The sequence below is a fragment of the Chaetura pelagica genome, unplaced genomic scaffold (assembly GCF_000747805.2).
Source record: "Chaetura pelagica isolate M959 unplaced genomic scaffold, ChaPel_1.0 scaffold278, whole genome shotgun sequence".
Classification (NCBI taxonomy): Eukaryota; Metazoa; Chordata; class Aves; order Apodiformes; family Apodidae; genus Chaetura; species Chaetura pelagica.
Genome location: NW_009954497.1, coordinates 1616501 through 1688589, shown reverse-complemented (window position 1 = coordinate 1688589; position 72089 = coordinate 1616501).

Below are 72089 nucleotides of genomic sequence, written 5' to 3'. Positions count from 1 at the left end.
TACCAAAATAATATTATTCTTTTTAAAGAATATTAATATTAAACTTGTTTTGTTTTGTTTTAAAAAGTCTTTCCTGGAGGTTGGAAAATCTCCTTTGAAGCCTTTTCTATCTCCTGAGTAAATGTGTGCAGTTATAATTAGACAGTTTTGTTAAACATGTATTATGTAACCAAAAGCCTGGAACAACTCCAATGCCATTTCTCTCTATTGTGTAAATATATAATTAGGCAGGATTTTTTTCCAGTGCTGCTGTTGATTACATTTTCCTCGGTCATGCAAGAATGGGATTTTTCTGCTCTCAGACATACCACAATCTGAGCTCTACAACAAGCACTGACATGACATATTACCATTCCACTCCTAATTGATAATTCTTGCCCCCTATAAATTTCTTTGGGTGTCCCCCTCTTTTAAATGGGGCAAACCCCATGTGAACTCTGACAAAAAAATGCCAAAGAGCAGACTAGGTACTCATAATGGCACTGAGCATAGAGATGACAGGTCATGTTTTACCACCATGTGGGGCTAGTCAGAGGGGAATAGCACTGAAGAGCAGATGGTTCAGTTGCTGAGCATGCCACTGGTACAGAACTATGTAGTGCCACTTCACACATTCCCCATGCTGAGAAGATGCACTGAGTGCTGTGACTGTTCTTCAGGAACGCTTGAGGAAAATGATACGGAGGATGTAGCTTCTGCTTCTTGCAGCCCTTATTTATAGAGTGAAAGTTTGGTTGTGGACTCTACTAGCCCTGATGACTAGTGGGGGAGAGCTAGTTCTGAATGTTGAGCAGGGTGGGCTGTAGGAGGAAAATTCACCCTGACTACCTACAGCTGGTCCACTTGGCTGGAGATGACTTTATACCTTCAGACAGTGTATGCTTCCAAGGGACCTTGTTTTTCTTGCATAGACCAGAAAAATACAGACACTTTTGTGTAAGCTTTGTGACATTGCTGGTAGCATGTCCTAGAGCAGGAAAAACTGGAAAAGCTGACTGACAGGAGCATGTCAGCTTGAGACAGATACCAGTGTGGTTTAGCTCTGGAATAAATTTTTGTGATTTTGCCAAGAGCTTTCTGATAGTGGATTTTCATGTTCAGAAATATTTTTTAATACAAGTGACTAATTTGGAGGACTCACAGGGCTTGGGCAGAGTTTTTATTATTTCTGGCTTTGACTGTATTTCCCCAAGAAGATGTGACTGTTAGCTATCACGTTGAAAGACCTTTAGTATTCAGGAGGCAGCTGGAGATTTTTTAAACATAATTAACATTTTAGTGAACTCCTGAAATAATTCAGGCATACATGAACCATTAAATACTCAGTGGAAGGGAATCTATCACCACTCACCAGTGAAACAGAGCAGTGTTATGCTCCTACAGCATATCTCAAATGGCTATTTTTTGAATGGTCGTCATTCTCATTTCTGTTGCCCCATATATAAACTATAACACTACTTTTTATGGTGAATGCCTCTTTATAATATTAAAATCAGCTCACTTCATGAAGATCAAAATGTCTGAAAGCATTACATATATTTTGAAAAAGTAGAGCTGCTGTTTCAGAGAACTGCAAAAAATTAGGGCTTATTTCCACCAAAAAATTAAACTTTTAAAAAATATTATTAAACTTTCAAAGATTTGTGGTAATTCAGATTTAAAGCAGCATTTTTTCTATAAAAGAAAACAATCCACCTCTAGCCTATCACAGTTTTTGGACCTAATGAAAATAATGGAGGTTACTGGGGAAAAAATTAGGCAAATCGTGAAGGTTTTTAAAAGCTGATTATAAAGCTCATTAAAAGACTCTATGAAGTAGTCCCTTGGTGAGGAATGTGCCTTCAGTGCCTTAGTAATAGCTCTGCTATAAAAAGCCATGTCCACAGTCCATTTTTTTAAACTGTGGACTGCTAACATCAGGGTGTGGCAAGGTATTCTACAGTATTGATTAATTATTAATTGTATAAATAGGAAAAAACTATAGGTCTGTTATATTAAGTCTTAGAAGAGTGAAGTAAAGCAATAGTGAGGCTGAAAAAGCGCTGCAATTTTCCAAGGACAGAAAATTATTTTAACTAATTAGTGCTACTGAGGACCAAAGCTCATCAGGTTTTAAAAATGAAATAACAGAAGTTTCCAACTTTGATTCACTGTTGAGACAGCAACTGGAGTCACTCACACATTTCATTGCTTTCCAATTTATCTGTTGTGGTGGTCATTGTGGGAAGTCCAATAGCATCCTTGCTCATTCTGCAGAGATAATCCAACAGCCTAGAGAAAGCTGTGAAGGACACAAAATGTGGAGGAGACGTCTTTACGCAAGCCTATGTGTCTCTAAGGCAATCTCATTTCTGTCTTTCTCCTTAGCATGTAAGAAACAAGCAAGCTGTCCCACAGCAGCTTTTTGTAACCCACAGGTTTAAATTTCAAGCATAATCTGTACTACTTATTTTGGAGAAATGGGTTTTCAGAAATCCACAATTGGACAAAGTTGTTTTTTTTGTTTAACTCCATATTCTGGCTCAGCTGTTAGGGTGAGCCTGTAGGTACACATGTACAGCAGGAGAGGGAAGCAAATCCAGGGCAGAAACATCACGAGCTTGGGGATATCCCAGCTGTACCAATCTGCATTGCAGTGGCTGGATGTCTTAACATTTGCAGAGTAATGGTGCTAAAATGATAAAAAATATAGAAGTCAAAAGAGAAGGGGAAAGGCAATCTAAACCTCCCCTGCTGATTAAATTACTCTTTTCCCCCAATATTTACTGGTTCATATGACTGGAAGTTCACTTCATATCACTGTTAATATCGTGAAAATTCTCTTTTATCAGAAACAATCAATAGAATTTAGAACAGGAATTGTTTACGCACAGGTACTTCAGCATCCTAATTATTATGTTTTCAAATTCTTCAAAGTACAGCCAACTCTATCAGACTTACATGACTTAAGTGAACAAAACTGATGTCAATATTTGCCTTTTAACCCCACAGTGTGACTTCATTAATCTGAATTATTCAGGACATAAGTATTAATAGGAAATGTTTTTTTTTTCACAAGATAAAATTAGTTAAAAAATTTATCTAGTTATTAACCATGATAAAATGTAAAGCAGTGTTCTATATCATGGATAAATTATGAGGTCCCAGAGAAGAGATTTTCATGTTTTGTGTCATTCAGATTTCCTCTTTTCTTTCAAAGTGTTAGAAGACTTTTGTGAGAAAGGTGTAGTTCAGATTTTTTTCAGGTATAAAGAAAACAGGAACTGTACACACATATGAGACATTTCAGTCTCATGAGAAGAAACTCTTACAGGATTTCCTGGACAGGATCAAGAACTATGGAATATATTTTATTATAGTAGTGGAAATCTCATGAGAATAGACTGTCTGTTACTCTGATTTAAATAAACTTTGGGTCGAAATTTTGGGGTGAGTATCTGAACAGGTTTATTACCTCTATACATAATTCTCACTTAGTCAGAAAGGTCTATAAATAATTTAATTAGGCACTACAATATAGAAAATCATGTTCTTATCCTAAAAAATGTGAAACCTACTGCCTGACACTCCTTGACTTTAAAATGGCTCTGCAAACATTGACTATGGGGCTAATCCTCTATGCAGGTACATGACCTTTGTGCCTGCCTGAATGCCTTTATGCCTTCCTGGGGAATTGCAGTGTGACTGCTCCTACGACTTACAGCTGTAGAAACTTATATAACATATCCACATGGAAACGGTGATTAGACATTGGAAGCGTCTGCCCAGGGAAGTGGTGGTGTTTAATGAGGGACTGGATGTGGCGCTTGGTGCCACAGTCTAGCTGATGTGGTGGTGTTAGTTCACAGGCTGGACTTGGTGATCTCAGAGGTCTTTTCCAGTCTCAATAATTCTGTGATTCTGTGATGAAATAGTTTCTTGTTCTATTCTGGCTTGCAGCAAAGATCAGGGAAGATACATGTCTCCATTAGGAAATGCTGGGCTCCTGTAGGTGTAGAGGAGGGAGGTGTTGGGTGCTTTGCTCTCCCTGACATGTCTTTGAGACCCTGCTAAATCTGGTGGCAGCACCTGCTCCTGACTCAGGGATCTGGGGTGGGCTTCACCTTGCTGCTGGATGCACAGGCAACACATCTGGTGGGCAGATGCTGTAGGTTTTAAAGAGGGTAGCAGATGGTGGATTTGCTCTTCTGCCCAAACAGAAGACATTATAACACCTAGAGTATCTGAACCAGGAAGATACTCCATCTCTCCCAACAGTGAAGTACTCTTGGCTTTATCCACAAACTATAACTCTCATTCTGCCATTGCTGATTTCCAAAAAACCAGTGCAATAATTTAAGTTGCTGCCATTCACTTGGTAGGATTAAACCTTGTGTCCAGAGGAGGCTTCGCCCAGCCCCATGGCCAGGGCTGTCTGTCTGTACAGATGCAGTTTCCAGCCTCAAGCCTGATGTTTCAAGTTGCCCTACAGGCTGGCACAACCTACGTAGTACATTGCTTCTGGCACCACTATATTCCACCAGGACACTGAAATCAAGTAGCTAGAAGGAAATTCAAGACTGAGGAGATGAAATTCCCAGAAGCTGGCACACAACAGTGGAAATCACAGGAGGAAAAAATCATCCTGGCGTCTGCAAGTAGCAGTACTTAGAACGAACCACATTTATTTATTTTTATAACTGATCTTCCTTCAAAGCTAAAATAAATTCTACACACACCACTTCATCCTCCCACATGGCCACTCACCCACACAAACCTTAACAGGGACAAGTCTGTCACCCCAAGCAAAATCCTATAAATTAATTGAAATGATATTCAAATGAACTGGGAAAGAAGATTAACAAAGATTCTGATCTTGTCGCTTCTGTTGTGAAGTGGTGGGGTGTTACTCATGTTTGCATGTTAATGGCTGTCTCCGTTGTACAGATTTTGGGGTTTAATTGACCCACAAGGAAAATCTGATCAGAGTTGTGGAAAATATGTGAATTCTAATAACAAGAAAATACACTGGAAAAGGGTAAAAACTGAAAGTTCTTTCAAAAAACACAAGTTCCAGAATATGAGGTAAAATTACGTATTTAATTAGATGTAGACAATGTGGTCTCAGGAGAAAACCCCAAAAGTTTTTATTCCTTATAAATATCATCTGAAAATGGATAAGAGAACTGAAGTATCAACCCATAGTCTGTAATTAAGGCAACTATAAATACAGTATAGTTTTTAACTGAAGCAGCATATTCAGGGTGAAAGCAGAGTGGATCCTTACTGGACTAGGGAAGAAATGTACAACTTAAATAAAACATGGATGTGTTTTTGCCACAGCTGGGAAGATATGGACTAAGAGTCTTGTAGTGTACATAGTACCATTATGTCAAATGATCATTAAGTAAATTACCCCATCATTTTAAAGGCACACCCATATTTAGTTCTAATATTTATTTCAAATTATATGTACTAATCAGTTTATGCAAAAATTATCAGGAAGTACATGAAAAGAAAAGCTTCTACAGAAATATTTTTTAAGACTCTCTAGGCCATTTGTGACTTCATTTCTCCATACTGGGAGTTTCATATGTTTTTTTCTCTCTCTCTCTCTTCTTCTTTTTTTAAATTAAATTTATTTTTGTGCTGAAACCAAGCATAGCCTACATTTAAATAATAGCAGATGTTTGGGCTTTAGCATTTTCCTGCCTCTTTGGCTGTCCTTTTTATCCCTCTGGGTTGAGATACTGGTTATTTTATTTCATAAACTTATCATCAGCACAAGACAGCTTGTATTTCCTATCTTCTCTGTCTGTTACATTTAGGACCACAGTAATACATTCAGATTAATTTGCAATCTTCAACAGCAGTTCAATTAAAAACTTATGCAATTATCAACTGAACATTTGCACAAGATAATAAGATTACTTCTATAATCCTTCAGGACTCCATTATGGGCTACTTGCCAGTTAGGCTTTTGCTAGGGGAAATCCCCAGATGCTTCTACAGAGGATAAGGTGTTACCTTTTCAGCCCTATTCTTTTGAGTGAGAAACCTTGACAGCAGGAGTAATGACATGCAGAACATTTGCCAACTCTCCTTTTCATGTTGAACTTGATATTAAATATAACATCTCTCTGAGAGATTGGCTAACAGTTGATGAAAATTGTGATGGAGACCCAAGTGCAGGCACAATGTCACTCACCTGCAGCACCATGGGTTGTAGGGCTGAGGAGATGCAGGGGACCATGGAGGCAGTTAGGGGGGAGCAGCTGAAAACAGGGGATCCTGACTCAAGATGTCCATAAGACTGCTCAAACAAGTTAACGTTACTCATAATTAGTAAGAGCTAGTCAAAGCAAGACGGGAGGAAATGGGCTCAAGTTGCACCAGGGGAGGTTTAGATTAGATATTAAAGGAAACTTCTTTACTGAAAGGGTTATCAAACACTGCAACAGGCTGACCAGGGAGGTGGATGAATCACCACTCCTGGAGGTGTTTAAAAGATGTGTAGGTGTGGTGCTTAGGGACATGGCTTAACACTGGACTTGGTAGAATTAGATTAATGGTTGGACTCTATCATCTTAAAGGTCTTACTCAACCAGAATGATTCTGTGAGAAACAAGGGGTTTTCAGACTAAGTCTGTAAAGGGGGAAGGTTTGTGTGTATTTAGCTATACTGAGACCTTTTGTACTTTAAAGGGGAATGTTTGGGACAATGGAATAGCCCTGTGACTTTATGACCTCCTATTACAATGTTGCCATAAAATTTATTGTATCTTTATAGAACTTATTTTTATTGTACTACAGTTCTGCACTCAATTTCATGTGTTTCATTCACTTTGGTGAGTTTTATTCACAGGACCTAGGAAGAAAAATTCACATGCTCCCAGCTATTTTAAATGTAACAGGGGTAGGCAGATTAAAACATCTCTTCCATGCAATGCTGTTATACCTCACATGTAAGCTGCTTACAATTTTCTCCCAGAATGCATGATCCTAGGAAACAGTTGGTGCTTTGAGGGATGTAAAATTAGAGAGTTCTCTGAAGTCCTGACAGGAAGTGGATGGCTAGTCTTGTATTGTCCTGTTTTCTGAAAGGTGGGGAAAAAAAATTCTTTTTTGTTACCACATCTTAAACAAACTTGTCGGTGCCTCTTAAAATTCTTAGGACTATTGCTATGAGGAATATGGCTTAATGCACCATGTATTAGGGAGCAAAACCTCATACAAAAACACAGTCTCATCTAGATTATACTTTCATGCATCAGAAAAATGATTTTAAAAGCTTTTTGAGCCCCTTCTGAGAATTTACATGATTCCCACATCATTTTGCTCAGAAGTGCAATCAAAATCTATTAAGAACAAGACACGAACTAATTGGCATAGTTTACAATTTTTAATTGTGATTAGGAGATGGCAGTGTATTTTAAGAATATGGTTTCAAAGGAAGAATGTGTTTTTTTATTCTTCAAGAACTGTTCAGTGGTTAGTTATCTCTTTGAAAACTTTAACAGTTCAACTTCAAACTCGAGGTTTTGGAGATTAAGTTGTTCTGTTATCCCCGAAGATACTAATTACTGATGTTTAACTCAGCAGATGTAAAGATCTTGCTGCTTTGCATGTTCTTGAATGTCTGAGTGAGCCCAGTGCATAGCTAGGTTTCAGGAAATTATTCAGGATTTTGTTTTCCATGAATAACCATATTAAGAATATGACTGAAGACCTCAGTCTGATGACTTTTTTTAGTATCTCCATACACAATCAGAAACACATGCTGACTGCTATAAGGGTGGTGATGCACAGTTTTCTGGTGTTATTTTGGACATTTGTTTATCTGTAAAGTCATTTTTTCTTATTGCCATGGGAGCCCTGCATTTTAAATACCTTCAGTTGTGTGAAGATCAGGCATCTTGTCTGGGACAACAAAGAAAGCCATGCATCTGTCACCTCTTGGGGTGGTTGTGAGAGCCCTTCCCAATGGTGAAACATTCCTGCCTTCCTGGAATGGGACAGCTGCTGCTGTCCCATTATGTCTCAAGGTAAACACTTTTGCAGTCCCTAAAACATTCCTTGTACATCCTTGTGTAGGGAGCTTAAGCCTACTGTCAATAGGTAGGTTTGTTTGCTTTTGTTATCTTTCACAGATCCCTTAGGAGTGGTCAAGAGGCCACAGATGGATGGCTGAAAAAAATCTCTCTAGAGTAAAACAGAGACTTTATTACTTCAGTTTCACAGTTAAGCTGGATTTTATTTTTGATACAAGTAATTTTCAACAGCATGAATGAGAGAAAACTTACTTATATGGAATACAGGCACAATCCAGACAAATGTATGGGGCAGATCCTAAGAAATTATGGGCTTGGTTAACACAGAAATGAAGCTATTACATATATTATTGAAGGTGAACCAGGGAAGGAGGAGATTTTTTGAATTATAAATTTCTAATCAGGCAGCAGTTCACTGGAATAGCTGAGAAGTTTTACGTATTTGTTCAAAGAAGACAAAAAGTGACAAATGTCATATACAGAATGAAAGAGATGTAGTAAAGCTTGTAAGGTAAATTAAATTTATTACGTGGAATAAACATCATAAATCATAATGTTGGAAAGGGCTTTAAGAGTTTCCCACCCAGGGAGGATAATTTTTCCTTTCACATATTTTTTTAATTTTTCTGAGACCTTGAAGACCTTGAATAGTCATTTCAGTGCTCTGCACTGTCAGAAAGTTTTTCCACCTATCTAGTTTAATTCTTCTGTATACTCTTTATCCTTTAAATAACAAAATATTTTTTCTTCCTATATTTAAAACTAATCATACCCCTTTTCTTACCATAGCTGACTTTTGTGCCCTTCTTGCCCCTCCAGTACTGAAAAATGTCCAAGATTTTTCTCTGCCTCTTACAAAAATGGCATTTTGCAAATTTGCTGAAACTTTCTAACTTTTATTCTAAGCTGAATTATGCTTTCATCGGCTGTCTTTCAGTGAAAGCAAGATTCTGCTCAAAGACCAGTAGCCCCAAAGAAGGGGGAGGGAGGAATTTACAAGTTTTCAGTTTATGAAGAAAATTTATAAAGAATGACATGAAATGGATTTAGGCATATTTTTACAATTCTAATAGAAAAGCCAGGAAACTTCTGAAATTTTGGACCACATATAACAAAAAATAAACCTTTAATGATATGATCTCCTCTCACAGCTTGCATGTAAGTTTAATCAGATTCAAGAACAAACTAAGACAAGAAAATAGATGTTCAGATTAGAGGCTTTTAAAAGTCCTTTTCCTTGATCATAAACTTCTTCCTAGTATTTTCAGTTACTGCAGTGTGTTAAATATAGTAGTTCTTACTTAAGGATTGTATGATATATTCGCAGGCAATTATTTCTCTTCCTTGTCATTAGCACAGAAAATGTTTCCCATACTAAACAAAAGGCACTTGCTGTACCATAAGTATCCTGTATACTTACAGTAAGAAAGCTTTACTTATGGACCTTCTCTGGTAAACAGATTCAGTAATAAACAAAACAGTAATAAACAAAAAAATAAACAGGAGGAAAAAGACATTTGTGTGCCAAAGAATTACAAGAGGATACTTTCAGTTTGTAGAAGGTGAAAATTAACATACACATACAAATGTAGCATTCTGAGGGTTTGTGAAGTTTGTCCTCTGAATTTTTCCTGCCTTTTAGAAGAAAAAGAAAGAAAGAAAAGAAAGAAAGAAAGAAAGAAAGAAAGAAAGAAAGAAAGAAAGAAAGAAAGAAAGAAAGAAAGAAAGAAAGAAAGAAAGAAAGAAAGAAAGAAAGAAAGAAAGAAAGAAAGAAAGAAAGAAAGAAAGAAAGAAAGAAAGAAAGAAAGAAAGAAAGAAAGAAAGAAAGAAAGAAAGAAAGAAAGAAAGAAAGAAAGAAAGAAAGAAAGAAAGAAAGAAAGAAAGAAAGAAAGAAAGAAAGAAAGAAAGAAAGAAAGAAAGAAAGAAGGAAAGAAAGAGTCCTTCCTTAGCATGGAAGAGAAAGCTGAGAATTATTGCCTTGAATGAGTTTTATATGTTAAATATACATTAACTCCTTCTGCTTTATAGACTGGCAATGATGCATTCAGTTATTGTCCCTTAAGGTGGTAAACCATAAGGCACAATGACAGGGAGAGCAGGATCCCAGGAACAGGCACCTGAGATTTGAATTCTAGCTTTCAAGAGATGCTAGATAAATGTGTTTCACCTCTGAAATGCTATTTTTAAACCCCAGGACAGTAGCAGTCTTTTAAGATTGTAATGATTTAAAGTAGTAGGAATCTAGGGGCGGCTGCCCCTTCATGAGGATTCTGGCAATATCACATGAGGTGATTGTTCTAGGTTTGTTTATTTTGTTTTGTGGGTTTTCCTTCCTAAGTATGTCCAGAATAAAATGCAACTTGCTTCATATTAGTAGAGCACTTCAAAGACTCCAAGTAGGGCTCCAGCAGCCTCATCGGGTGAAGACACAGATGGTCTTTTGGGCAACATTAGCACTCTAATGTGCATTACTGAGTACAGCCTGCTCAGCCCCATGGAGCTCCAGGAGGTGCCTCAGGATGAGCCCACGAATGTAGCAGAGTTAGAAGAAAGGAGGATCGTGTCTGTCTTCATGCCAAACCTCAGCTTGTGCTGCCAAACCTTGGCAAACATTGAGATGAGGACAAGAATTGAAGCAGACTGAGAAAGGACAACTATTTATTCACAACTTTCTCCAAATTTGTTTTAGTTGTGCCCTGAAAAGAAAATAAAACCTTTAGAAAAAAATGTTATGTAAATTGGAATTATGCTGAAACATCTGTTCTGAAGCTGAGATGTTCCAGTTCTCCATTATTTTCTTTCTGCTGATTTGATTAGAAAGATAAGCTGGTTCCTCAGATGCTATAAACTAAATAGAATTTTATATTTTGATTGAAAATACTAAGTTTCAAAACCAAAGCATCGCTCATTTACACAAGAATATTGAACTAGAACAACATGTATTAATAATTCTGTTTCTCTGCAAGTAGAGGCAGCAAAGGGTAGAAGTTTAAACCAGAAGGCATAGACCATCTTTAGTACCTCTTGCAGAAACAGCATAGACCACAAGAGTTGTCCTAGCTTCACAGTAAATGCCCAATTTAGGAGGCAGGGTCAAAAATATTCCCATAGTGGACTAGAGGGAGAGAACAGGAGAATATGAGGACATTGCCAGAAACCAAGATCTAGAGGCAGCTGGGATATTTTTTTCTCCAAACACATATGTGCCCCCAAGAATTGGGGTGTTCTCCTAATGGAGGATGGCAAAAATTCTTTAACATTCTCTATCCTTCTGAACAGGGAGAAAATTTTTTCTTGATCCCAAATGTCATGTTCAGACACAGCAGCAGCAAAAAAGCATGCACGTGGATACAGTATCACATACAAAAAACCATTCAAAAAGTAGACACCACCTGTTGATCAAGGAAGAATCAGTGCCTTTTGCAGAGCTATTTTTAACAGTGAGTAGCTGCCAATAATTTATGGAAAGGTTTAGAAGGAAAACGAAAGGCTACTTTTTGAATCATGGTGCCAGAAAGAGAAGAGGATGGGAAAGTAGAATGTTGTTATGTCTCTGGAAACTGCCAGTGAGCATGGATTAATAGAGCAAATGTGGTAACATGCAGGCATTCAAGCTAGGAATGTGGTGACCAGGTCTGGAAAGGCCACAACAAATTAGCAGAAGATTTCAATGGCTTTTAAATGTGATGCTGTATCTTCGTGCATCCCTATTTGCTGCTGCTGTGTCTGGATCATCGTAACAGCTGAAGAGTTGCCTTTCTATGAGCTGAAAAGGGCCTGCTCTGCCTTGTGACCACTGAACAATCATGAATACCTCTTTCTCAGTTACATTAGATCCTAAGTGCTATCAGTGACGTCCAGAAACCCCAGCCCCAGTGTCTGGAGTTAGGGTTCTGGTATATTCAGTGCTTAGTGCAGTCATGGCAGGCTCCTGCCTCAGGTTCTTCAAGCCTTAAACTACATATATATAAAACCTATTTATTCAATGCCTTGATTTTTCAAGCCTTTCTCACTTGCAACCGCCACTTAAATTTAGAACCTTTGAAAAATCAATCATATCTTCATGTCTCAAAACACCTGTTCAAGTATTTAACTCGACTCACCAAGGTTAAGGTTATCAGTAATTTGCTTTTTTTTTTTTTTTTTTTTCTATGCTATACTGCTCATATTCAGCAGCCTTGTACAGGTTACATCTGAGGTAAAGCAAAGGCAATCAGATCCTTTCCAGACTTCATTTGCCTTGCAATTTAGAAAGAGAAAAAAAGATCAGAACGAATGAGGATGTTTAGACTTCAGAATTATAGACCATATTCAACCTTCTCCTGTTCCATATTTAAAAGAACAGAAAAAAAAAAAAAAAAGAAAAATTTTTCCAGTCTTCCTGTAATAATCTTTCAGCATCTCAAGATGAATAAAATAAATGATGCCAAGGGACTGTCGTCCATCCTTTTTATCCTGTACAGCATTTCCTCTATGTTAGTGCTATGCCTGCTCCCAGAGTGTAATAAGAAAGACCAGGAGCTTGAAGGGATTGACAGACAGTATATTTTAATCACTGTAAATTTACTTTGCAGATGCTACCTGCTAGATCAGTCTGTAACTTTGCACATACAGACGTAAAGATGCTTTCACCTCTCCTTCCTTTTCTGTAGCACAGGCAAACAGGTTCTTCTAATGAATGGAGCTTCTTGCTGAGTGTTTCAAAGCACAGTTCCCCGTTGGAATATCAGGTAGGCAGGAAATCTCAGGTAGGCAGAAGCAACACTAACAGCAGCATGGTGGATTGTGCTCCCTCTGACAGGCGATGCAAGCCAATGGACACAGGGACTTGTGACAGCCCTGGTGCTTTGAAATGGAGAGGCAGCAACCACATTACCTTGGCTTGTTGACTTTTTTGAAAATCTGGGCTAAGCCTGGAAAAAATATGTTTCTCCTTCTATTTGTAAAGTTCTTTCAAGTGTTTTAATTTCTCCAGTATCCTTGTTTATATGATAATTTAAAGAAAGATTTACATTACATATCCTTCATAGTAATGTCAAAAACAAATTACTGATTTATGAGAAGATAGTAATTATATTTTTGAAATTGTTGAGCAGAGTTGGTAGCACTTCAGTACAATTTTGTGAAACAACATAGTAATTGAAGACAATACTTTATTATTAGAGTTTTTACACAATATTTTACTTCTTCACAAAATCTCTTTTTCTTTTTTTATTTATTTTTTTTTTCCTTTACTGCCTGACTGTGCAAAAATAAAACGTTTCTGCAAAGCATCTACCTAGCAGACATCTCTAAAGAGCAAAGGACATACCTGGAAATGCTTGTATGTCATCTTGGAAACAGAGCAAATCAAAGAATGTGAAAACAACAGGTGTGTGGAAAATGTTTGGGAAGTTACATGATTTGTCTTGAAGAACCAGCCTTATTTTGCCTTACATTTTTAGAACTGCTGGTACTTCATGTTGCTCTTAGAAATTTAAAGATCACCAGTGGTCAGGCTTCTGAAGCAAAATAAATGTTGAGTATGTCATGGGAGGTCATAGATGTATTTCTCATTGCAGGTGATTATTACCTCATCTCTCTGTCCATTACCCCATCTCTTGTTTCAGACTGTGAAATTCCTCTGGCCAGAAAATAAACATTTTTTCCACAAAAGATTAAGAAAAAAATTTTAGTTTTGGAAGCATATTTCCATTGAAAACTGTAATATTTGCATCAGCAAAATAGAAATATTGTGATTTTTGCTTTTCAATATTTTAAAGGAAATATAAAACATTTAGTTGAATGCTTCATTTTCTCAAAACAATAATATCGATGGAAAACTGTTAACCAGCTAAGTGGATTGACCAAATCTCAGTTGAGAGCATCAGGGTGCTGCTACACAAAATGGCAATGTTTAACTTTCCATCGTGTTTGGAAGATGTTTTTGTTTTCTTTTTAGACTTTAGACTTTTTAGCTTAGAATGTTTGAGCATTTCCATGAACTTTGAAATAACAGGAGGATTTTTTCTTTGAAAGTTGCATAAACAAGAACATTAAACCATATGCATGGCTGCAAAAATGAATTTGGTTGTGAGAGAGTCCTCAGGAGCTGACTGACTTAAATAGTCCAGTCCTCCAGATCATGTGTGACAGGAATCATGACTAGTGGTGGTAGCATTTTATCAGACTTAAGAGGCTGAAACATGCTTCTGGATGTCATGGTATTTGATGGTTTCTTTGGGAAATAAATCCAATAAGCTCCAGAGATCATAGAATCATTAAGATTGGAAGTGACCTCAAAGATCATCAAGTTTCAACCCCCTGCCATGAGCAGGGAACCCTACCACTAGACCAGGTTGCACAAAACCTTGTCCAACCAGGTCTTAGAAACCTCCAGGGATGTGGCATCAACAACTTCCTTGGGTTTTTTCTTCTTGTGGTAAAACCTGGAAAATTACAGTTTTTAGTTCAAGTAAAAACAAAACCCATTTTCAGATATTAAAATATCCTACTAAGCTTTTTCTGCTTATTTCTTCAGTTTTTCACATAATCCTATCAAGACTTTGGTCAAGGTGTTTAACAGAAATAACAAAATATGTTGATTAACATAATATTATAGTGTCCTGTAGCTCTTATGTCATAAACTTGCTAGTATTTCTTGTGGAAAATATAGACCCTGACTAAAATATTTTAGGAAGGATATTTTTATTCTCAGAGTGGAATCAAACAAACTTTTGAATTGGCCTCACTGTCCTTGATTTAAAAAAAAAAATAAAAAAAATTCCAAAGAAGAAATATTTATAATTAATTAGTGCCAGGAGTTCTGAAAAATACCTACAAGTTTTAGGGTGCTCTTTTTTAGCTTTTTATTTACATAGCTACAGCTATACAGATTGATTAGGTTTTGTAAGTGAGCATGAAAAGCCATGTAGACTGAGCTGAGGTATGTAATATAAATAAAAAAGGGGGAAAAAAAGATGTAATTAGAAATGTATGTCTTTTGTTCGGATACTTCTCAGTACCAGAACTGGAAATTTTATTTTGATGTTAAAAGTTAACAGAGCTTGTCTATAGGCTTTGCCTCTTTAACTTTGCTGAAAAGTTAATAATTATCTGAGATTTTTAAATACTGACAATTCTAGCTGAGCCCTGAAAATAACACTTAAACTCTATGAAGTAAATCATAAAACACACACAGAAAGCAAACCAGGACAAGAAAAATTTCTGAAGTTTTGTGGGATGGTCAAGTCACATACCATGTTCATACTACTGGTCTGTGTACTTAATTACCCAGCTGGCCAGCTACTGGTATAGTATTTTAAAGAACAAATAAGTAGGTTGCAAGGAATTTTCTAGGGAAAAAAGGATCCAGAAAACAACTAAACAGGAAATCGGAAACAGAGCCTGAGGACAGAGTAGTGGTCAGTTGTAGCATTTTTTTTTTAATTATTTTTTTTCCACAAAACTGCCAGCTAACAAAAAAGGTATTACAGGACTAGCAAGTTTCATCCCAACCATTGTTTGTGGTGTGGATGGGATGACCTTTTCATGTCCTTCCACCTGTTGCTGAGATGATCTAATTTCATTTGGCCCCAAAAATTGGCCTTTTAGATTGGATATTAGGAAAATTCTTCACTGAAAGGGTTGCTAGGCACTGGAACAGGCTGCCCAGGGAAGTGGTGGAGTCACCATTGCTGAAGGTATTTGAAAGACTCATAGGCATGATGCTTAGGATGCTTAGTGATGGACTAGGTTAATGGTGGGACTTGATGGTCTTAAAGGTCTTTTCCAATCAAAATGATTCTGTGATCCTAGTCTATGTTTCTTCTGGGAGGCTGCCCCCAGCATTGCTCTAGGATATCACAGGTCCCAGGGAGTGAGGAGTGCCTGCTGAAGGAAAGGGCTGTTCCTGCTGTGGAGAGGTGGTGCAGGTCCCCTGGTCCTCATGTCCCTGATCTCATAATGGGAAGGGAAAGGTGAAAACAAGTAAAGTGAGGCTGACTTGATGTGGGAAAGCTACAGATGTTAGTCCTACTAACTGAGCCACCACGTCTATGCTTGATGCTTAGATGCCATCAGTGCATTTTATATTTTCTGTAATGCACACTCTGCTGCATTTTGTCATCAGTAATGAGGTCTAGGAATGAAATTACTCCTGATCTCTGGTGATATGAATGCTACCAACACAGCATTTAAAGACACTACTCATAAGACATGGTAATTTTAGAGATGTCTCCCACAGATACCCATAACTTCAAAGAAGCATTAATCTTTCCTCACTTCCCAGTGCTTCTACAGGGGCTTCCAATTTTCTCATAAAGTGATTAAAATTTTTTTAAAACCCCCTAGGAGGTCTGTCAGGAATAGTTAAGTCAGAAGTGTCAGCTTCTTCTGGGTGCACTTCTAGCCCAAAAGGAAAAGAACTGGCACTGAGGAGCCTAGCAGGATGCATTATCTCAAGTCACAAAATGGGACCTGCCTCTGTGTCTTAGGCCAGGCACAGCTCCACCTGCTTAACACCTGAGCAAGTGCATCTGTAGGTACCCCAAGGCCTTCTGTGCCTCAAGTGTTTCTGCACATGTGGTGGAAACACGTCTTTTTTCTCTTGTGTCATTCTGAGTGCCCACATAATTCAGTTTCTCTCCAGCAGTTTCCCACCTCTCCCACATAAATTAATTTAATTCCACCCATCACTCCCACTTGCGGATAAAACCGAGCAAGTACTATCTCAGTCCTTCATTAACTTTTTTAAAGCAAAAAGTGCATCATCATCATCATTATCACCATCATCATCATCATCATCGTCATCATCATAACAAAACCACTAACAATAATAACAACAACAATAACAATAATAAAGTAGGGGTTTGTAATTTTGCAATTTTATAGAGGAAAAAACCCCACATTTTAAAACCCTCAAAAACAGATCATGGACCTCCATGGTAACAATTAAAAATCAATGTTTATTCTAATTTCCTAGACAGAATGACTTTGCCAGATGGCTGCTTCTTGCTTTGCCATGGCCAGTCAGACCCACATTTCTTTGACTACCATACTCAGGCAATGCATCACTCAAGGCATTCATTCAATAGCTTTTCTGAAAACCAGCAGTGTCAAAGGCTATCAGTAGTGGTAGCCCTTAGTTAACAGAAAGGGGAGATCACACGGGACAAATCCATATCACACCATGGAGCCCTGTGCAAGCATAACTGAGATGGCCATCAGGGAAATTTACAGTGTCCCTGTGACCACTTCAAAACACAACTCTTGTGCTCAGAATAAATAGACATATGAAAAACTTTCACCTTTATCTTCCTTGCCTCACTTCTTTATGAAATCAGTATTCTTTTACATAATGCCCAGAAATTTTATAATATGTTAATGACAGGAAATTTAAACGAATTACAGATTCAATAGCCTAACATTGAAACTGTATATGTGGTATAAAAGATCTTTAATTTAAGGTATATCTTTATTAATCTTATTTTATGAATTTCTGTCAGTGAAATATTATATAAACAGAAAAAGCTCAATTCTGTTGCTGCTTATTTGTTTTGTCTCCCTCCTTAAACTAAAAGAAAAGTCTTAAAATGCAAACAGGTTTTGTTTAACAACGTTACTTGTGCTTGTTTGCTGTTGGTCATGTGGCCCCAGGTCCCTCAGTCCTGGTGGCTCAAGGGGATCAGGAAAACGTCTGCGGCCAGGCAGGCTGAGGAGAGAAGATGGGATTGGAGGAGAAGGCCAGATGGGAAATGTCCAGCATTGCCTTTGCTTTTACAGGAGTAGGTCTGTAGCCAGGTTCCAACAGGGATGACTCAGAAAACAGAAGTAGCTCTGTCAGGAGCCTATGAGGTAGAAACAGCAGTTTTGGTCCTACTTCTCCAACGAGCTATGAGTAGCTGGTTTGGACCTGGTCCTATTCTTTTAAATTTTAATTTTTGTTCCCTTTCTGTCTCTGCCTCAACCCTGAAAACTGCAAGTGTAGAAGCTGTATTGGTTTTTTATCACTTCTAAATGCACAACTCACATCTTGTTAAAATACTCAGTTCTCTCTCTTCTTGTATATGCTTTTCTACTTACACTAACCTCCTCCCTTGCCATGCACACTAGCTGCTGAAAAGTTTCCTCTTATTATGCAGTGTGTAGCATAATAGCAGTATATTTTCCTGTCATATCTTATAATACTGGAAAATGTTTATATATTGTCCATAAAGCTGAACCTTTTTGTAATCATCTCTTCTGTTCTCCTTAGTACCTCAAAATAATTCCTGAGCTGAGCCAGCTAATATCCTCCTGCTTAAGTGTTTCTGAAACCACTTCAGTTGTGTGTGCAACATGGGAAGGTTTCCTCTGCACTTTCCTCTTCCATCCCTGTCATTCAATGTTTCAGTCCAATGGTTTTTCCATTTCTGTTTCCAGTGAGCACATTTTAGTGTTCCGAATGGCTCCTTACACTTATATCCTTTATTCGTTTATTTCATTTCGATTTCTTTACTTCTTTTATTGTGTCAGTATTCATATTAGGATGTGCCACTATCTTTAAACTCACAAGTGACATTCCATATTTTTTTTCCCTCTATGGATCTGAGAAGTGTAAAGCTGCACTTTGTTTTTTGTAACCAATTTTATTTTTTTTTTACCCAGAATCTTTTTTCTCCTTTTTCTGATAAAAAAAATCAAACTAAAATACCCCACAATAATTCCCAAATATAAAATTCCTCAGAAGATCAATAGTCTGTTTATTTCCTCTTTTGCAGTAAGGTTCTAAACAAAACATATTCTCAGGATGAAAAGATGCATAGCCCATGTTTTCTTCAATGTCAGCTTCCAAACTGAGCTTGAAATGAATGTTCATTTTTTTAATTAATTCTTTTGCTATTTATGCTGTATATTGAATGAATATGGATCAGTACTTCTAATAAACTATTACTCAGAATTCATTTCCAGACCAATTGGAAAGGACAATTACATCTTTCCTAGGAGAACAGGGGGAAATGGGTACTATATTACAGTGGATTTGCAAAGTCTGCTTTTCAATGAGATATCCTGAAGGCACAACAAATATTTCAAATTCTAAGGAGCCATGGCATTAACTGCTCTAAGATGCAATTTTAACAATTAACATCTTAGCTCAGAAAAACATGTTAAGCAAATGCAGAAGTCTGAGCCAAGCACAGAAGAGGGAGTGCTGGGAGAACATTTCAAAATGAGCAGATCTCAAAGGAGGAGGACAGATAGAAGCAAGATGGATTGCCCACCAGCAATAATAAATCATATGTACATGCTGCATCTGTGAGAAACAGCTAATGATTATACTTGTTTCAAAACACAAAGGCCAAAGGAAATCTTGCCTCAGATTCTACTTCATTGTTTATTTATTTCTGTGCCTAAATTTAGAAATTACATTGTATTTCTTTTCTTGCAGGTCCAGAAACTAGCTATATGCTGAAAGTAACAAGACAACTTTTTGATTCCAGAAATACTTGAGTTCAGAATATTGAGCCTGGGTTTTTTCTCTTCCAGGAAAATGAAGTGCTGCAAATTGGAAAAAATGCTGGGTACTGCTGTTAATGCAAGATCACAGATCTTGAAGCTTCACCTTTTTATGTAAAAGGATTTTTCTTCTATGAAACAGTAGGGTGATCTGGTTTAAAAACAGGTAATGTTGAAGTTGCAGGAGTTACTTATTATGAATATATTATCTACTGTATTTAACTCGTTTGTGAATGGAATATGAAGCACACAAAGATAGCTACCACTCATAACTATTCACTAAATAATAAATAAATCACTAAATAAAAATTTTCTATCTGTGAACATTTCACTGCAGAGTGTCTGTAACAGGTGGTTGGTCACTTGAAACTCAAGTCCTTGTTCAGCTTCTCCAGCAGGCAGAAACATTTCTGCTGTAGTGTAAGCAATAAAGAGACAAAGTTCTGCCTCAAAGGCTACTCAGCACTTCTAAAATTAGCAATTATTCAGTGTTCATAGCATTAAGCCCATTAATTCCATGTCCTTCAAAAGATACTAATGATAATAGTAATAACAATGAAATGCTTCTCAGGTTTTGCCAAAAAGTGAAAGAGTCCCAGCATGAAGTGATAGTAAAAGCTAATTCCGATCTTCGGGGCTCCGCTGGTGAGGAGAAGTATTATTTCTAGGCCAAGGTGCTAAAGAAAGGTAGGGTAAGGGATAATGTCTTCACAAGTACAATGTTCTCAGCCCATTTTTTCCTTCATCTGGTGCAGTTCTCATTAGCAATCCTACGGGCTCACTACTCTGCATGGCTGGGAGAGAGAGGAAACAATGCCACAGCAAAGCGTTTATGCTGACTGCTGTCCCTGTTTATCTCTTTAGCCAACATGGTGGCAACTGGGGAAGACCCAAAGTCTACAGACATTGCTCCTGAAACCAGGAGTGATACTGGGCAGGGATGTTCTTGCTTACAGGGGTCAAGGACTGTCAGTCAGAGAAAGAGCTTAGTAGTAGATGTTTACATCACTGGAGCTGTGCAGCAGACTGTACATAACACATGGAGAATATGTTTTTATAGTCACAACATCAATCCTCAAAAATATGTAGTTCTACAGTAAATATTTATGTAAGGTGTTAATTTTGTGTACATTGTCTGTTTCTCTTTTTCTCATGTCACTCGCTGAAATTTCCCCTGAGATAGAAATGCTATTTTTGGCCAGGTTGAATTTGTAGAAATGTATCTGAAGGTTGCTGGGTTCTTGTTTGTTTGTTTGGCAGCTGTTTTTTATTTGGTTGGTTGGGGTTTTTTGGGGAGAAGGAGTGGAATAAGTGAGAAAAATAATCTAAGTAGTGATTTTTTTTTTCCATTGCAGTCGAGAATCACTTCATATTGACAGTCTTGGGAGATGAAGTTTGCTGTCTCAGAGAAGGCCACCAGCTGCCAGTCCACCAGGCAGTGGTCCTCTGAAATGCCTTCAGGAGTGCTTCAGGAACAGATACCTTCGCTGTGCCAGGCTAGAGGATGCAGAAGCAGCAACACTGCATTGTGTGTTTGCATGTGTGGAGAAAATGGCTGGGGATAATCAAGACATCTGGGAAGGAAGAGCCATCCTCTGGGTAAGGGCAATCTCTTCTCCCTCACTCCTTGAAATGTGAGAGAAAAATAAGAAAAAGTGTTCTGCCTGTCATCTTAATCTTTGATTAAATTGTTGCAATTCTTTACATTATCTGCCATGTCTTATTGATAATAACAAAACAATGTCATATACATAATCTTATGGAAATTCCTCCCCTCAACCACTGTCAAGGAGGGGAAAGGGTCAGAAGTTCCCTGAATTCTATTTGAGTGGTCAGTCCCTAAAGTCAAAATATGTGACTTCTTTATATATTGAAATATCAGGCAGATTTCAGTTTGCATTTTTTCAGGAAATAATGGCCAACAATATCCTGGTACAGTTTTCTCAAGTTATTATGTATGTACATACATTTGGAGGGTCATAGTGCAGCTGAGATAAAGAAGTGGTCCCACAGACAATTTCTGGTACACAGCTGTGAGCCCTGACTATACAGTGATTTAGTGGTTTTCTTCCATCAGTAACTATCCAGGTGTTAGTGAAGAAGTTGAAATAACATCTCAAAATTTTTCTTTTGGCTAAGCTATCAGGGTGACACAGTGTATCTACTTTAGGAAGCAATTTTATGCCAGAATATCTACATTAAAGTACAATTTTGAAGCAGAAATGGATATGAAGATAAGAAAGATCAACCAGCACAGATTTCTCATTGCCATTTTTCCTTTATTTCCTTTTTTTTTTTTTTTTTTTTCTTTTTTTTTTTTTTTTTTTTCTTTTTTTTTTTTTTTTTTTTCTTTTTTTTTTTTTTTTTTTTCTTTTTTTTTTTTTTTTTTTTCTTTTTTTTTTTTTTTTTTTTCTTTTTTTTTTTTTTTTTTTTCTTTTTTTTTTTTTTTTTTTTCTTTTTTTTTTTTTTTTTTTTAGTTTGTTTGTTTGTTTTGGCATTTTTTTTCTATATAGGAAGTCATCAGAGTTACATTTTTCCTGATTAACACATTCCTTCATCAACTCTAATTACAACCATTAAATTAGATTGCCTCCTGTTAATCTTCCACTGCTTCAATCCTATTATGAAGAGAAATAATGTAAACTGTCAGAATTAGAAGATGCAAGTGCCAATCTTGAAACTAGAGAAAAATATTGTTTTAATAAAAACCGTTTCCATCACAGAGAGCCTTAAAGCAATACATGGATGGCATTTTCTTAAATCACCAGAAATATGCATAAAAAATGGGATTTTTTTTCATTAACAGGAAGAAATAAACATCATATCAAAGCTGACGGCATTCTCACATGGATCATTTGTATAGCTCAACAGACAGCTTAGAATTAAAGGAAGCCTCAGGCAAGGAGCTGGAGAAGTAAATAGGAGCACTTCAAGTCTTAATTTATATCTCAATATAAAGTTTATAAGGCTAGATAAAAAAAGTAGGTAGTGGAAACATTATGTCCCAGCCGTCTAGCCAGTCTGATTAATCTCTCTTTGAACAGAACTTATATTAAGACAGTTCAGGGAAGGCACAGCTGGATTTAAAAGGCAAAGCCTGGCACAGCTGCCAGGCTTGGCATATAGTGGAGGTGGAATACTTCCTCTAGAGCTACCTTATGTTAAAATATGATATTAATCTTGCAGTGAGTTTTTAAGATCTCATGATCTGAGTGAACGTATTAGCTTTTGCAGCACTGAAACATTCTACAGATCCTCCTGTGATTTTTTGAAGACTTTATCAAAGATTAATTAGAGCTGCAACATGTTCATGAAAATATTGCATTTTTAAATGTTAAAATAAGTTATAAACTGTCACTAGTTTTCTGGTGTATAGTAAGGCCAGCAACCCCAGGACTGAGTAAATCACCTTCAGTACCACTGTAGTCTGTAGTCAATCAAAAATTTTTTTATATTTGAGATAGTAAGGGAAAAATGCTTATTACTAGAATAAGCAGAATTATGTTAATTTTCTGTGAAGAGTAAAATGCACACCTTTAGAGAAATCTACTGCTTGTTTATTAATCAATTTCTAATTGAGAAAACTGTTATCAGTGGATCTTAAGAGTTGGATTTTCATTCAGAAAACAAGTAACTAGAATGCCAAAAATCCCACCAAATGATCCCAGCTCCCACCCCCCAGAAGAGTATTTCTGTAAATTCCCAGCTTACTTTTTCATTCTAAGATTTCTCCATCAGTTTCGCACAGAATGATTTTCTTTTTCTCCGGTAGGTTATGATGAAGCTGTTATCAAAACTCATGCAGGCCCCCATTTGTAACGATTATTATGACAATGAGTATCTTCTCTGCAACATCAAAGGTTATCTGGTATTTTTTTCAGACTTATTCAGGCTACTTCAACCTTTGCCATCCTCCTTTCCTTGTTGCAGCAACCTGGCAGTACTCCAGCTGTGGCCTGGAAGGATTAGTTGATGTCCTCTGCTAGGATAATTATTTCCATTTCCAAAGGGGTTGAAAGATGCTTTAATATACAATGTATGTTTTTATGACCTTACTCTGGCCAGTTGTGTATAAAACTTAGATGATATAAAATGTGACTGACAGCATTTGAAAAGGATAGCCACTGTATTGCCAGGGTGGGCAGGAATGACTTTGACAGCTAAGTATGAAAATAATCTTCTTTCATAGAGTGTTCTCTATTGTGTAGTGTATTATATTCAGCACAGTGGCATGCCCTCAAATGTAAGGGAACAGAAAACAGAAAAATGGAAGGACAACAAGGAGGAATTGGTGAATGACAAGAGATACAGAAAAGCAAGGCAAATATGGACAAAAAAGATTGGAAGAAATGGGAGAAGAAAGCTTCACAAAGATGCTGAAAGAAGCTGAAGTGAGGAGAGGCAGAGTGATTCAGAGAGGAAAGTGGGAAAAAGTCAGAGTGAGTTGGAGCAGTCACTGGAAAGAGATACAAGGGAACTGCCTGTGCTCCCACGTGAGGGGAGAAGGGGAGCCAATCCATTTGTCACATTCAGCACCCAGTACCTCCATTGATTGCACACAACAGGAGCATCCATATCTTCTTCCCAGCATATCCTTGGTTCTCAACTCTTCCAGCCTAAGCTGACATCGTAATAAAGCAAAGATGCTTTCTGAAGTGCATGAACAAGTCTGTCCATGCTGAGTTCCTTCCCCATTTGTAGGTGCAATCTGTCAGAGGGAAAGACCTGCTGGCACCAGTGGAACGAGGCACCACTGATGTCTGAGACCAACACTCCCACCACTGCTGCCCTCAGATGGCTTGCCTTTCTCATTCATTTTTCCATTAAGTTGTCAGTCCGGTAGTGGCAATATCTGTATAGCACAGAGTTTCGACTGATGAGAAATGGCTTGTCAGAGGTGGATAAGGCATTTTTGCTGAAGAATTTCTCATTCTGTGTCCTTGCTTCTCAGCTTGTCATATCAAGAATAATTATAGCATAACTCTAAGAAATATTTTCTAAAGCAGTTTATGTATTTGTTACGTATGCTAGGTTATGCTTATGTGTGTATTATCTTGCAATTTCCATGGTAGATGTTACTATATATTTGCAAACTAATTACAGAGTAGTTTCATGGTGAAGTTATTAGTGGAAAATAGAATGAAACATTATAGGAAATCACTACTTGGTCCTCCAATTTGCCCATCATTATTTGTCTAAAAATGTACATCATACTCTCAAAAGCATTTTGTCAAGAGGAGTTCATTGTCCAGATTTGAATGAGCATTTAAGTGCTTTCCTTCTCATCCCAAAAATTTTACATTCAGTCATCCCTCTACAAACGATGAAAATACTTCCAGTGGACAGAGAGCACTTCAGCATGTCCTCAGGTGCTTTTTGAGATAAGATGGAGATGGGAAGTAAAAGAGCATCTGTCTACTGGGTGATAAGGGAGAAAAAAGTGTCACGATGATTTATGGTATAACTGAGATATATGTGGAGTATCTTTTTGCTTTTTCATTTCCTTTAAAAGAAATTGAGCTTTGTGCTGGAGGCCGAGCTTAAGACTATTAATTGGGAATTGTCAGAATGACTTGCGAGTGTGGTGAGACCTTTGTAAGATTAAGCAGCTTGAAGCAGAACAAAATTTTTCCAACACATGGATAATTGCATACAATTTACCTACTGGGCTTTGCATTATGTTTCAAAGTGTTTCCAATAGCAGTGATCTTCATAGTCACAGTATTCATGAGAGAACTGTTATCTACTGAAGAAACATTACAGGTAAACTGTAGTTAACAGCTCTGATATTTCTGCTCTTGCTATGTCATTAGGAGCTACATCACACTGTTTAAGCTCAGCCTGTTCTAGAGGGAAGGCTAACACCTGGCTCCCAGTGGCCTTACCTCATGTTGGGAAAGAAAGAGCTGCTGTTGAATCTATTCAGGTCTCCATGATAAACCATGAAGTGGGGAGATCCCTTTGAACCATTGCTTTGACTTACAAATTGAGGTGTAGATGTGGTGGAACTCCATGTTGTCAATAAAAGGGGGAAAGGTCCTAGCTGAGGACATAATTGGGCCTATTTGCTACTGATGGGAAGTTGGAAAGCAGAAAGCTGATGTCTACCAGCAGACTGAGGCAAACTTCTGCTGGGAATGAGCAGTGCCCATCCAAACAAAGCACTTGGGCTGCATGTGCTCTTCCTCCTCCCTGCTTGCTAAAGAGGTGTCAAGATGTTTAAAAAAAAAATATGCTGTATGAACTGCAGCTTGTTTTTGTCTCCCAAACCTTGTTGACAAATACCTCAGCACCTGTACCAACAGCTTTTCACAGCCTTCTGTCACAAATGTTCTTGCCCACAAAGGGAGGACTAGTGATGCTTTTCTAGCACCATCAGACTTCAAACTGAATTTGGGTAATATGCAGAAAGAACTTCCATGAACCTTCATCCCTCTCTCTGATCCTAAAGAAAACCTTCTATGTTACTATTAGGCATGAAAATAGAGGCATCCAACTGAGATACTATAGAAGATTTATTACAGTGTAAATAAATGTGCATTAAAAACAAAATAAAGCAAAATCCCCTGAATACTTTATGTTTTTTCTGTTGAAGTTTTAGCCATGGAAAGGGAGAGACTGAAAAGAAGTACTGACAAATCACTTATTTCAAAACTGGAAAGAAAATTTTAAAGCACTCAGATTTGTACACGGAGCTATTTTAAAGCTATCAACAGAGTGATGACATCTTGGAATGAATGCCTGAAGAGTTAGAAAGCATAGGGTAAATTAATTTCAGATGGTTGACAGATATATTTAAAAAAGCTTAAGTGAGTTAGAAACCAAAATCTGCTTTTCAAACATGACTAAAGGCATTTACAGAGAGAGCTTTTTTCAAAAAGTGACTTGAGCTCCTGAGTTACAGACATCTTTAAAAAGCCGTTTAAAAGTAAGACAGTTTTCTTCATAAAGTAGAAAAGGTGAGAAATTTTGGATAGGCTTAGATGGGAGGTTTGTAAGGAGCTTTACTCAGTATTTCTGAGATGGGGCTTCAAGAGAATAAAGTTCTTAAAAACCTCAAGATTTGGATAAAAGATCTCAGGCTACTTACTGACTTCTGTTGCTCATTTCCCAAAACTAGTAGCAGTAGAGGTAATAGGAGCAGATGAAAATATGAGGAACATTAGCAAAGACAAATTATTATTAGATTTTACCAGTAAGCAATAAAGAAAAAAAAATATGCCCAGAAATTCAAGCAAAATGGACACATGTATAGCAATTTCTCCTACAATATTCACAAAAAAAAGGTAATTAATAGATGGGATGTTTAACATTGTTGCCAAAATCTGTGTGTTCATCTTGGAACAGTCAGGAATATTTTCAGAGACTCTTCCTGTGGGAAGTGCCCTCTGCTTTCTCATCACTCTTTGTGCATCATGTGCTCTTGTCTCTACCACAGAGAATAAGCCAACTTTAGGTTATTCAGTTTATTTAGTTATTAAGTAATGAATTCTTCTCCAGGCTCAAGAGATATTGATGTATTTTCATGTAGTACAGTCTAAGAACATTTGTTCACAAACTTCAGACTCTGTCACCACTCAGTTTGCCAATACCTTATGTCCCAAATCTATAGACTTTATGGCAACTTGGTGATACAAACTTGGGATAAGGATTGCTCTGACCCCAATATTGCAGAAGCACAATCTGAAGAATGTTAGAATTATTTATCAGAAGGTTAGAAAACTTTATGTCTTTCACAAAAGCCAAATAAAACAAACTTTTCTTTATGAACCTATATTCTTTATATACAGCCATGATTTTTCATTGCATGCAGTTATCACACTGTGATAACATCTCTGTTGAAAGCTAAATTTGAGAATTTTTGTTGAAGAAGTAGAACAGCACAGCACCAGAAACAATTATATTTTCAATGTTATGAGATTGGTAATTCCAGTAAATTATGTCTTGCATGATTATTTCAATATTCCAGGTGTTTTTTTCAATTTTTTTTTTAGCACCTCTATACTTTATGTGAGAAACAGGGTCCTGAGCCAGATGCTATCATGCCATGAAAAAGCATAATCATGTAACAATATATTTTAAAAGATGCTATCAGAACCTTTACAGTTTCTAAGTTTGGGTTTCTGTTCAATATTGACAACATTTTTCTCAATACTCTTACAGGACTTCAATTAACAGGTTATTTTCAGGAAGCCATGCTACATCCAGGAAAACTACTAGGCAATTTAAGTTAAACAAAGCTGAATAATCTGGTTACATTAAATACAGAATATAGCAAAATAAGCTTAATTGATTCTAAGGCAGACATTTTCAATAAAGCCAGACACACAGAGACATATTTAATCACCTTAGTAAAGAGGATTTGATTTTCTATGGCAACTGAACATCTGTCATATCCAATGACTTCCTAAATGCTTTGAATTTTCTGTTCTAAAATGGATGTCCTTAGCACCCTTTGAGTGAATGTTCCGTCTGGCCCAGGTGTGTGCCCCTGTTACCTCCTTTGTACTTCTCAGATTTTTTAGAGGAAAATTGGTAAGCAATGTTCTTTACTTTTGAATGCTTAAGCCTCATCAACTTCGTTGACTTAAGACAGCTACTTACATTTAGGCTGAAACACACATGCTTTCCTGGATATGACTGCTTTCCCAAAGTGTATGTTAGTAAGAGTAACACTTTTCATTTTCTTTTATGAAGATTTTTTTATTTTTTTTTTTTGTTCCTGTCTGAGCCTAGGAATTGTAGAATCCCCTGGCTTTTTGTGACCTTCTGCATAATGAGATGAACTTAGTAACCTTAGTGGACTGTGTGGTTGGAATGAAATAATCCTCTCATTCAAACAGAGCCTGGCTGTTACTAACCACTTCTGGATTTCCATAAGGCATAGTAGCTCCAAGTTGATGTGACCTGCAGGTTTGCTGCCTGTTATGTGCCTGCCAGGACACCTCTACAGGAGGCTTTTGCCGGGGATGCTGGGAATGGCGGTGTCTGAGAGCCCCAGGGAGACTGCTGGGGCTATGTCTGCACTCCTGGGCAAGGCTGGATTAGCCTTAATCCCTGTCTCCTTGGACATGCTTCCTTTTAACTTGGATGCATGTATAATTTCATTTCTGAGATACTGTCAGAGAGGGACAACCCATCTTGGTAATTTTAGATTAACAAATTAACTTTGATTTGATGAGCCAATTTGAATTTTCGTGTTGAATTCTTTAATAGCATAAAATAACAATGGAAAAAGAAAACAGAGAGTTTCTGAGCAGTAAAACCTTAGAAAACCCAGATATGACACAGAAATGAAAGTTGTTGCACAGCTTTCCTAATTGGCAGTGCTTATTATAGGCTTTAATAATTTTTTTTCCTTAAAAAAACCAAACAAACAAACTATTTTTACATGCAGTTGACTAGTTGAGGAGAAAAACTCTATTTACCTCATTTTCAAGTCATACAATGGATTTTTAAATGCCAGAGAGAGCAAGAAATCAGGAAGTATGTTGTCTGTCTTTGGTGTTGCAGGGTGATGAGCAACATTCTTACTTTTTGGCCCTGGACACCAAAACCTTCTTGTACTGTTAGAAGAATTCAGATGCAAAACAGAGTGAATTACTCATATTTCAAATTAATAATATGTATTTCTAAAATTTATTAGTCTTTTATATTATAATTTGGATTAAAATTGGTTCATAGGAAACAAATTCTAACTAAAACTTCGCAATTTATTAACACTGAATCGTTGGTCTATTTACAGACACATTGCTTCTGTGTAGCATGAATTGTGTAAAAAGAGATGCATAATTATTCTTACATCATATCAAGAATTCATACTGAATCCAAATCAGGAATGACTCATGTAAGCAAACACTTTGCTTAAAAGTCAGCATTTTTCTAAAACTTGTCTGTTCTTACTGGTTACAGTGCTCAGATCTCATTTGTACAAAACAGAAAAGAGACAATTTTGCTTCTTTTAAATTTTACTGCCAAGTGTTAATACATCTTTCCATGTCAGAATCTAAGGAAGTGCTCTGTTAGGAGTGCATGGCAATTTGACATTACATGGACAAATTCTGCCCTTGGATATGCATTTCTGTCTTACATGTAAGGCAAGAATTTGATCCACAATTTACACTTATGCAAAGCAAAGACACAAAGTAAATATCCTGGCTTGAAATAAAAAGACATTAGGCAATTTTATTTTGGGTTCAATCAAATGCACTTAATCCAAAATGTAATGCTGCCTTTTCAAGACCAGAAAGTTAAAGCTTAGATTTCAGACACAATTATGTTGTTTTTATGACATATATTAGTATTTCACTCTGCTGGAAATCCAGGTGTAACTCTCCTCTATTGGGACAGTTTAAACTTGCTTCCATCGACATTAAATCTTTATGGCTAGATTTTAAGATACATTATGGTGGGTTGTCCACAGTTTCTCTTGGTGACATTTTTTCACGTGCTGTCATATCATCTATGGATTAATCACATGTTCGTGACCATGTTAAGTGTCAGCCTGCAAAGCTGCTGGATCAATGATCCCTTCCTACATGATTTTACTTTTTTTTTTTTTTTTTCAGTTTACATTTTGTTCTATTTACATTCATTTTACAGTATATCATAAGAAAGCATTTCCCAGGAGAAGATTGCATCCAGCACATTGACTAAGGCAGGATTCTTGAGAAAAAGAGTGTATTTTCATGAATTCAAAGATGGATGTGCAAATATCCAGAAGAAGCTGAATTAAGATTTCAGGCTTACTGAAGAGCAGCAGGGCCAGACAACAGAAGATGAAGAGAATGTACATGTACACATGCATGTCCAATCTGACATACTCATGCATGGACATGTCCAAAACTCAAAATAGTGGAAGTCACATTATGACCACATTATGCAAGCCCTCAGAAGTGCCAAAACCAGAAAATGAACCTTCAGGTGCATACATCACTATTACATTATACTTTTTTTGACCCTTCTGCTCAACATACTGGATGTATTTGCTCTGGGGAAAATTCAGATTTAATTGATGAAAGCGTCTGCTCCAGAAATTGAAATATATTTAATGGCACACGATTACAGGATAGATATAAGATTATCTCAAGGTTGGTATTTCTGCCGTGGGCTTTTTAGTATACTAGACAAGACTATGTTGGTATTTTGGGATGTTTGCCTGCGTAGATGAAAAATAAGTTAATGATAATGAATAGTAGTCATTGTCTTTGCATTAGGTTTTGGTATTTGGATTTGTTTTTTGGTGTTATTGTAGTAGTATAGTGATGACTTACACAAGTGGAAAATATGCATAGTTATACCACTTTGGTGTATATTGTAATGCAGCAATTTGTGCAGTTGACTTACAAAGTCAGCAGGTGAACAGCTCTGGCAAATTTAATGACAGAAATCCTTGTAGTCCTGTTTCCTCAGAAGAAAAAGAATTTATCTGATTCTTCATAAATCCTTACATTAGGTATTTAAAATCACTCTGTCAATGATTCTGTTGAGTTTAAAAGTTCACTACTTTAGGAATCATGATCAAACTTTCTCCCTGTTGAAGAACAATATTCTGAGTAGTTTCTGCAAAATACAATTATACTGTCAGTGACAAATTTTGCAAAGTGTGTTCTAATTATTTAAGTAAGGTATGAATTTTTTCTTGGTTATAAGATCCAACAGTTTAAAATTACTAGACCAGTTTATCTTTTAATCACCTACACTTATAACATTATAAAATTCCTTGTGCCTGTAACGTTAAGCAAGTTTATGATTTATGGTTCCACAGTGCATTGTAGGGTTGTCCCATTAGCTTTTTCTACTGAATAGTAGCTTCTCTCACGGAGTCTTTTGCTTTATTTCTCTGGTCTTTGCTATTGTGTAAAGAAATATCTGAACATTTCCTTTATTAATGCCTGCTTTAATTTAAATGTGATGTTACAGATTAATTACAGCTTCTGTTCTATCCAGTGAGCTAGAAGTCCTTCCTGGATGTTAGGATGATCATTTATTTCTGTTATCCCACCAGCGCTTCTGTATTTAAATTCAATAGCCCTCATGAAAATCAGGCTCAAGGTCTTCATCAACCTTGGACCATGTGCTGAAAATGAACAAGCAAACAAAAAAATATATAACATCCAGTCTTCTAGGCCTTTTGTTTGTTTGTTTGTTTACTTTGTTTTGTTTTGTTTTCCTTTCCTCTGAAAGCTCCTAGGTGCCTTCAAAGTGGCATGCTCTCTGTTTTACTGCATTTTTTTCACTCTTCATTCAAAAAAAAGTTTCTGTGACTAGGATGCAGAGGGACAATACTTTACTTGGGAAAAGCACGGGTGTTTCTCAGCCACAACTGGTCTCAGAGGTGGTGTCCATTCCTGGTATGCCATTTATCAGAGCACGCAGTTCAATCCAGTTCTGGGACAGTGCTCACTGCTAAAGGTGGCTTTGCTCAAATGTATCTTAAGAGACTAAGGGATGAGAGGGCAGTGGGAATTTCCTTTTCTACAAATTGTTCCTTCTAGTTTTTACAGTAATGTAGAGTCATTCAGGTTTGGTTGATAGGTTTGATAACAGTTTTAAGCTAGAAAAGGTTAGATGTAGGGTGGACATTAGGAAAAAGTTCTTTAATATGAGGGTGGTGGATCACTGGAACAGGCTGCATAGAGAGGTGGTGGAGGCCCCATCCCTGGTGACATTCAAGGTTAGGCTTGATGGGGCTCTGAGCAATCTGTTCTAGTGTGGGATGTCCCTGCTTATTGTAGGGGCGTTGGACTAGATGACCTTTAGAGGTCCCTTCCAACCCAAGACATTCTATGGTTCTGTGGTTTTATCTTCTATAGAATCCTCTTGAAAATTCCCATTTGCTACACTATTCCTTGGGCTGACTTGTGCTTATTTTCTTTTTCAAAAGACTTTGTGATTTTCTTCAATTTTGTCTCTGAAAATGGGCACAGCAAGTTCATGCAACCTAGTATGAGCTACCTGATGGAACCATTTAAACAGGGAGCTGCAGTGAGCCCATCTCACATAGTTAATGGAGAAGAATAGCATCTCTAGTAAGTACTTTTGCCTGCCCACTCTGGCAGGTTTGAAACAAAAGGTTGTCTCAAAGTAAAAAAGATGAAATGTGCTATTTCAGTAAGCTGAAACAAAGTGTTTCAAGTTAAGGAACAACTGCTTTTTAACTGACAAAAGTATTTTTTACATTTGCCTGAAATCACAAATTCCATTAACTGCATTTTTCAACAAATGAGAGATTTAAGGTTTCTACTCTGCCTACATTAATTTTACATAATTAGGTATGAACTTTACAGTTCTGAGGTAGTGAACTACCTGCCTGAGTTTTATATTTTGAAGAAGTTTGAAATAGATTTTAGCTCAATTTTAAGAAAAACAGGTTATTATTTAGGTGGATTTAAAAGTATGTTTTTGAATGAAAAAAAGGGTTTATGTATCTGCCAAACATGCTCTGCTGAGCCACAACTTCAATGAAAAAACATTCAGAATGCTTTATGCTGCAACACAAAATTAAACATGTGCTTCTGATTACTGGATTTGCTCTACAATTTTAACAAACTTTTTTTTTCCAACAGAAAGGAACTCAACCTTTTTGAGTGAAGATGGAAACATCTTTTCAGATAAAGAAGCAGTAGAAAAAGGTCAGAAAGAATAAATCTTTGTAGATACAAAAAAGTTACTATACTGGATTAGCATAAATCTGTTACATTTTGTTAACACTATCCTCTTTATTATTTTATTCCCTTGTTTTGATACTATTACTGATGCTACCTCTGCATTCTCTGTCAGCTGAATCTCTGATACTTCCTTTTGAAAACAATCAAGAAAGCAAACCTTAGTGAGGAGCTGTGATTGACTGTGATGATACTTTATTGCAGGATCTCTGTGGCTTTTCCTATTGGATGAAATGCATTGAGGGGAACAGGCAAACAGCTGGCATGCTAAACAGAGGGCGGTTTGCCACGCAGGGTCAGGGCACAGGGCTTTGGGATCTGAGTGCTCTGTTCTCACCCAGTGTGCTGCAGCCTGCCATGAGAAACTGCCCCTCAGGGAAAAAGGGTCTTTGGCCTCCAAGATGCTGCTTGTGAGTGAAGCAGGCGAGGATGTGATGGGGATCACCCCAAAGTCTCCAAAAGATTAAAATATTTTCTTTTCTCCTCAGTGGCCCATTCTATTCCATCTCAGTTACATGGGAAGCTTGAAGCGTTTTACTACAATGGGAATTTATGTGCAAATGAGTTTTGCAAATCCATGTAAAGCTGGTTGCTTGCAAAGTGAAAACAGCACTTCTAGGTATTTCTGAAGAGAAACCTATATTTTAGTAGCTTTATTGAAAGATAAATAAGTGTGTTAGGAATTCTAAAGCCTGACAAGTCTCCTCCCCCAACAGAGCAAATGACTACAAAATTGTGGCTATATCTCTCAACCTGTGTAAAATATCCTGTCTACATTATTTGAGTAAACATTCTTCAGAGTGACTTTTTGCATGTCTGCATACGTATAGATTTTAAACCTTCAAAATACCCATGTTCATGTAGTGATCCAGCTTCAGTTGGCATAATTTATGTAGAAAGTCTTTAAAGCACTAATATGCACAGTGCATTTCAATAATTTGGCTCGTTCTGCTCATTGTAAACTGGATTCAGGGGTTATAAAAAAGAAAACACCACGGCATTACTCCACTGCAATGAAAAAGCAAATAAAATGTTAGGAGTTATTTAGGAGACAAAGAACAAAACAGAAAATATCATCAGGCCATTTTATAATATTTTCATGCTCCATGACTTGAAAATTATATATAATTCCACTGCAGGCCTCTCAAAAGATTGTAGTAGAATTGAAAATAGTGAGGGTGATTACAGATAGCAGGCAGACTCGGCATGAAGAATGACTAACTAGGCTTCCCTGATGGAAGAGAGATGAAGTGGGTTGGTATGGCAGATGTCTGTGAAATAACATGTGAGATAAAGATGGTAAACTGAAAATGAGGTTACATGGTGCCTGAGGTGCCTTTGTGCTTCAGGATTTGTAATGCTACAGGTTTGCTCTTTGCAGCTCTGTAACCTTTCACCCAAGCTCCCTGGAGCTCCCTGGAGCCTCACAGGCAGTTTTCTCTTTCATTCCCATGCTTTTATCCTAGTGCCATTGGTCTCATGCCCCTGCACCTGCAGATCCCAATGCTGTTGTCATGTAGGTTCTCATGGGAAGCTACTGCCACTGGCATGAGAAACTTCGCTGCTTATCCCCCTTCACTCTTTTTTTGCTGATTTTAGCTTAAGTGTGTTACAAATAACCAAGTGCAGTGCACAACAAAGCAGGTTACAGTCATTTAAATAATTGATAAGCACTACCCAGAAATACACATGCACAGAGACGTAAAAGCTGATCAATAGGTATGTCTGATGCTTCACCAGTGCTAATGGCATGACAAGTAGGAACACCAATAGGGATTTAATCCAATTCCCATGGTAAATACACAGTCGTAGGGAAAAGCATGGTGAGATTAGGGCAAAAACAATCAGGGGCACCAGGGAAAAAGCAATGGGAGACTGGGGAATGTGAAACTCGGCCAAAGCTATAAGGTGAGGAGGCAGATGCTGTAACTGATGCCAGGTGCTTTCCATCGCACCCATAGAGTTAGGGGAGTTAGGAAAGACTTCAAAGACAGCAGGATGGAAATGAGTGGTTACAGATGTGTATGATCAAAATAACTGGGAATGCACATGCTGTGTTTTTGTGGTAATGCACAGCAGAGAAGTTAGTTACTGTCCCCTTAGTGCTCTGGTAAATCCAGGCCTGAAAGAGAGGAGAGATGCTGCAGTATTGTGGCTGTAAAATGTCACTGTCTCTCCTCTATCTAACAAGTCCAGCCACAGTTAATGATGTGACATCCTTCATTTGCATCCTTAGTGAAAAGCGCATAGTAAAAAGACCAGGGCCAATATTTTAATTCCAGCTTCTTGATATCTTGAGGTTGAATTTTGAATTTTCTGACAGTTTAAATTAATGGCGCAGGAACAAAGACACTTTTTTTTTTTCTTTTTTTTCTTTTTTTTTCCCCCTCAGGACAGTGCCCTGTGGGAACCAGACTGCACTTGTGACAAGTCTCCAGCCTGTCAAAACCAGCCATATCAACAACATGAGCAATACTGGGACAGACCCACCAGGGAATGTATACTCAATGTATTTTCCTCTTCAGATCACACAGAAGCTTAGCAAGCAGCTAAGACTTTATTGTGTAAGAAAGCAGAAATATGTTTCCAACCTGTTCTTCTTGTGATAAACTCACAGGTTTACAAAGGAATGCAAAAGTGAACTATTTAATGTTAAAAGTGGAGCAGTTGTTATAGGTAGAATGAGTTGGGCAGCTATAATGAAAAGATTCATTCCTCCCTGCTTATTTAGAATAAACCTTCAGTGTTTAATTAATAAAAATGTTGTACTCCTCAGATGCCTTGAATACTAGAGAGTGTGTCAGAAGAAGCTCAGTAATATGCACTTATTAACACATCATTAGCTGGATTTTTGTGTTCAGCAGTTTGTCTAGAAAGAGAGGGTAGGATTTTCAGATGGATGAGGGGCTTAGGAGCAAAAACTCAAATTACTTTTGCTGAGTTTCTCCCATTCTTTCTGTTCTTGACTGGATCATTACTGGGCAGAATGGTCTACAATTGTATAAATCAGATTTTATTTATACAGCAGGAGCCATACTCCAGTGGGGCTGGGGCACACAGCACATGCACTCCAGTGGATGCATTCCCTAAAATTGGCCAGCCCTTGGCAGAAGCAGTATTTGACAGCAACAGCACCTGCTGTGCCAGCAGGTCAGCAGAATAAAGTCAGTACAACAGGCAGGCAGAGGAAAATACCAGAGATCTCACCCTGGCTGTCTCTGTATGGGAAATTATCTGGGGAACTGGGCACTCCATTGTGAGATACCAAGGACTGTTGCAATGAAAGAGTCCTGAGCTCAAACTGTTGTGAGTGAAAAGTTAAAAAATGAGATGGGGAAATTGTGAAAGTGAATGAGCTGCCTAGAGTCATTCCGATAGCATGATGGTAGAGTGTGGACAGTGAGATGTCCCCTCTGAATCTCAGATGACCTTTCATGGTGTCTGCTTCATTGTATATCGATGTTTCCAGACTGGACTGTGTCAGTCTGGCCAGAGTCTCTGTGGACAGTTTATGGATTTTATTAGATACCGGTGTCTCTGTGTGTCTTCCTATACCAGGCAACATATTCCATTTTGAAGTGCCTACTAGTCTCTTGAAATACTCTTGAAAATATTAAGAGAAATGAGAGTAAGGCCTTAGGCATGCTAAGATTTTCTTAAAGCTATTCCATGATAAAGGATTCTCCTTTGTTTCTGTTAAGTTATATACAATATTTATACACATACATTATGGATATATTTTAAAGTTTTTATTTCTGAGAGCTTGTGAAATACAAAAAAAGCAATATAAAAGCAAGTCTAGTGATGGGAAGGGTAGGAGTAAGAATGTGCAGACCAAAAAGAGAGAAAATGGAATGAGTGTGCATGCTTCATGCCTTGGGGGCAAGAGCAAAAAGGATTATATGACATTAATGGAAAAGGCTTTCTTTTATGTTCAGGATACAGGAACTGTTGAAAGGCAAAATGGAATTTGAGCCAAGGAGCCAAATGTAACAAGGAACTTTCCTGACATCTCTTACAACAATGATAAAGGGTAATATGTTAGAAATACATTGTGTAGTAGAAACAATAAACTGCAGCAGAAGGATGTGAGAATAATGGAAACAAAAGTAATTTCAAAGTCTGCACAAAGAACATGCAGATACCGTCACTTCTAGAAGAACTAACTAAAAAAAATGAATGTTATATATCTATATATTAAAAAAAAAAAAAAAAAAAAGAAGGCAGAAAACAAAATAAAAATAAGTGGATGACATGGAAAATGTACCAGGCAAAATGATACATATTAAGGGATTCTCAGAAAGTTCCAAAGAGGCACAGTTACATTTATTTTGCTGCTGTAGCATGTAGCTAGCTCAGAGGTCAATCTCCAAGGTGAATAACTGATTTATTTTTCTTGCTTCCCAGGCAAACACCCCAATACTTATACAAGCACCCAATATGAAGACAAATAATAGAAACCAAAGGCTGTTTTGCCTGGGTAATGTTGGCATTCATTGAACACATGGTGTCATTTTGATAAAGTGAGGGAACATCTCAGGGATAAAAGGTTTGATTTGTGTTATTTTGTACTCCTAGCCTGAAATTCAAGTGAAATGAAGCACAACACATGCTTATCCACAAAGGCAACACTTAAAGTTCAGTCAGATCAAAAAGCTAGCAGGATCTTAGAGGACAACTGCTTGGAGAGCATCTAAGGAAATGTATCTTCATTCCCATCAATTCTTTATCCTTTTTTTTAAGCCACTCTTCACTTTTACATGCTGGGTTCTTCCAAACTTGCCTTATTTCAGGCAACAAAGAGGATGAGATGTCTCAAGTAAAAGCAGTTTTCATACTTTCTTTTGACTCACCTGCAAGAATAAAATAATTTTGTCAGGAAATTGAATTCTTATAAGATTTCCTGTAGATGTCAGGAATTTATATCATAAACAGTGAGTGTCATTCTCAGACAACTGGATACAAAACATCCCCCACCCCCAAAACAAAAACTGTTGTCACTTCAGCTGAATAATGTGTCCTGTAACAACTACCAATGTTTAATAAAGCATCCTCTGTTCTTGGGAGCATGGTAGAATAAAGAGGGCCATGTCTAGCTGTCACTTAGGCTGCCTGAAGACATTGCATACTGTAAACCAGGCTTCCTACTCCACTCTTCTCATACCCTTGCAGCAGCTCTTACTATCTCCTTTGGCCCACCTATACATAAACCAGACCCAAGTGAACTCTAATCTTGTCTCGCTGACCTGATGTCTCAGACATCATTGCAGAATGCTGAACATCCCCTGTGCTGAGTTCCTTTGGAGGTGGTTATTGCCTTGTGGCATTGTTGTAACAGGTCTGGCTTTCTCTGAGCATTTGGATTGCAAGAGGTGTCTGTGCATGGAAGGAGGGTGGAATGACCTTCAGATTCTTTCATTTCACATTTTAGTTGTATATCAAAAGCTTATTCAATTTTTTAATAAGAATGGGAGATGGCAGGATGCTTGCTGGCACTTAGCAGTAAATACCAAGCATCAAATGCCCAAGTATCAGTGTACAGCCCTATTCCTTGCTTTGCCAAAGAGTGATGGCTGGATCCTGCCACTGAGGGAGGTTCTGCATCACTCTTTAGGTGTTCCTGCTGCAGCAGGGGGGTTGGACTTGATGATCTTCAGAGGTCCTTTGCAGCCCCCATGATTCTATGATTCTGAATGTGAAAACTTTAATTATTGGATATTATGGTACATCAACTATCCAAATAAAATACAAATACTTTGCTACATCCTACTAGAGACAGAATTGATTTGACAAAGGTATATTAAACCAATGTATCTCTGAATATGACAAGGAGCTGCAAAAAGAAGTTCAATATTTTATGAGAGCTAAACAATTTTAAGAGCTCCTGAAATAGTGATATTTTCACTTTTAAGCTTCACTACAAGGACTTCCAACCATCTTGCAATTTTGAGTTTGTATTAGCTTTTGGTATTGTAATGGCAATTAAGACATCATCAGTGACAGGACTAACATGTTTGGATCAGAAAATAGTGCAGTTCCTGGTGGGAATCCATTGTTCTTCAGCTAGCACAAAAACAACGTCAATGCACCCGTGATGAGGAAATTAGAAACTTACATTAATCACAGAATCACAGAATATTGGAGGTTGGAAGGGACCTCTGAAGATCATTGAGTCCAACCTCTTTGCCAGAGCAGGACTAAAAACTGGGGCAGATCACTCAGAAAGGCATCCAAACAGGTCTTGAAAGTCTCCAGAGAAGGAAACTTCACAACCTCTCTGGGCAGCCTGTTCCAGTGCACTGTAACCCTTACAGTAAAGAAGTTTTTCCTCAAGTTGTGGTGGAACTTCCTGTGCTCATGTTTGAATCCATTTCCCCTCATCCTATCACAGTGCACAAGTGAAAAGAGGTTGTCCCTGTCTACTTGGTGCCCAGCCCTCATGTATTTATAGACATTAGTTAGATTCCCTTTCAGGCTAATAACAGGTGGCAATATATCAGATGATAGGCTTATAACCCTATGTAAAGCTAAAGTTTGATCAACTTGTGGGGTTAGAATTATACAACCACATTTCAATTCTTGTCTTAACCTACCAAGTGAATGGCTGTGTTTGCCCAGGTAGGTGATTTAAAGAGCATTTTCCCTGCAGTTTCAGGGCAGAATAAAATGTCAACACACCTAGAGCCCTAGAAGGAGAATTCATTTATCAGCCTGCCAAAATCACTGGCAGAGATTCTCTCTTTTACAGAATTCACTGGTTTTGGACGTTGAAGAAGGGCCCACAGCGTGTGATAAAGACAGATTGGTTATATTACTATATTGCAATACCCGAAATAAGCCTATAAGTAGGCTAGGGAAGGCCTGTTCACAAGGGCATGTAATGATAGGACAAGGGGTAATAGTTTTGAGCTAGAAAAGAGTAGATTTGGGTTGGACATTAGGAAAAAAGTTCATTAATATGAAGATAATGGATCACTGGAACAGGTTGCTTAGAGAGGTGGTTAGAGGCCTCATCCCTGGAGACATTCAAGGTCGCTCTTGATGGAGCTCTGAGCAATCTGTTCTAGTTGGAGGTGTCCCTGCTTATTGTAGGGGAGTTGGGCTAGATGACCTTTAGAGGTCCCTTCCACCTCAGACATTCTATCTTTTTATAAATTATGGAGCCAGTGAATTTATACACATGATAAAAGACTATTCAATTTAGAATGGATAAAAGAACTGGGCCTGGATTTCTTGATATTTTTATTCTTAAATCACATGTTCTTTTACTCTACTTAGCTCACTTTTAATTCTGGCCATAGAATGCTGGACTGTTTTGTATAATCATAAGTTTGAAATAACATGAAGTAAAGCACAGCTTTAAGCCTAAAATACCAGAGTACTAGGGTTAGAGCAACTATTGTACAGGTTTGATGAGTCATTGAATTTGACTTTCTTCATTCCTTTATGTAGGATACATTTAAACATCCTCACCATTCAAAATCCCCAGGTTTCTAATGCAATCTGGGCTTATTTGATAGTGCAGAGAAGAAAGACATTTCCAGATGACAAATTATCCCACCTACCTCCACTATCTTATTAAGTCTTTCCTACTGATGTGAAAACTTGGTCAGAGAGAGCAACACAGTCAACTGACTTAGGCTAGACCTCCAGATTTTAATAAATCAGGGTACCATATATGAATCCCATCAAGAGCTACTAGCTAGTGTAATTCCTCTGGAAGTCCCCTAATACCAGGTAAAATGCATTGCAGAATTCACATGATTAAGTTTGATAAACCATTTATTAGAGAAAATCAGAGGGAATAGTTCTCTGTATGAGTACTGAAGTGAGAAATGTGTTAAGTTGGAGCAGTATGCTTAAATGCATTTAACAAGAGAAGAGCACAGAGAGCCTCATGGGGAATGTGGTCTACTGTTTCTGCTTAGATGTAATTTACATTATTGCAGATAGCATTTTCTCCTTGTGTCAGAGGTACTCTGTGAAGCTGATAGGTGCTCTATTTTTACAGCTGATGTAGAACTTTAAAAGTTTATTTGTTCTCATTTTACCAAAAGATTAAGATCAGATAATATATTCTTAGCAGTCCCTAAAATCTGTGCTTTTGCCCAAATGTTAATTTGGATTGTGGAAAGAAGTACAGAGCGGTGGCTGGGGTCCCTTATATGCAAGAAAGTGTTAAACAATACAATACAATACCATATTAAAATAATGTAGAAATGCAAAATTTTTAATTAATCCAAAAAATGAATGAAAGTTTTTATTGGTTTTGCTTCATTTAGAGAGCACTGTTAACATTTACATTTCAACAAGCTACTACATCCTTCTCCTTCCCCATCTCCTTGTGAGACTTTAAGATTAAATAAATTAGTATCCTCTATCTCTGGAAAACAAAGGCAGCAAGTCTATTGTGCAATAACTTCTTACTCTTGTTGAATTGTTTATTCAAAATACTGCAACAGATTCCTAAATTTCATGTGTTAGCTTAGTCTTAATGAGAGATAGGGGCAAATTCAAAGAGAATTACAGTTGTATAGCAGGCTTTCTTCATAGATAAAAACAAGGTCCCAGGTTTAAATACTTCTGGGTCCAAGGGTCCATCCTGTTCCTGCAGTAAGCATGTCAAGGCACTGACCGTGCATAACGATCTCTTTCAGAAACACTGTTTCTTACATACTTAAGCTCTGGCTTTTCCAGCAGCAGAGGCACTTCAGGCGCAAGGACATTTCAAAAAATCACACCTATAGCCTTATATCAGACACAACAGGTTGCTTTCGTGTTGCAGCAGAATCTGCTATGAGTTAGGGTTGTACATGACTTGTGTGATCCTCACCCATGCTGAAAAGTGAGCAGCCTGTGCTGAATGACAGGGTTCTGATGAGGCTGGATGAGATGCTGCTGAGATTGGTTAGGAAAGCTGGATGCTACTCAAGGCCTGTGAATGAGACCTTAAGAGTGATAATGGGTCATATGTAAAACTCTAGGGAGGCTGTTTACACTCCCACAGGAGTGTTGAAGGAAGACCTGTGGTTGTTGTCAAGAACAGTAACACAGGTCCATTACTTTGCATTGCTTAGGCTTAACTCTAGTGAAATAGAGGAAGATAAAACAATTTCTGCTAGCTGAGTCCACTGTGGGTTATCCTGTTACTGTAATACTTGTTTTGAGGGAGACAACTTATGTTTCACATGGGTGTTAGGGTAATCTGACACTTGCAAAAAACGTCATGTTCTGAATATGGTAATTTCTAGCCCTGAAGTCAGACAGCATATCCTAACAGCACTGTACTATGAGAAGGGCAGCCTTGTTTTTCATTATTTGGATGACATACATCAAAAGCTTTCTTCCAATACTCCGCTGATACTGCTAGGGAAGAAGAACCATAGGAAACTATTCTTCAAAGTGATGTTTTACATGCAAACATTTAAGATAGTAAAAAACTAGGCATGTTGATTTCCTTACCTCTGTAACTAGTTTTCTTACGTTAGTAATATCATCAGAGGCTACGCATTAATTAGTAAATGTTGATGGCCAATAGAAGAAATTCATAGCATGAAACATTTAATGGAGAACATGATATCCACACTACACAGATCTGGGGAGTTTTACATTGTGGTAGCTCTAGTCTGAGCTCCTAGATTAAAGTCCACTCAAGGCCAAGGCTCCTGAGATGCACTCCCAAAATACATTTTCCAGTTTAGTTCGTACAAATGGATTCCAGATCTGCTCTGTGAAATTATTCTGCACTGCCAATGCAAATGTACTAAACAGAAGATGTCTGGGAGATGAGCACCTGTTCTGAACTAAAAGACTAGTGGAGATGCACCAATAAGAAACCTACTGATTTGCTACTCAGTGGGATTCCGGTCCTTATTTTGGAACAAACTAAATTAGAAGTAAACAATATGGTTTAGCTTGTATCACCATTTCCTTGGACTGGGGTGCATTAGAAAGGGTGTGGTTAGTCGGTCGAGAGAGGTTCTCCTCCCCCTCTATTCTGCATTGGTGAGGCCGCATCTGGAGTATTGTGTCCAGTTCTGGGCCCCTCAATTCAAGGACAGGGAACTGCTTGAAAGAGTCCAGCGCAGAGCTACAAAGATGATGAAGGGAGTGGAACATCTCCCTTATGAGGAAAGGCTGAGGGAGCTGGGTCTCTTTAGCTTGGAGAAAAGGAGACTGAGGGGTGACCTCATCAATGTTTACAAATATGTAAGGGGTGAGTGTCAGGGGGACGGAGTTAGGCTTTTCTCAGTAATGACCAGTGATAGGATAAGGGGTAATGGGTGCAAATTGGAGCATAGGAGGTTCAAGGTGAATATCCGGAAAAATTTTTTTACTGTAAGAGTGACAGAGCACTGGAACAGACTGCCCAGGGAGGTTGTGGAGTCTCCTTCACTGGAGACATTCAAAACCCGCCTGGACACGTTCCTGTGTGATCTGCTTTAGGTGACCCTGCTCTAGCAGGGGGGTTGGACTAGATGATCTTTCGAGGTCCCTTCCAACCCCTAGGATTCTATGATTCTATGATTCTATGACTATTACTTCTAAATAAAAACTTCTAAGTAAAGATCATCTTGGTACGTAACTATTTCTAATCAGTCATGTTATAGGTGAGTCACTTAAACAATTAACAGAATTTGGTTTAGTTGGTCAAGAAAAAAGTCTAAGTTTATGACTCAAAACGACTCACTTCTGAAATGGCAAATGTGTTTTCAAGTAGGATTGGAACACATTTGAAAAACTTCAGTTTTAGGCTGTAAAACATACAACATGAACTAAGTATTAGACTGACCTCAATTCCATTAAGTCAAGTTTATTTTGTTACAATACTGCTGACTTCAGCTGGTTTATTGTGAGGTGAATTTAGGCTGATAACTTTGACAAAATACAATGGTATCCAGAGGACTGCCAAAGACATTAATTTTTATTTTTAGAATTCAGACTTAAAAATCTATGGTCTTTCCCCAGATAAACCTCTCCTAACGCCTGTGGATATATAGAATGTTCACAAAGTTTAGCACAGCTCCCTCCAAGCTGTTTGGGACAATCTTTCACCATTAAATGTTAGGAGAAAAGAGATAAGCAAATAATGACAAAACCTGTTTGGCTTCAATATGTGTGAATATAACAAGGCCTTTTGAGAGGTGGTAGGCCAAGATGCCTCTCATAAATGGCAGTTTTCTCTGTACGTGAGAATGCATCTCTATAATGATAATCTGTATTATTAAAGGTAGAGTCTGCTGACAGTAGGTTAAATATGTTTATAAATTACAGTAAGTCCTGTTTGAGGACAATGGAGTTGAGTTTCCTATGGTAAGATTTGACACACTTATAAATAGAAGAAGAATGGAGTGACAAAATTGTACTACAACAAGTGGGTCTTTCTTTCCACTAGCTAAGCTACAAGGGAATCCATTTTGCATTGTGCTTTGCTACTATTTCCAGCAAATCTGAAGAGCCCATATTTGGACCTCTTCAGAAATAAGCTCCTGATAGCTGTGAGCAGATAGCCTTAGAACTTAAGCTGTTGTCATTTGTTCTGGCAGTACATGTAGGTATCATCATAAAACAGGATGACAGTTTGTTTTATGGAAAAGGAAACTTGTGTTTGCATTTCCTAGGCTGAAAGCTGTTTTAATCCAACATTTTTTTAGATAATATCCACTTAGTACAACACCAACTGACTTTTTGTTTCTGCAGACAAACACTAGAAAGTGTTCCAAGGATGTTGTCAATATACATAGTCATTAACACTGATACTGTGCAGATTGAAACAAAGTCAGTCTATTAATGTTAGGTACACTGATCTGTCACAGCACAAGAAGCAGTAAAGTGCAGAAAAAGAGCTATCATGCTCATCCTCAAGGGTACATTATAGATTTATGCCAATTACACCAGGTAAGCATCTCTCCCATGATTTATGGGTGTTACAGAGAAATGAAAATGTTGCCCCTGGGCACAAAAGACAGCATAGATGTAGAAGCAATTTCCATTTACCTCTAGCTGCAAGATGACATTTGTTTCTGAAAGACTTTCAGTAAAGGAGAAAACCTGAGAATGCATCTTCTGCACTAATTTCAGATCAGACCACATCAGTACGTTTTCTTTTAAAAACCAAGCTGCTGCCATTGCTCCTCTCCTTTCCACACAACTTCTTATCCTTTCCTGAATAAAAATAGACCCACATGTAGCTCCAAACAAGTGGCCCAAGTTCGATTTACCCATTGTTATTAGTTGTACTGCACCTTTATTGTGTGGCTGTCAGATCTTACAGAATGGCTCTTGATTGATACAGTTGAGAGACAATCAGGTGTCTCATTGTCCAACTGGAAAAGGTTTTAAATTGGATGAGCCCAATGCTCATTTACACTGAAAATCTCTTGACTTTGCCCTGCCAATAAAAATAGGCCTTTCATATTCACCCTACACCAGCAGGGTCCTCAGTAAGACTCTAAATAGCATATATGTGGTGTTTTTGTTTACTGTAGGGTGAGCTTTTAAACAACCATTAGCCTGCATTCACCTCTACAGCTTTGCCTGGCTCTGATTTGTACATGAACTCTTATTAAGTTACTGCAGATATGTGCTGCAGGTATACTGCTGCATTGCTATCGAGCAGGAAATGGACCGTAACTCACACAAAATGCTGAAGATATTCATGTCACAAAACATAAGATTCATCCCTTTTATGACATTTTTTAAGTTGCAAAGTCCTTACCTGCTAATTCAAACAACATTTTCCCCCCAGGTAAAAACTAGAAAATGTCAGAAAAGTGAATCAGTTCACCAAAAAGGAGGCATCCATGATCTTGACAACACCCTTCTCAAAGTGGTAAAGATGCTTAATACAATTGCATTCTCTGCTATTTAATTATAATTATTATCATCAAGGTTAATTTTCTCAATGAGGGTTTATGTATTTTCAAATGCCTGATTAGACGTATTTCCTCAGATTAAAATGATACCCTCTCAGGTTCATTTGATTATTATAGGGGTAATGGGTGTAAATTGGAGCATAGGAGGTTCAAGGTGAATATCTGAAAAAAAAATTTTACTGTAAGAGTGACAGAGCCCTGCTTTAGGTGACCCTGCTCTGGCAGGGGAGTTGGACTAGATGATCTTTCGAGGTCCCTTCCAGCCCCTAAGATTCTATGATTCTATGATTTATTTTTTTTAATGAGATCTCTTTGCCAATAATTTCAAAGCAATACCAAACAGAAAATGAAAATATATAAACTATATCTGATATTTCTGATGTAAATTCTCAAGATCAGAAACTTGCCTTAGTCTGCATTTTGCTGCATATCCCAGCTAAATCAATATAAATATTAATCTTTATTCAATTATTATCATTATTTTTCCAATAGGCAAAGCTCTGTGTTTATTTTATGTGGAACTGTGATAAACAATAAAAATTGAGTAGAAACATTTTATATTTTGATCTGTGTTCAGATAACTTTCTGTCTGCGTGCTGTAAAAGAAGGGCAGCTTTCCATGTGTGTCAGTGGGGTGTGCATGTGCCTCAGATACTTCTGGTAAACTAGTGTAATGTTGTCCTGGTTTGAGCCGGGTTGAAGCCAATTTTTCTTTTTACTGATTTTTTTTTCCTTCAGTAAGCTTTCTTGTAACTAGCAACAGTGTGTTCTGCTAGGCTGATAAGACAGTGGAATGTTTTTCTAACTACTGAGGCTTCAAGGCTGCACCTGCACTCTGCCGGCTCAGACACTATGGGGAGATCTGTGACCCCCCCGTAGGAGGCTGAGTTAGACAGACAGCAAAATTGGCCAAAGATATTCCATTCCATATATCTACGTAAGCTCAGAGGAAGGTCAGAGATCACAGAAGACAACTTCCTTCCTTCTTCTTTTTCTCCCTTCTCTTCCGTCCATGGCCGGTGTCCAGGGAGGACTCTGTTCATCCATCACCGTCGATCCTCAGGCTTGATCTCTCGTGACCCCCATAACTCTCTGCTCTTTCTCCAGCAGCAGCTCCGGGATTCCTCGGGACTCTTCCCAGTTCAGGGAAGTGCTGTGGGAGTTGCTGGGGTGGGGGGAGGCGAGAGGTTTTTGCCCATACCTGAATATATCTGTATATAATTGTATATATTTTCTTGTATTATTCATTAGTGTTTTAATTAAAGCTGTGTAGTTTAGTTTTCAATCCAGCCAAGTCTCTCTCTTTTTCTCTCTCTCCTTCCCTACCTGGGTGGGAGGGGGAGGGGATCAAGAGCATTGTTGTCGGACCTGAGTCAAACTGTGACAAATGTCATGGAGTTAATGTGGAAGACATGAAAAAGGAGGTCACAATGAAATCACCCTGCTAGGAGATTTGAATCAAGCCCAGAAGGGAAAGGTCTCCATTATCTAGCATATTTTGCAGTTGATGGTCTTGTGCAATGTAAGCATAAAATGGTTGCCCTTTCCATATTTTAGTCCTGCTATAAGAATGCAAAAAAGCTGCTCTCCTGCAAGGCTCAGAAGGCTCACAGTGCAAGTATTTAAATAAAATTGTCAGGAAGAAAATACTTGTTCACCTGGTTTTGAATTTCCAACCTGGAACAAAGTGACCTGAAATGGAATAGGAAAATAGAGTGGCTGGGTATTATTTAAGCATATAGTTTTAGCGCATCTCATGCATAGTTAACTTCCCTTCTTCTTTAATGTTTCATCCAAAGGACACAAGGAGTGGTGCTGGGATAATTCTGTAGCCACATATCACCTGCTGACAAGTTTATAACACTAATTTCTGGAGTCTCTAAGTCTCCAAAAGTCACACTGATAAAATACAGCTGCCTCTTTTCTGCAGGCTCTGTTGCACTGCTTTGCACTATAGATACATAGGCTCACAAGTTAAGGGATGAAGTCCATACAGACCTATGCTTATACAGGCCAACTCCTGCAAAGCTTGTGACAGAGCTATAAGGCCATTAATATCTTAGGGAGGGAGCCGAGTGCCTGGTAGAGGGTTCTGAAGGAGTTTTAAACCAGAACAAAGCTCAGCTATCTGGGATTTGGGGAGGTGATTTAGGGAACAGTTTTGTGTGCAACTTTTCAGATGGTTCAGGTAACTAAATGTAATAATAAACAAAGTTGGGCAAGTCTCTATTCTGCAACTTGGCTGGGGAACTGGACACTCCATCCCCCCTGAAGAAGGCTCAGGCCATGGGCCTGTCGCAGAGTGGCTGCTCCACATGCTTGGAAAAATTGCATGTAGAATCCTGCAAATAAAATAGCCTTTCCTGGGGGTTTTCCTCCTCCCTGGTGTGTCACTGGCAGCTGCCGGCCCCAGATTTGGAGTGGGCTGTGTTCAGTAAGTCTCTGGCTCAAACTCCCCTCCCAGGGAGAAAAAGACCCAGTGCAGCCAAGGCATGCCAGGAAAACTCTGCAGAAAGTAAACCCAAAATATTTGTAAGTAAACAAAGAGAAGGAAATGGTAGATCCTGGGGTCAGATGTCCAGCAAGTTTAAAATTATTTAGCCCTGCTGAGTTGTGCATTGATTTTTACAAACTCTAGATCTGGCCCATTGACTTTTCACTGGCTGCCATGGTATATAAACATCCTAAAGTGACAGGAATGTAAAAAAGGAGCAAAAAACTTGTTACTTTAATTGCTTTTGCTCGTACCTTTAAGTACAAATATTTCCTCCAAGGTTTATAACTTACTATTTAATAGTCTTTAACAGGAAGATAATGGAAAATAAATTAACCTGTGTCGGTCATGTTGTTTTCTTCTAAGTCTCATACCTATCCTGAGAGAGAAAACAGATTAGCTGTTCCAGTAGCTTGCATATCCTTTTTCAGGTATTATCCCTCATTTTTCTTCTTTAAAATGTTGTGTCCATGAATGTGAAGGACAAATGCATTAAGCAGAGTGAGGCACAATTCAGAAGGACACTTAACATGGAGAATTAGATTTTCTGCTGAACTTTGTGTGACTTGGTGTCCTCATTCCTCTCCAGAGATTGGCATATTTTTGCTATGAGGTCTCAATCTGCATAAACTGGGACTTTACTTTAGCATGTGCAGGGTCTCTGTGTTGATATCAGGCCATCTTCTGGGAGGGGAAGAAAAAACTGTGCAGAAGGTACTAAATGCTTGTTTTTTCCCAGAGCTGTGACTGAAGCATTGATTTTGTACTTAGAGACATCTCTCCCTTAATTTTCATGACCTCATCTCCTTTTTTTTTTTTGTGTTTTAGAATTCTCAGGAGGCAGGCTTATTTGATAGAAAATATCTGGGAGACTCTGATATTGAGGGGACACAGCAAGGAGAAGTGGATGCAACTGACTATAAGGGAGGCCAAAAATCAACCATGCATTACCTTATCGAGGCTTAGTGGGATTTTCACTATAAAAAGCAGCCCCAACTCAGGAGTTAGGGGAGTTACCTAAAAATTCAGGGTTTTGGAGTCAAATACTTGCTCTGCAGGCATCATCTTAGGCCTAAATTACTAACTGTAGACCTAAAGCTTCTGAAAACTCAACAGGAATTTTTGCTTAAATCCTATTTCACAAATGAAAAGACAAATAGTTTCATGTCTCCTACATGGGGATGTTTTAAGGTTAATTATATCAAATATATAATTTCCATTAATGGAAATGGCAATGGAAGCTGTCTAGGATTCATCCTTACATCTGAGGAAATAATAGGACTTCCCAGGATGCATAAGCAAAGATAAAATTAAGTTAGTACATTAATTAACCAGGTAAAAGCTAATGATACATTTGTGGTAATTAAGAGAATACCATTACCTTCTAAAGAGTGATAAAAGCTACAACCTCTGTCCTTGTCTGGTTGTTCTCTTCTCAGCACAGTTTCCCTGCTGGCTGCATGACCTATTTTTATTTTTTTTCCCCTTCTCTCAAATTTTCATGCATATCTTCTGGCCCATTTTCCACTACATTTTGGTCTTTTAAGATCCCCAGTTCTGCAACTCAGAGAAGGAAGCCTGCTTTGCTGCAGTAATTCCACTGACAGTAACAGTGAAATGAGCTTGCACCAAAACCAGCCCTGATCTGTCTCTTCACATGCAGCAGCTGAGAATTAAACTCTCTCCCTGCCCCTGCAAAGTTTCAGGGTTGGCCCATCACATTTCCACTTCCCTTATTTACCCTCACTCTCCTCTCTTAACATCTGCATAAACCTTAGAAACAACAAACTATTAAAGCAGATAGAGATGCTGTAGAGGCAAGAGCGATGGTGTCCTCTGATAATTATCACCTTTGGGAAAAGCTGTGTTATTTTATTTTCCAAGAGCTCTGAAGTTTAGTGCAATATCTCTGAAAATTAACTTCCAGAGAGGGTGTGTTTGAAACCATTGTGTCAGGGACATTTACTGAATGCTATCACATACAAAAAAAGCTCAAAACTGAGCATGGAAAAGAAGGCAGAGCACTGCAGCAGTCCAACAAAATGAAGTTACTCTTGCACAGCAGCTGATGTATCCACAACAGGAATGAAAGTGATCACTGTGTGCTGGCTCATGGCACATCTAAGTCTTTGTTTTCATTTATTCAATTTTTCTGATATTTCCACTTTTAAAAGTGAATTTATCCATGGTGGCTGAGAACTAGGAGAGTTTGAAAATTATATGGAGAAGCTTTCAAGTGCTTTTGAGCTATGCCACCTTCAGCAAGCATACTCACTTAAGAAAGCAAAGTAAATGGGGCAATATTTAAGAAGAAGAGCACAGAGTGAACTCAAACTGGAAGGCTACCAGCATACCTGAGAGAAATGGGAGAGACAACATTAGCTGAGATGAAAGGGATACCTTTGGGGGATGAATTACCATCCCCTCTATGTGGCCTCCTTCTTTTCCACAAGATGCCTTAGGAGAACCACATCTTTCCCTGTATATAAAGCCAGGCTACTGAAAGACAAGCAATCTGGAAACAGAGATAATGTAGGTATTGGGCTTTGCTAGATTCCTCCTAGAACTTGCCTGCATTGTGAGACCTCTTCCAACATAAAATCATACAGCTTCTTTAAGGGTGTTACCTCCTGAGCCATTTTTTTATGTCCTACAGTAGAAGAAGGAATCCAACAGCCCTCAAACCATTTATCAGCAAGACTAAGGGACTGGAAGTCAGACCAAGCAATTTTAGAGCTATGACAGACCATTCTTCCCTTCCCAAGGAAATAGTAGGAATAATGAAGAAATTAAACCAGTCTAGGCTTTCTCTATGTGCATATATTCTTTTATCTGGTGTGCTTTAAATTTTACAGAAATCTTTAGATGGTGCTCCTGTGAAACATCAAATGTATTTTCTTAACTTGGAGGAAGCTTGTGGCGTAGTATTAACCTGGTTTGTTTTTAAAGGCTAGTTTAAACCTTCTGGAGGAACTTTTGTTTTACCATTTTTTCATATGTGAATAGTGAATTTTAATAATGCATTTTAAGTTTCTTCTGCAAAGGTACTACTTTAGTTCAGATTTTGTCCTGTTAATTGCCTTCTCATTCTGTACATCACAAAACTCTGGTTGACGGTAATTCTCTTGATCCATGTTAAAGTAATAAGAGTGCTCTACCCGAAAAGTTTTCAGATGTGGACACATTGTTGGCTCAGGAGAGTCTGCATTTTGCAGATAATATTTTAACTTATGATAGTTCCTGGTTTGGAGCTAAAGTGCTGGGGGAAAATGCACTTATTAAAATGCTAACTGAGTGTCTCCTCTGAAGTAATGATAACATCATCAAATTTCAGAACCACTGGGGTAGCTAAAGCTAGTGAATTGATTGACTCTCTTGCAAAGTGGCTCTAATTCAACTAATTAGATGTTGAATGGGTGTTAAAGTTCAGCCTGAGTGATTCATTGCTTTTTCAGCAACTGTACCTTTCTCTATTTAAACTTTCTGAAAGTTAAAATACACCATAATCATAGGTAAAAACATGAAATAGCATTGTGTTTGAATACTTATTTGTAAAATATCATGCCTGCTTTTTCACAAGGAATATAAAGCCTCATCATGCCTGTTCCACATAGAAATTTCCTGGTATAGGCAAATTTACCCAAATTATTTCCTTAAAGTTTCCAAGATACTAGGTAAGAGCTATATGCTACATGCTGGAAATAAGAGCTTCACATTGTGTGGTCCTAAGGACCTGTTAGCAAGCTTAATCCTGGCGACAAAAATCTTGGCAAATGTGCCTCAGCAGATCCTTCCAACTCTGCCTCCCTCCCCAAAGTCAAGGCATGCAGAATTTAAGTCATGCACCATTATAGCACCTTACTAAGCCCTCTTTCCTGTAGGGAAGAGGCCCAATGGAGGGCAATGGTAACTGCCTTTAGCATTCTGCAGTGGTTCAGGCCAGACAGAGCTGAGGCTGTGATCCCAAGAGGACTTTTTTGGAGAAAATCCTTTCCCAAGCAGATCTCTCCCATAGTTGCTCGTCCCTGCATTGTACTGCTGCTTTCCCAGCTCAAATGTTTGAGGGCAATGGAAAAAAAACAAAGCAAACAACAAACAGGCTCAGGATATTATTGATCCAGCTGGAATTTAACCAATTTTCTCTTGTGAGATTATTTTTCAATTGGTTCCATTCCCCAATTCAGGTAATTGTTTGGATGCATGAAGTGCTGTGCTGACACCATGGGAAGGATGATGTGGGGCTCCCCAGGCTCCGGCAGCTGGCACAGGAAAGCCACAGACTGCCACCACTCCAGGCACCTAATGAGGCAGAACTCCATCAGTCCTCCTTTTTTTTAATGGTTACTGAGTTACACCTGGTACCAGAAGTAAAATGAAGTATGAAAATAGCTTGAGTGAAAGCGTAGAACAACTAAAACACTCAGCAGAGTTTAAACTCCAGAAATGTGGTTTAATCAGAGCTTCATACTGTATCCACAAGCAGCAATCTCCAACAGAGTGGAAAAAACTGAGAGGTGGCCTTGTTCCTGGCAGTGGCCAGCTCTAAGGACATAATGGTTTTCAGTTAACTCTGAATGAACATGTTTGAACTAGTAACACCCCAATCTGAAAAACAGCAATGTCTGCAGAGTGCTTATGTATACACAATATGTTATAAAGCAAAGTGCGAAACAAATGAAACTTTAGAAAAATTTAATTCTGGTGTCACAAGAAGAGCTTCAACCTCACCAGTATGTGGAGACATAGCAGTGCAGCCCCCAAAGACAAGTGCACTCCTAACATCTGAGATGAAACCAGCCACTGGCACAGCCCTGGAATATCTGGAGTTTAGCCAGTAAAATCCACAGAGCAAGGGGATGCTTCTCTCTAAACAGATGCTGAAGAAGGGCAGACAGTGCCCTAACCCCTCAAGTGTGATGAGGAACACAAAACACCACAGAGGGAGATCCGAGAGGAGGAAGGCACACCGAGGCTGATGCTGGAGCCCATGGAAACCAGTGGGGGAGCAGTATATGGGAAGACACTGAGTGGGAGACACGTGAGTGAAGATGAAAGGCATTGCATGGCATGTGAGTGCTGGGCAGCAGAGTATGCACAGCAGGCACTGAAGGATGTCAGCAGTGCTCTTAGCTCAGAAGAATTAATCCCCAGAGAAGAACTAGCCTGATTATTGGCTTGCAAAGAAGTGGAGCAGTAACTATTTTAAGCTGGACAAAGGTGCATTAGCTAAGCAGCTGCTGGGAAGGGTGAAAGTCACACTTGAGAAAAAAACAGACAATTGAAGGTAAAAGGGTAAAGATAAAAGTGGCAGTGGTGAAGCTGTCGCCTGTCAATGGCCGTTTGAACTGTGTGTGAGTAAAGAGTACTGAAAAGTTTGTAATGAGATCAAGCTAAAACTGTGTCAGCCCCTGCTCTACTATAGATCATCTGAATGGAAAAGTAGTGGACCATACCAAGTATTGAGAACCCTTCTATAAAAAAGAAAATAAAGTAAGGTCCAAAGTAGAGCCAAGAGTGCAAAGACCCCAGTCACTCCTGTGGGGTACATTATAGACAATAGTAGAGGCACTGTTGCGTTAAAAAGCAAAGTAATTTGTCAGAAAATAAATCCCCTTGCATTCTGGCTTGTCCTCAGATATCTGAGGAGCTGGGGGCTGCTGGGCTTAGATTCTGATTGATGCCCAATTTGATGCCAACAGTCCAGTTGCACACAATACCTGTATTGGACTATCACAATTACAGATGCACTACTAACAATGCACTGTCCATCCAGTTGCAATCTGTGAACTCTCACAGCCACACTCAAGAATTTGCATTCAAGAAGTCTCACGGCCAGATTAATGAGTTTTGAAATTTATGGAAGCAACACATGTACAAATTCTTTTAGATTGCCAGTGATAAATTCACCATCCGCAAGGCATGTAGCACGTGCAAATTAATCAATATGGCCAGCTTACACTTGTGTGGAACTAAAATGACTCTATAGAGATTCCTGAGTTTCCCAGGGATGCACTTGGGATAGCTGAGTGTTTACATCTTACCCAAAAGTGCCCCTATGGGGGGGAAGAGATGTTCAGCCTGTTGACTGGTCCCAAGGTCGGGGGAATGGGGCTGTCCCTGTGATCATATCTTCTCTGACATCTGTCCCCTCTCAGACTATTTTACAGCATTTTACTGTACAGGTGGATTTTGAGTGACTCTAGTCATACATACCTTTATCATGATTGGTCCAAAATTCTCTCTCTCTGTGTTTAAAGTTATAGACTAAAGAACATTCAGTATACAAACTCAGTGAGGGCTGGTCACACTTGGGGAGCTGGGTAATTTTGGGGATGGAGGTGTGTTTTGGTATTATAATGAGATTATAATTAACAAAGTTTACTCTGAGTACAGCATTTAATCAAAACTTGACAGACTGTTGGCCCAGGCCATCACATGTGAAGCTTATCAATTTTATAGTGTATATTGTGTACCTTTAGATCCCGTTGTTATCACAAAGCATGGCTCCACTCCACTCTGCCCTCCATGCAGTTTCTCTTAGTCAGAACACCAAGTTCCCCTGATGTTGCCAACATCTAAGGTTGCTTAGGGAATGTGGTACTGTGGTACAAACTCATTGCATATTAGTTGCATTTTACCCTGCTTCAATACTGTACCTTTCATTCAAATATTTTAAAGCTGTAAGCTTAAAAAGATTTAGTTGTGCTAAGGAGGGCCAAACCCAAGAGCCTCCTGGCAGAGGTGAAGTTGCTGCGGGTCCATGCCCCAGGTCCAACCAGTAGCAAGACTGACCACATATTCCCAATGGGCACAGGCACTTGGGCACAGGTGTAGAATACGTACATGTATACACAGAGATTCACACAGGCAAACACACAGGGCATTCACATGAACACAAACACAGCACTAATGCTCTCATCCTCCTTCCCTCTTTGGCATTCAGGATGAGGCTCCATTAGTGGGAATATATACATATATATGCAATGTGGGTTGCTCCAGCAGCTGCTCAATGGCCCTTAAGCTATATTTCCCCTTGACAGCAATATCACTTTGGTGTCTTATAAGAAAAATAAGGAGGCATAAACATCAATATATGAGATAGGATCTGACATTACAGTAGAGAGGACTGGACAATAGGAGAGGTAAGCAAATAGATAATATTGAAATGGAGAAAAAAATAAGGACGTGCTAAAGGCTACATTTTAAAAATGAGGAATGCTGTTCATTGGTAAAAAGGTATCAGTCATTTACTGTAGACTCAAAGCTGACCATTTTTTCCTCATGTATTTGATGTCTTCATTACTATTATTAGAGAAAATTCTTAATATCATCAGAAATAAATAATTACATGGTTTCAGAACAGAATGAATTCCACTGTGTTATAAGCTTTCTGCCTGTGTCACCATCTGAAATCTTAAGACTGTCCTGAAGAATTTCTTTGCCTAAAACTTAATTTGCCTTTTATCCTGTTGTTTTTATAGTCACCTAGCAGAGGACATTTGTACATGTTCTGATTGCCTTCTCTGGAAAGACTTGATCTTGCTTTCCTTGTTGACCTGGCAGAAAGACAACATCTTACAGTGACATTGCCCCAGAAATGACCAGGAGGAAAAAAGTGTGCCTCCAAGAGGGGACCACATCCAGGATAATCAACACTTTGGAAGCAAACTGTTGCCCTCAGAGAATCTAAATCCAGCCCTGCTCTCATGTCCTAGATGAGCTGTGCCACAATGGCTGTCACACTTTGCTCCCTCCTCGTCTTTCAGACAAATAAGCAAAAAGGTGCAGCACTGGAAAAGGACATAATTTTACCCTTCTCAGCTGAGACCTGTGTACCTCCCAGTCCTGCACGGGGGTAACCAAAAGGGTGCCATCTCTTCTTTACATAACTGCACAAAAGCATACTTACACTGCATTAGAATTAAACACCTTTCTCACAGTCTGTCCTCTTTTGGGAGATAATTCCCCTTTTTTTTTTTTCCCACAAAACTCAAATGAACCCCAAGGATAAGCATGATTATTTTGGTCAAGGATTCCACTTCTACTCTGAGAAGGCCAGGTGCATTTGTTACTCACAACACTGTAAGAGACAAGAAAATAGGGCTTTAAATTTAGGTGTTAAATATAAGCATAAAAAAACCCAAACCAGAATGGACAAGAAATTACTGATTTAGCCATAAAATGGAACTGTAAATCTAACATTATTTATATGTTTTAATTATTTCAGGACAAAATTGTGGGGACAAGTTTTATAGCTACTGGGGTCTATGGGAAAATTGGATAATGCATAAAAGAAGACGATAATGAATGTTGTTGCACACAAGAACGAGCAAAGCTGTAACACTCAGGAAGCAATAGGGAAGATTATATTTACATTCTTGATAAATATACTGTTCAGTAGTGATTCAAATGAGTAGCAATGCCATCACAGAAAGGGTGGTCATGATCAAACACCTTTCCTTAAAAAAATACTCCTGATTATTATTTTTTTTGGACATAAAGGGACAACCTTATTTCTAGTTCTGCTTTGTTAAAATTATTTCTCATGCCTATTCTCTAAACTTTCTGGTGACATAATGCAAGTGTTTAAAACATGTTCTATCATGATGCAATATATACTAGTAAATAATCTTCTCTGATGGCCCTAAACACAAATACCTACCAGCTTTATTTACTTGAAGATTCTTTCATCAAGACTGAGAATAGCACTTCCTTGATTTGAATAGTTAAATCATCTTATAAAGGAAAAAATGAGATAATTATATCTTAAAAATGCAACCCATAAATAAAACAAATTACATAAAGGCATTGATGAAACTGTAAAATCTGTAGTGGTCATGAATCGGTGACATTCTTGTGCCCATGTTAATGAGGTATAAAGTCTTCATAGAACTTCTTATTTGAATTTATGTGTTGACATGGTTGCAAAATCACTTATGATTTGCTTATCACTCCTGATATGTGTATTTATATCCATCACAGATTTCATTGTATTGCAGCTGATTGCATACAGCAAAAAACAAGTACGTAAAAATATAGCAGGATGGCTAGGCAGGTATTAATGCAAGATACTGAAAATATAGATGATGCTTTTAATATATCAGGCATCAGCATGAATTCAGTGAATTTATTTTTACTTATTTATTTTATTTTTTGCAATGTTTTCACGTTCATTAGCAACCTTGTCTGGTGTGAGGTGTCCCTGTCCATGTAAGGGGGTTGTAACTAGATGATCATTAAGGTCCCTGGCAACCCAAACCATTCTGTGTTTCTATATTCTATGTTCTGGTGGTAGAAAATATTCCTTACTGAGACTGATGCTAAGAAATCCTGCTTTTAAGGAAAAGCTGAAAACTGCTCTGTCAGATGGAGAAGACTTCAGGTGTTAAGACTCAGCTGAGAACTAAAGTTACTAGTCAGCAGAAAGTTTAGCAAAGCCAAATACTTTGCAATTCACTGCTTGGTACCAGTTCTGTGTGACAAGTCTGGCTCTTTGGCTCAAGGGTACTTTTACTGTTCAGTAAATGGAACAGGAGGGAGATGAGATCAAAGAGGATGAGAACAAAGTGTGAAAGAAAAAAAATCAGGTAAATTAGCATAATCAATGGAAACTTACTAAATTACTTTCTGCCTGCCCACTGATTGTCTAGTTTTAATTTTTACATCACACTACATTAACCCAAGCAAAGTAGAAAAATGCTTTAAATAGGGCATGTGTTTTTTCAGTCCATAAATATCCAGAAGGCAATGTGTGGTAGTAGCTCCCAGTAGGTTTTAATGGTGTTTTTCTTTATGAATCTAGTCCTCTTCTAAACCTGTGATTAGAAGAGAGTAGCACAGCTGTGAGTGGGACCTGTGATAAATAACTGCCTTGGTTCAATAGGCAGAGCCAGTGAAACACATGATGCTATTGCAAACTTGGCTAAAAATTAAGCAGAGCCATGCTTTAAGGAATGAACACTGCTCGGACTACAAAAAAACCAACCCAAAACCAACCAACCAACCAACCAAAACCCTAAACAAACAAACAAACAAAAAAAAGAAGGCTTGATTTGGATAATTAGAGCAAATTCATCCATATTTATTTTTTTTTTCTACAGACTTACATGGAACTCAAGAACTTACTTGCTTGACTTTGATCTTGGAATTTACATCTATTTTAACAACAACCTCTAATGTTACCTGATAATGCTGGCAGAAGAGTATTAGATCTGGTAAGCTATATGAAATAAACCAGATTTGCATCCACATGAAGGCCATTTCACATCACAACAGCTATAAAAAGGGAGGAGAAGACTTTTGAGAAAGTTACATTTCTAACAGTTCATATTGATAGTTCAAGAACAGTGCTCTGAAAGCTGATTATTACTGACGGATTTCAGAGCAAAAAACATTTAATATGTCATGGGAATTAGTCTTTAAGGTAGCAGAAGGGGTGGCAAGAAAAAAAATACAACACTGTAGCATGCGATACAATATGTATCTATTTTTCTCATTTCTTCTCTACAAATTTGCAGACAAGTGGTCCTCTAGGTACTTATTTTAGTTTTATAAAGTTTTTCACACCTGAGAACACTGGGAAGTATTTGATTATTCAGGCAAATGAGATGCTGTACATTCTTTCCTTAAGCAAATTATATTTGTGGCAATGTCGACTATAACTAATTGAACTTTAAAAGAATAATTGGCTTGAAAGACCTAACTATTTGAATGACTTTGGAACCTATCCAAACAGAGCAAGTAACTTTTTTTTTAGCTCATATTAAGTAACAGTGCCATGCTATGGTTAAAATATATACCACAACTCTGTTCAGACATATGTCATTCCTTCACTTCTTGGTAAGAAAAGGAAGATTTTGGGGTTCTGCATTGAATTAAGAAAAATGTCAGTGGAAATGCAAGAGGAAAGGGCAGAGTTTGTATCTTAGGACATTGTAAGCACAAATTCAAACCAGTACCCCTGAAATCTGCCTACCAATTTTTTTCACCACGTACTATCTTTCTAGCACTGCATAAACTTCAGTTTGACAAAATTGGAATAATTATATATTGCCTAAATAGTTTCATCTGTTATTCAGTTTAACTGCAACCTAAAATCACAACAGAAGAGATTATAGAAGGATGTCTCTGCTTTCTGTATTTTGCTTTGTGGATAATTATTTAAGCTAGTGGTCAGAAAAATATAGTCATATAAATGTGCTCATATTTATATGTCATTTTTTATTAATAAAGAGAGCAACAGAAATTAACAGTTTTGGGTACCTGCCTAACTCTCATAATCAGTTTCTCTTTCATATCAAATGTTAAAGAACGCATTATTTCAAGAGAATTAATTAACTATGTATCTTTTAAACATGACACGATCTTTGTTCAGAAAGGATGTTATTCTTTTTTGTGACAATCTTTCATAGAGGATATGGGGATAAAGTGCAATAGGCTACAGCAAAAGATTCACAAAACATCTGTCAAAAGCCTGGTATTTGTAGTTTTCCTGGTAAGCATTGGCTTTGTCCCTAAAATTTGGGAGCTGCCTGTGCTGTTGATGCCTATATTACATGGGGTGTTTGCACATGCAGGTCCTTCTTCTCTCACCCCACATCACACAGCTGCGTGCGAAGTGGCATCCAGGGAAGAGGAGTGTTGGAGGTGCTGCCAAAGCAGGCTTGCTTCAGGGAAGTGATAGCTAAGGTCCCTGTGCCAGAGTACAGCCCCAGGAGAGGAACAGCTTACAGTACAGAGGGGTCAGAGGGGATGGATGCTTTCAACAAAATAGGATGCAAGCCAGAAGTAGGAATGAATTTTCTACCTCTTCCAGATGTTCCTTGCAACATGGGGTTGTGGGACAGGCAGGGCTGGGAGTAGATGATCGCTGTGAGTTAACTGTACAGCATCAACAATATAAGCACCACTGAGGAAGAAAAATAAAAACATCTAAGCCCAAAACTCGGACAAACTAAAATTTCTTCAAACAGCGTTTTAAGGCATGCTGAGTGGAATGAAGGGAGAAATTAATCTAACAAACTGGTATCCTTAAATCCAGATTCTCCCATGGCTGCTTGTTGTCAGAGCAGCTGGTGCCTGCATGCTGAAGGGGATGTTTTCTCATCAGGAGCTGCTTAAATGTGTAAGAACCAAGCTTTTAATGCAGTTTTAAACTCCTTAGTCAGTTATCAAGCATCTAGAATATTTGGGGGTAAATCAATGAAGTGTTTAGGAAAGATACTAACCAGTACCTCTGGGGCAGAAACCAAATAGGTAGCAGAACTGCTGTGAGGATTTTTGATCTATTTATAAGGCAGCAGGGATTGCCTGTCCTTCCTTTTTCAAAGAGCTAGCCCCTGCTGCCCTAGTCTGACAAGTTTGAGACCCACTGAGTGGGACTCGTATCTTTGACTCCTGCACCACTCTCCCCTGCTGTGATACCTTTGAATGTTCAGAGCATCATGGCACAGCCTCTCTCTGGTCCCAGGGAACTGTGTTTAGACACTGTCCATCTGGCCAGTGACCAGCTTCACCTAAGGCATGCAGGAGCTAGGTCATGGGGAATGATGGGCTGTGGCAGCAGACACTGAGCTGGGAATAGCTGTAGTCCTCAGCCACTCAGATAAGAACAAGTAATACCAAAATGTAGTAGTATAAAAATGGCCAAAAGCAAGCTGTCAGGACACCAGAACAGAGAATAAAGATTGTCAATTTATAGCAAATAACATTTGACAGCTGCCCTCTGTCTGACACCAATCTTCTTTTCTCAATCTTTTCAAAACAGTCTGTATTTCCAGTGATGACAGGGAGCATTCCAGTACCTTCTGGCACAGGACTTTCCATGGTTTCCCACTTCTGATTTCCTGAACAGCCTGTTTGTCTGGGAGCTTTCACCAAGTTTAGAAATCCTTCCTGTGTACTTCAGATTTGTAGGAAAGCCTCACTGTGGGTTTACTGTTTTGAACTACACTTCTTTCCACCCCAGAGGATTCTCTGGTGGAAGAATGGGCTGTAGCCCAAGGTGGAGTCTGCCAGGGACTTTGTTGGCAGGTGTGTGCATGCTCCTCCTCACACCTACCACTGTTTCTGCACCAAATCTTCATGGAAATGGGCTATGCTAGCATTGTTTCACCTTGGCAGAAAAATACCCTAAGCAGTGTTGGCACAGATGCAAACAATCAGATTTGGGGGCCATTTTGCTATCAGACTAGAAATGTTCCCCAAAGTGGCTGTATCCGCTGGCAAATTGATGGGCTTTCTGAACCACTGGTACCATGTTTTTCCTCAGGACTACAATGGGGCATGCTTAAGGATGCTCAGTAGGAAATGTGTAGGACCAGACAATATGTACCCACAAGGACTTTGAAACTAACAGCCTTGCCAGAGAGGCTGTTGCAGGGTGGTATAAAAATGACCACTTTGAACCTTGTCTTGTGCTTTCTCACATTGTATTTCAGGAAGACTACAACTGAAACGGAGAAGTTCAAGCCTTGTTACAGCAGCCAGTTTCTGAGTGAATTTTAGCTATCACCTAAGCTAAAGCCAAGGCAGGCTACTCCACTCCTTGCCTTCTAGAATCTGTATTAGCTGGTAATTACCTTCCTAAAACGGTTTAAATTAGTCCCAGCTGGGCTGGACTGTTGTCAAAACTCCTAATATTAGGAAGTAACTGTCTGGTTTGCAGATCCAGACTTTTTCTGGATCAAAAGGAGGAAATGGAAACTGCTATGGCTCCTTTCAGGCAGATGAAGTCTAGAGGACATGAGATATAGAAAAGGAGGAAGAGTTTTTCTCTACTCTGGGGAAAAAGTCTTTATAGCAACCATGCATCAGATAAGTAACTGTGTTTACCTTCTCCAATTTCTGATAACTGTACAAATACAGTTTTTAAACACATTTTATTTTAAAGCAAGATGTTTGTTCTTGGGAGAACAGAAAGTGGAGAATAAAGAAAAATAATATATTTAGCAACAAACGTGAAGAAATAGCAAGGGAGATAATTCTCCCACTATCTTGCTCTGATCACATCATACCTCTGCTCCTCGTTCCTGCAGTGCTTGGCTTTGCTTTTAACACCCTGTCCAGTGTCTCCCTTCCTTACCTCTAAGTCCACTTGCTCGAAAGATTTTTCTCTAGCAGTTTGTGACACCAACAATTCCAATAACTTCTGAAATGATACAGGAAATGTGAGCACCTTCCTCTCATGCTGCCCAGCGCTCCTCTATCTCACCAGTCCTTCCACTACCACGACACGCCAGCACGTACTGCTGTGGCAAAGCCATTACGATTTATACTGACAACATTTTTATCTTCTTCCCTGTCCTGGTTTGAGAGAAGCAGGATAACAATGTGTTAAGCCACAGGGAGCTGAGCTGGGTCGGGCCCCCCTGGGCGCTGCCAGATGTGTCTGTGCCAGGGACAGGGGGCCAAGCAGTGTAAAATGGCTCCTTGGAGTGGCCTGTGCTGGAGGGGTTGCAGTTTGCTTGGTTGTTATTGCTCCCTGTGTTGCTGTTCCTACGTCTTGTTTCCTTGCTGGAGAAGAACATTGGTCATTGAGGCAGGTTGCCTTCTCCTGCCTCCCTGAGTAGGACTGGTGTGGCTGTTCCAAGGTTTTTTTTGTGGCTTGTTACTGGGACCCTGGAGTTGCGCGCCTCCATCTGCTGTTGTGTCCAGTTTGGGACTTCTCTGGTTGGGAAGTAATTACCAACTCACAAATGTGGATTCTGTATTTGTAAATTTATTTATATCTTTTAATATCTTTGCATATTTGTATGTAATTCTCCATTAGTATCAGTATTCTTTATTATTTCAATGAACCTATTCTATTTTTTCCCAATCTTAAAGTCTCTATCTTATTCCCCTTTTGTCTCCCCCTGGGAGTGTAGGGAGGAGAATAACTGAGTGTCTGTCACCATTGGCTAAAACCATGAAATTTCATTTTAAGATTTTCCCTTCCTCAGTTTAAGAGGACTGAAGTTCATATTTATAGGAATAAACTGCTAGAAAAAAACATTAATACAGAAGAGAAGAGGACATTTACTCTTCCAGCTAAAGGTATCAAGGAGATATTGCAGATGCGGGGGGAGAGATAGCCTGAAGAGACAACAATACAGCCTGAACAATGGGAAGTGCAGACAGCAAACATGAAACTGCTGATTCACTGCCAAGTAATTAAACATACGTATGGCCTGTCTTTAAAAAGTTTTATATCTCTAATGCTTTTAAAGTGAAATAATGCATCTAAATGACTAGGCTTTGGTTCATCTTTACCTTATAATCTTGAGGCTACTTCTGATCCATGACATGTAGAAGAAATCTAGACCAGAAGCTCATGAAATAGAATTACTTGCAGCACTCCAACCTCTGCCACTGGTATTTTGGGCTTCATATATAGTAATGCTATGGTTTCATTGAAGTTAAGGTATTTTTAAAGTAAGAGTATTTTTAAAGTAATGCCAGGCATGTAGGCAGTAATGAAAACACATCTGTTCTTTCTAATTAAACAAAAATCTGTGGGATTAATTTCAGCAAATGCTCTTTTTTTTTTTTTTTTTTTTTTTTTTGGTAACAATCATTCACTACAAGATGAGATGCAGATATGAAGAAATTTAGCAGTGCTCAGAAATTATATGTCTATGTTTCTATTAAAAAATTGTTTGCATGTGTTTAACCAAGAAGAAACCAGTCAGCTTACAAGCTCATGCAAAAACTTACTGCAACAATTTAAAATCTTCTCTAGCAAATAAGGCTTCGGGGGACTGCAAGAGAGAGATACCTGCAAGTTTATGTGTACATAAATTTAATATGTTCCTAATATCTGTATTTACCTATGCAAACACACATTTACACAGAGAGAGAGAGAAAACAGCTAAATAGGGAGAATGAAAATACATATACAATCCAATGTATGTCAATAGCTACTCCAGAATACATCCTGTATTCTGCCAAGCACTCTGTAACATCTAGTGATTATGAATACATCTGACTGGAAGATACTCAATATAATCATAACTGAAAGAATCTACTGAATACTGCAGCCTGGTTGGAAAATTCCAAGAAGCATTTAAGTGATTTCTGAACACATATAAATAGACCAGGTTATCTATATGCTTTTAAAAATTTCCATTTGAGTCCTTTCCCCATTTATTGATTCTAGGCATGCTGATTTTGGGTTTTCAATTTAACTGAAGACATTTACAAGAAGGAATATAATAATGTGTGGGCTTTCCTGACAACTTTAGACTGATGTAGCTCTTTTAGTCTGTCTGTTTTCTGCTGAAGAGATAGTGTAATTATTTTGTCCCTCTCAACTGCTTTCACAACATCCCATAGGATATAAAGGCTAATTTATGCCATGTTGCTATAGAAAAGTATTATCTTACAGTATCTCCAGCTGAGATATTATGCCACAAATCCTTTCAGAAGCTGAATTTCAGAAGCATTCCCAGAGAGCTGCAGATAAAAGGAGCTATATTTGTAGGCATCTGCAAGAAGGAAATGAAATGGCAGATACACACTACAGTAGGAACTCATGTAAAATTAGTCATCAGTATGTGTGCCCCTGAAAAAAGACCAGTTGAATGCAGGTTTCCAGAAAATGAGTGTAAACAAAGAATAAACAATTATAACACCATACTTTCTTCACACGTAGAGCACAAAATTCAATGTCTGCCAAGGGTGAATCACTTAACAGCAACCTATGTTTTTGTTTTTTGTTTTTTTTAAGAGAAAGGACAGACAAAATACCATATATTGTAAGATTTAAAGCCACTGCAGGACAAAAAATGACATAGGCAAAATTTCCTTTTCTGACATTTGTGATAGCTTTGTGGAAGAGTTGCATTGGAAAAACCCATGGAACCACTGAGTTCTTACTATCATAGAAATACTATTGCAGATAAGCAGAGAAGTTTGGGCAGGCAGCCTAAGTTAGCCACTTTCAGGAGCAGAAAATGGTATATTGGAAGGCAAGAATGGGCATGGGTTTCAGACATTGAACAACTATCTGAAAAAAGTATTAACTAAAATCTGAGAACTGTTTTCATGATGACACAAGCATTGAAACTGGGGTAACACTGAAAATAATTACCTCATTCAAATGCAGAATATAAAATACACTCTAGTAGTATTTCTAGCCCCTTTTATTTATGGCTTGCACATGTTTCTAGAAGGAAATGTATTTCTTGAGGACTTTCCTATGAAGGGATAGCAATGTACATACTCTGTAAAAAAATATATATTTTTTTACTTGCAGATTCCCCCAGAGAATGTCCACAAAACCATCTTCAAAGCTCTTTGTGGTCCTGGGCCCATCCCATGCAGAGATGAAAACAATGCTGTATGACTGTCATGATGGAGAGCACAACAGGTAGAATGGAGACACTGCAAAGAAGAAACACTGTGAGGAATAAGTGGAGCAAAAGGTTTGCAACTGTGTCATATTTTAAAACATATAATTTCCAAAGAGTCTTCATTCAATCACTCCAAATAACAAACACATTTCTAAAAATCAGGCTATAAAAGTAGTGTCATGTGTATATATTTAGTAATGCTTTAACTACATTTTTTTCCTCCTAAAAATAACCATTCAGTAAGAGAGTCCCTCCCTTTTGATGTGGTTACTCTGCACCAATCTGTGGGCATGCGCACACTGCAAACTGAACATCTGAGAAAAACAGTAGCACCCATCTTCTTGGATCCACCAAAATGAATGCCCCAAAACCAACCTGGGTGAGCAGGTGTCATAATACAAGCATACAGATCTACATCAATGTGCTTCATAGATAACTCTCAGTAGTAGCTGTTGCACATGTAGGAGGTGTTGACAGGCTCCCTAGGGCTGAAATTCTGCTACAAAAATGGGGAAGAGTATGGGTAAGCACAGTGTGTTCAAGGGGATGCATTTGTTTGTGGCTTCAAACCTGGGGCTCCAGCCCTCTGCTACTGCAGCCCTGGCAGGCAACAGCATGGGGAAGTTCCTCAGCTTGCAGCCATGGGTCAAGGCTGTCCCTCAGGAAAGTATTTAAGCACAGTGTGTCCTGGCAGATATCCCAGAAGCATGACCAATTTCTGTAAAATGACACAACATTCCTGAGCACGGGACTCTATGTATGTATGTATGTAAATGTGCAGATTTATGCTTATGTGTGTATGTATTTGTATACACACATAAATACTTTACACAATTTGTAGTTAATTCACCTCCTAATAGGAAGAAAATACATTGAAATAAGAAGGGTTTCTCCAATTTTCTAAGCATAACTTTCCCTCTCTTTCATGGGCTGTAAAACCTCAGACACTAAACTTAGCTCCAGCATACCACCCATCCCTGACATCAGGCCTGCATAATTTTGGGTAAGTGCGTTCTGCACCTGGGAGAAAGGTCCTTGCAGGCTGTTCTTAATAATTTTGATTTTTTTGTTTTCAATGTATTATGATGCTGCAGCTGTGCAAAGCTGTTCTGGAATCTGGAACATCAGGGCAATCTCAGGAGAGGTGCGTTAGTGGGCAGGAGGTGGAAGTGTTGTCAAAGGTTCAGACATTTTATCATATAGCTGCTCAATTCAGTGCATAGGCAACACCATCAGTGTTGTGCTGGTTTGAATTTTAATGGTGTCCTTCAATGTCTTGGACAAACAGAAAATACTGAAAACAAAAAACAGAAGACAGTTTTTCATAAAGAAAAGGTGGTTCTTCTCCACTGTGGCAGAAATTCATTTGTTTCCCTTGTTGGTGTTTGGCAGACTTTTGTCCAGAGGCAATGCAAATTAAAGTATAAATTCTGGGCCTGCTGCTACTCCCATCCAGGGGTAAATCTCACTCACATCAGCAGACATGGTGTGTTCTGCCTGCCAGTGTCAACAGGATCTGTGCAGACTGGGTGATGAGGACGTGGCCTCACACTTATCATAACCTGATAAAGACAAGAAGATGAGAGGTGAAAACTGAAATGTTTAGTTACTTTTCTGTGGCTTTTTGGTCTTATCAAACAGACTGAATATAAAACATTGCCCCAATAAGAAACATCTACAATATCTGAGAAAATATTTACTAAATGACAAAAAAGCTGTGAATTTAAGTGCCACAACATATTTTAGTTTAGCTTTCTCCTGGGTAAACTGACAGCAATTGAAGTTTTCTAGAGTGGTATTTGTTGTATACTAAGACTTCAAGCCTGAGGGTTACTTTTTTTTGGTTGGGTTTTTTTTTTAAGTGCGGAGCTACTGTAAAATGACTAAAACCAAGAAGGAATTTAAAGGAATTCACTCTCTGATCTGCCTCCATATAATCCAGAATAATGCAACAAGCATTATTGCATTCCCTGCAGTGCTACCAAGGCCCAAATCTGGATTGCATCCTCTGCTGAACTCTTCTGTTACAGATATTCCTTGCCTGTTGTACACCCTACTTAGGAATGTCTTGGAGAAATACCCTGAGTAAATAGACACAGACAGAAGTGAGTAGAATTGTATTGGCAACTAGGAGGCTTAGTGATTGACTAGAAGCTGTTTGGGGAGCATGGCATCACCATTCAGAGGTGTGTGGAGGAACTTCCAATCTACACCAAAGAATTCAGGATACATTTGTGTACCCGAAGCACAATCCTTTTGGAAGTTATATCTGACTTGCAGAAGGTCCAGAGTTCTGCTTATTTAGATATAAACCAGTAGCAAGGTACCCTATATCCAACCAAAGTTGTGCCTGTGTGGGTGTGTGAGTGAGGGAGCTTAGCTACATCAGTGAAACTCTGCCAAAATCAAAGGAGATGTTGGTTTGCTTCAGCTAAAACGTTATCCAGGTTTGAGCCAGGATAAAGACAACTTACTTTCTATTGTTGTTTTTTTGTTTTGTTGTTGTTGTTGCTTTTTTTTTCCCCTCAGTTAACTCTCTGTTAAGCAGCACTCTTGCTGAAATTGACAGCAAGTTTTCCATCTAGGGGACTGATAATGCTTGAATATTTATGGTTACTGCTGAATGACCAAGGACACTTTGCTCCACCTGTGAGATCTGCTGCTTTGGACACTAAAGGAGCAGAAGAGTCATATCTACAATCTTCCTGTAAGGAGGAGTGGACTACCCAGGTGATCTAAAATTGGCCAGAGTGTTCCATCCCATATACATCATTCTCAATATAAATTCAAGGATGATGGAAGTCATGTTCTTCTTCCATCCCTGGCCAGCATCCAGGAGGACTCTTGTCTATCCATCTCCTTTCATCTTTAGGCCTGTGATCCTGACCCTTGTATCTCTACCGTCAGCTCCTGTCTGCAATGCTGCTATCTCTGGAAGTGGTCTGGGACCCTTTGGGATTGTCTACAACTAAAGGGAGTGCTGTTAGGGTTGCTGGGAGTGGGGGTGTAACAGTAGGGGTTTTGTGTACTACTCAAATTTGTATATATTTGTACATTTGGGGGTATTTTTTATCACTAGTTTCATTAAAGCTGTCTAATTTAGTTTTCACTCCCAAAGCCTTTCTCCTTATTGTGTCTCTCCTTTCCCTATCTGGGTGGGAGTGGGAGGGAAAAAAAGAGAGCATCATTGTCATTCATTTAATTGCCAGCTCTGTCTCAAACTGTGACAAAACTTTAGTATGCTCACTACTTTTAAGACAAAATTTACAGAAGTGTTTTCCAAAGATTAGATTATGTGGTCAACAGTTTGACTGAGATAGGTATGGGCAATATTACAAAACATATTTACACATTTAGTCCATATACATGCAGAACCACTCTGGACTGTGTAGCTCATTGCTCTCCACTTAAAGAGAAACTAGATTTAGATTTCTTATGCTCAGAGCTGACAGACTGAGAGTGCCACCATTGGGAACTGATTTTGTGCCTAAGTTTACATGGTAAAAAAATCTAAGTCTAAAAATAGCTGATCACTACTTTGGCTTAAAATCTGCCAGAGCAGAAGGGAGGGATTTTCCTCTCCTTCTATGTGGAATTTGTCAGAGAAAAGCATGGAAAGAATGCAATAGCTGAGGGACAAACAGAAGGATAACAAAGCCACTTTAATACTGAAATAATGTCCTACCTGAAGCTGCTGACATAATTACAGGTCATCTCTACAGTTCCTAGAAAGTGGCAAAAATTCAGGTTTGAAGCTTCACAGAATGCCAAAGTTTCACAGACTACAGTCAGCCAGCGGGCAGTTTCAAAGATTTCCAAACAGAAGAAGTCTTTTAGAAGTCTGTACTTATATGGTTTGTTAACAGTGATAATCAAAAAGAAATTCTGAATATTGTTGTTGTGCTTGGCTGCAGTTAACCAGCATGAAGAATCAAGCCATTCTTGCTGCAGAAAAAGTGATTTAATAAACTCTTAATAAATAGTTTAACAGATAGCATTAAAAAATTGTCTTTCACAGCAAGTGAAATGATGGTGACTTATGCTAAATTTCTCTTTAAAAAACAAGTGCTGGGTTTCTCAAAGGATAAAGTAATACACAATGGGCAGCCAGAGAGTGAGGTAAGGGCTCGACTATGCTCCATCCCCTTTGAAATATTAAGATAGGCCTTCTGCCAGGTATTTATATGATGTATGGGGCTAGCTGTGCAGGTGCCTTTGCCTGTCCTGGCCTGGTGGTGCTTCTCAGCGGTGCTTGGCTGAGAAAGCCATGAAGGTGCTGCCACTGTAGCTGGACACATCCCAGGGTCAGAGTGATGTTGGTGCTGGTGATGTCTGGCCGTCGTGCTCCCAGGCACTGACTGGGAGTCGGAAGCTGCATCAACTTGATGCAGATTTGGGCAGAGAAAAGGGGGTGGAGGAGGCAGATAAATGTGGCTGCAAAAGTTGCTGCTCTTTCTCCAGATCCAGAGTTTTCCTTCCTTGCTGGCACCAGTTAAAAGTGTTCTGTGTGTCTCCTTCATGTATTTTAATTATCAGAAGCTCTCAGATCGGATCTAGCACTTTTCGCAGTGGTTCTCCCATGGGCAATGCTGTAAGAGGCAGTCAGTTTTGTTTAACATCTTTATAAATGATATGGAGCATTCACAGACAGCTCGGGGTGTTGTCACACTTTTCATTACCTTTCAGCATTACCTTTCAGTCCCTTTGCTAGCTCTCGTGGTCAAAACAAGGCTTTCCTGCATCTTGTTGACAGAATACGTAGGTATTTAAGAAAGGAAAGATGGTGATGCCTAATTCAAAGCAGAAAACCTGAGCAAATGTTATAAACAACAACAAAACTGCAACCATCAGCTTAGCAGAGCAGCATGTATTCAGCCTAAAGTACCTCACAAAGTGTGACAAGGATTTATTTCAAATGCATTATCAAGGCCAGAGCAGGCATCAGTCCAGGTAGACCTTGCTTTCAGAAATGTGTTGGCAGCACAAAAGCAACAAATTTTCTAATAAAGTACAAAGCACATTTTATGCATCCATACAAAGTCCCAGTTTTGTTTTTTTCTTGTGTGTTTGTTTCCAAAACAATTTAAATAAAGTTGTGTTGGTATTGGCTTTCATAGAATATTCCATGAGATTCTAAAGCAAATTCTTTCCCAAAATTTATCTAAGCTCCATGGAGGTATTCTTTCTCCTCCACAGTCCATTTCAATTCAGAAAAGCAAAGAAATTAGTTTATTATGCTTCATTTTTAAAAATGCAGGTTTTTTCATGTTGATTTACACCCAGCCAAATTACATCCTCTTTATTGAGGCTGCAGATGTTGTGACTTAACTAAGGACATGGTTGATGTCATTTGTTTTCAGACTTTCATTAGTCAAGATGTTCATAGGTTTCTTCTTCTTCATGCTTTTACACATTATTTCATTACTGATTGTAATTAAATTAACCAGATGGCAACTGCCAAGTTCACATTTATTGCTTACTTTGAATGACAAAATGCTCACATTGTAATATGGGTTGAGATATTAATTTCTGCATTAAGGCTTGTGCTTAAGGCAGGATTATTTCTTATTATTAAAGTGTTTACTGAATAGAGAAGAGCATCCTTTGAAGATGTTTATCTCTACCGTCAGCTCCTGTCTGCAATGCTGCTATCTCTGGAAGTGGTCTGGGACCCTTTGGGATTGTCTACAACTAAAGGGAGTGCTGTTAGGGTTGCTGGGAGTGGGGGTGTAACAGTAGGGGTTTTGTGTACTACTCAAATTTGTATATATTTGTACATTTGGGGGTATTTTTTATCACTAGTTTCATTAAAGCTGTCTAATTTAGTTTTCACTCCCAAAGCCTTTCTCCTTATTGTGTCTCTCCTTTCCCTATCTGGGTGGGAGTGGGAGGGAAAAAAAGAGAGCATCATTGTCATTCATTTAATTGCCAGCTCTGTCTCAAACTGTGACAAAACTTTAGTATGCTCACTACTTTTAAGACAAAATTTACAGAAGTGTTTTCCAAAGATTAGATTATGTGGTCAACAGTTTGACTGAGATAGGTATGGGCAATATTACAAAACATATTTACACATTTAGTCCATATACATGCAGAACCACTCTGGACTGTGTAGCTCATTGCTCTCCACTTAAAGAGAAACTAGATTTAGATTTCTTATGCTCAGAGCTGACAGACTGAGAGTGCCACCATTGGGAACTGATTTTGTGCCTAAG